This window comes from Acinonyx jubatus, chromosome C1, assembly GCF_027475565.1.
Source record: "Acinonyx jubatus isolate Ajub_Pintada_27869175 chromosome C1, VMU_Ajub_asm_v1.0, whole genome shotgun sequence".
Classification (NCBI taxonomy): domain Eukaryota; kingdom Metazoa; phylum Chordata; class Mammalia; order Carnivora; family Felidae; genus Acinonyx; species Acinonyx jubatus.
The window spans coordinates 75423242-75495330 of record NC_069381.1 but is presented as its reverse complement, the minus strand read 5'-3'; positions in this window follow the sequence as shown (position 1 = coordinate 75495330).

Here is a 72089-nt window from a genome sequence, read left to right as displayed (position 1 = left end):
TTTGTTCTCATTTTCAAAAAATTTTGGTTATTGTAGTTCACTTTGCATTTCTGTATAAATTTTTAATATGTGCTCATTAGTTTCTATAAAAGCTTGCTGCCATTATGACTGGGATTGCATTAAATATATAGATAAATTTAGGGAGAATTTATATCTTAAGAATATTGGACTCTTCCAATCCATGAATACAGTATATCTCTCCATTTACTTATCTATACTTTAGTAGCTTTCAATAATGTATTGTAGTTTTCAGTATATAGGAGGTATATATTTAAATGTATCCCTATATATTTCATAGCTCTGACACTATTATGAAAGGTATTTTAAAAATTTATGGCCTAATCTCTCATATATACAAATAATTCTTTGGTTAAACAAAATTTGCTTTTTACAAAAAGCAATTGAATTCCTACCTGTGACCTTGTTAAACTCACTCCTTAGTTGAAGTAGCTTGCTTGCTTATTTATTTACTTATTTATTTATGATTCTTTAGAATTTTCTTTACACCTGACCATGTCATTTATGAATAAAAAGTTTTACCTTTTTTCCAGTATGAGTGCCTTGTATTTCATTTTCTTGACTTATTGAACTTGACTAGTACCTCCTGTTTGATGTTGAATATAAGTGGTAAGAGTGGGCATTCTTACTCCTAATCCTAGTAAGACCAGGATAAATAGGATTTAAAAAATGTTGATTGTTAGTTTTTCTTAGATGCTTGCCAGAAGTTCATCAGTTTTCTTGATTTTGTTTTCAACGAAACTATTGTTTGTTTTACTGGTTTTCTATAGTAGGTCTATATTTTTATTTCATTAATTTCTGCAGTTATTATTTCTTTTTTCTTACTTTGAGTTCAACTTATTCTTCTTTTCCTAGCCTCTTAGGATAGACTGTGTGCTGGTCCATAAAATAAATACCAATACTTTTAAATAATACAGAATATGTTTTATGACCACAAGAAAAACCAGTTTTTTATGGTTTATAATACAGAATATGTTTTATGACCACTGAAAAACCAGAATTTCAGTACCCTCAATTTTGTGGAGCCATTGGGCTCTAGTTGAGGGAAGTGGGCTCTCACTTCCCTCATTGCATTGTGATATTGTGATAGGACCAGAATAGATACCTCATATATAATCGGTCTTCATCCAGGGTTCTTGACTCACAGTTCTCCAAAGCCTTCGGATTTCCTAAGTGTTGAGAGTGACAAAGTTGTCTCTTGTTGTGTTAATGAGGTGACTTCTAGACCTCACCTGCAGATAGGGGCTGGTTGCTAGGAGAACCAACCATGTAACTAGAGAGTTGGAACTTTGTGTCCCATCCCTGACCTCTGGAAGGAGGTGAGGGCCTGGGGGTTGGATCAGCAGCCACTAATTTAATGAATTATGACAAGATAATAAAGCCGCCATGAAAACCCAAGAGGACAGGGATTGGAGAGCTTCTGGGTTGGTGGACACATGGAGATTTGGGGAGAATGGTGCACCAGAAGAGGACATGGAAGTTCTGTGCTGTTTCCCTGTACCTTGCCCTATGTAGCTCCTCTGTCTGACTGTTCCTGGGTTATCTTCTTTTATAATAAACTGGTGATCTAGTAAGTAAAACGTTTCTCTGAGTTCTGTGAGCTACTGTAGCAAATTAATCGAGCCCAAGGGGAAGGTCATGGGAACCTCTGATTTATAGCTAGTTGGGCAGAAGCACAGGTATTAACCTGGGTTTGCAACTAGCATCTAAATCAGGGGGATTGGAGCAGTCTTACAGAACTGAATCTTTAACCTGTGGCATCTGATGCTATCTCTGGGTAGATAGTGCCTGAATTGAGTTGAATTCTTGGGCATCCTGCTGATGTGTGACAATCGCTTGGTGTTGTGTGGGAAGGCCACCCACTCTTCTCATGTTGGAGTTGGCACCACAACCAATTTACCCATATAACTTGAAAATTGGCTCCAAGCAGTCTACCAGAGTGATTATGCAGCTTGCCTTGTTCGCTTCTCTTTTGGGGATTACCGTCTTGAACTATCTGCTACCCAGTGTCTGACAACAGTTCTGTACAGCTGTCTAATTGTTAATAGTATGGGGTTAAGTCAGGGCTTTTCTTACTCTACCATAGAAAGAAGTAGGAGCCTACATTTGAGCTTTTAACACTCCCAGTTAGGTATGTTTTGGAAAGAAGAGGAAAAGAGGCTCATGACTGGTTAATGTTGCAGAGGAAAGCAGCTTCCGAAAATGTAATTAATTACTCTAAGAAAGATCTTGTCTGAACACCTGGGCCCATATGCTTTTCCTTAAAATAGTGCCAAAGTACTCATGTTGAATATAAGTGGTGTCTGGATTTTTGTTCTTATTTGAAAGGCTCTTTCTCGTCTTGATACATTTCATTCTATTATCACTCAGAGCTGTTACATTTATGAATGTAACTGATTCAACCAGAGCATTTGTCCATTCTACTAATTTGAGTGTTTACTGTGGAAAGGTGTTTGTCATGTGTTTTTCTCACTAAATTAAGATGGGAGGCATTCAGCAAAATAGGTGCTATGATGATGATATGACTTTTAACATTAAATAAGAACAGCTCAGAGTATCTAATAGTTGAAATAAAAGTATTATTTTCTTAGCTGTCATGCTGTCCTCTTGAGAATTCAACAATCCTAGCTGATGCTGAGATGTTCTCTATGGGAACTGTTCAGAACATTTATCCTTTCTCTGGAAATTAAGTTATTTTCTGACTCTCCACTTCAAAAAAATTTGGTATTGAAAATAGTAATAGAGGGGTTCCTGGGTGGCTCAGTTGGTTGTGTATGACTTCAGCTCAGGTCATGATTTCATGGTCCGTGAGTTCAAGCCCACATCAGGCTCTTTGCCGATAGCTCAGAGCCTGGAGCCTGCTTCAGATTCTGTGTCTCCTTCTCTCTCTGCCCCTTCCTGCTCATGCTTTGTCTCTCTCTCAAAAATAAATACACATTAAAAAATTAAAAAAAAAGAAACCATGTTATTCAGGAGACTGTTCTCTAGATAAGAAAACTTATCTAAAGCATGTAGAGGTTTCAAACATTATGGATAATTTTGCAAAATTTTTCTTAATATGAATTCTGTTAATCAGTACTCATAAGCTGATGATTATTTACACATTCCACTTAATCTATCTTGCAGTTGATTGTAAGATGTAAACAAAAATCTTGTCAACTAAACAAATGTCTTTTTGATGTATAGAATCTTTATCTTTGCTTCCTGAAAGAGCTTTTAAAACCTTACTTGGACATACAGTGTGTGTGTGTGTGTGTGTGTGTGTGTGTGTGTGTGTGTGTATTTTTTTAATCACATATTACATTTATGAATACCCAAAGCAGAAAACCTAGGTAAAACAAGGTGGCTAAGGTATTCTTAAAGTTCTCCATGTATCTCTATATGTGCATTAGATTCATCTAAGTCCCTTCTTAACTTTAAAACAAATCAGTGTTAGTGTTTATCCACATAATATTTTACCAAGATTATTGGCAGTACAGCATTTCTTAAAATAATTTTCCATGTAGTTTCTGGGAATTTCTTCCAAGCTACTGATACAGGTTCTGCACATTTTGATGGTGAACCTTTTAAAAATGTACCAGAATATGACAACAAAGTTTTAAGACAACTATGACTTGTATTCCTTCATAAAGTGGGCTCCAAGTGGGTTTGCAATTATTTAGACATGCTAATCCAAATGACCAAGTTATGCACATGGAGGCAGTAACAGCTACATCATGATTGTCACTTAGATTTTGACTGTAAGAGACAAAGGACTGTAAGAATAGCCCTATTTCAGAGACATTAAAATGTGAAGAAAGGGTTTATTTGTCATTGAACAAAATATGGTATTCTTCCTTTCTTCATGTTTTCTGCCCTTTTCATTCTCTGCTCTTTTCGTTGTCTGTTCTTTTCCCACTCTGCAGTAGATGCTAGAAGTGTGTTCATAGATTGGGGGGAAATAGGACACAAAGGGATGAATCTAATATTAATGATAAGAGTTTCAATAGAAGTAAGAACACAGTGCTTTGGGAGCATGGAAGAAGGAATAACAAATTACTTAACACTCTCCATGAATGGCCTAACATGGACAATAATATAAGGGTGGGTCTTAAAAATGCTTAGAGGCTATCCAATTATAGGAAAGGAAAAAAAGGCTGGCTAGGTGGGGAAAACACCATAAGAAAATATAAAGTGTGACATACACAAGTAGGAGTAAGTCTTATTTATTTATTATTCTGTAATGGATGTAGCAAACTGATCTATCCAGACTGAGTAATATAATCTTTCATGCATTAATAATTGAAACCATTTGATTTAAGTGTTTCATTTTAACATACTTGAGAAGATTCTTTTAACTTGAGACTTTAAACAAAAGTATACGTTAAAGATACCACAACCCACACTATGGAAAAAATTATACACAATTTAATATGTGGTTATGTTAATATATATGGATGTATATATCAATAGAGACACCAGTCTACAATTAGGGAATGCTATAACCACAGTTAGCTTCTTAACCTTTTCACTAGAGAGTTGATGGAGATCATACTCAGAAGTAGCTGTGACAAATGGCTTTGTCTTGGTCATGTCTAGATTATCTTTTCTTTAGCTTCATCCTGGGCAATCCTCTTTTTCTATGCCTTCTGTTGATCCACATGAATGCACCCTGGATTGGCCACTTCCTTTTATTATAGCTAGTATACTAACCACCGAGAGATTCAGATTCTCTTTATGTTCAAAATTTATACTGGAGAATATAAACCCTTAATCAGCTCAATCTCAAAAGCCTCAACTAGCTATTTCTGCTTTTATTTATTATTAAACCAATCCCCGCAATACCAGGTAAGTTTTTTCTTTATGGATATTTTACAAAATAAATGGTGCTGCAGTAGCGCAAGAATACCTCCCCACTGACATTAAGGAATAAACAAGGTGAGGCGAGAAGAGGCTACAATGTTGAAAATCATAACTCCGCATTTGCTTCCTTTGTTATGTTATTGGATGCAGTTGGCCAGCCACAGTGACTAGCTTTTTACTTTTAGTAATTTCATTTGAGTTTATGAGTATATTGTAGTACGTAGAAGGCATGACATCACCATAGAAGGTTATAAGATGGCATAATAAGTTTAAAGTGGACAAAGCATAGGGCAGAAAGAGGACTGAGCACAGCTGATAGAGCATGAGGCTCGGAAGACAGTTCATGACAGATTATTGAAAGGTCCTAAATCTTGTGTCCATCAATGTGTACTCTAAAAATGCAAATCAGTATCTTAAAGTGGAATACTAAAATATATTTGATCAAAAAAAGTAGGAAAGGGAGAAGAAGTACAGGTAAGACATACAGAAAACAATATAATAGTTGAACTAAATCCAATTATATCAACAACTATTATAAGCATAAATGATCTAAACGTTCCAAATAAAAGAGAAACATTGTCAAAGTAGATTTAAAAAGGACTGAATAGATGCTGTCTACAAGAGACACACTTTAAATAAAAACAAACAGAAAGTTAAAGGACAGAAACATATCAAGTAAATAAAAATACTAGACAAATAGACATCAAGAAAAGGAGTGCCATTAAAGATGAATATACTATATGAATAAAAGAATATATTAAGACAGAAAAATTACAAATATGCTAATAACAGAGTTCCAAAACACATAAAAGCCAAAAATGAAAGAATTAAAGACAGTAATAGACAAATCTTGTACCCCAGTTGAAGATTTCCTACTCCTCTTCCATAATTGATAGGAGAAATAAGCAACAACAAATCTGTAAAGATACAGAAAAGTATGAACAGTGTTATGAGTCAATATGACCTAATTGGCATTTCTAGAACATTATACCCCAAAACATTGGAGTGCATTTTCTTTACAAGCGCATATTAAATGTTTACCGAGAGACCACATATTGGGCCATGAAAAGATGATCAATAAAATTTAAAACACTGCAGTATTACAGAGTATGTTCTCTCACTGCAACTGAATTAAACTAAAAATCAATATAAAAAGCTATTTAGAGCACTTGTGGTTCTGGATAAAATGATATAAGCACACCCCACTATATCCGTCCCTCAGTGGGCAACTGTACAGCCTGGACAGAATGCCTGGAGTAATTGTTGTAGGACTTAGAAAAGTAAATAGTAGCAGGTAGATTGGGGAAGAAGACCAGAATTTGAAATACCACCCAACTTGGGATTTTTCTTTCCTTTGGTATCTCCCTGCTTGAACTCAACACAGCCTGAATCCCAAAAGGTGGTTATCTGCAGAACAAAAGAGACCTTCAGGAGAAGCCCTCTCATTTGGGCTCAAGGAGCAGGAATTCCTAATGATGAGATAGAGTGCAGACATTTCCTTTTCTTTCTGTCTGTCTGTCCTCTCGCTCTCCAGCCCTCAAGCAGTCTCATGGCAGTGGTGGCAGAGATGGAGAGAGCCCACAGGGGCCAAAACTCTGCGAGGGGAGAAACTTTCTAAGAAAGATAGCTGCAATCCTAGTGAAGTGGAAGAAAACATACTTGCTTTTCCCTCTCTGTCTTCATGCTACTTGGCCCCAGATGTTGGCACAGTCTCAGAAGTGTGTGAGCCTAGTGGCATAACTAAAACAGCTGGGGGATTGAAAAGGGGAGCTCTGGGTAATCAGAAAGAAGGGATATTGACTCTTCAAAGAATATATTTCCCCTTCCCTCCTTTAAATAGAATGTTCTGTATTTGGTTTTTGTCTAATACTTTGTCATGAGCAGATTCACCTTCTCTGTTCTCTTCCAGAATACTATGGAGGTGATGTTATTTCTTTCTGTAAGTATTATATCAAGTCCTCATTGGTGATTAAAATTTTGATCATCTAGTCAAGGTATTTCTGATTCCGCCACTGTACTATTACTTTCCTTCTTGCAAATAATAAGCAGTCTGTAGGGAGACACATTAAGGGAAGGGAATGAAAATATCCTGCTTCTCATCAAAATTTTCCACTAGATTTAATATCAATTAAAGACTATTTCCTGTGATAGTTGCAGAATGTTGGTTTCTCCAACTCCATCACTGCCTCCATTCTTGCTAGTTGGCATGTAGCCTTCGACTGCAAGCAAGAGCCATTCATCCCTCCAACTTGTGTATTAATTTGCTGTTTATATAGGAATCCCTATTCTCTCACATTTTATGTGTAGTTCATTACTGCCTTGAATTATTTTGATATTCATGTTGTCCCAGTTGGCACCCCTTCAAGTTGACTCCTGTGTTCCTGTGACATGACTTCCTCTCCCCCCACCCCTACCCTAGTACTTCATTACTTTCTGGCATAAGAAGCTGTTCCAGAACCCTTGATGTACCCTCCCCAAACTTGGAATCAGCCATTTATCTGAAGACCTCTCATTCTAAGATCTGGATGCTAGGTATACTTGTAGCTACTGAGCTGTGTTTGATTCTTGGCTCTTGATTCCATGGGCAAAGTCTGAAAATAATCTACATCTACATACATAAAATATACATACAGACACATAGGTGCATATATGTTGCACATATACATACATATTTACACATGTATTTTAGAAATCATGACACCAATTTCAGACCATTCCCGCAGGGTTCATTCTTGCCTTCCCTCATTCCATGTTTGTATGTTCCTTCTTCTACAGTGAGAACACTGATTCCCAAGAATACATTTATTCATTTTCTCGATCCTATAATATACCTAAAATAATTTCAGAATTGGTCCCCTATACTACTATAATAAACCTATTAGAAAGAATTCATGATGTGTTCGCAATTTTTCCGCCTCCACACACACACAGCTATATCTACCTACTTACTTCTCCAACACTAAAAGTACATGGTAAAAATCTGTGTCCAAAAGTTACTTAGATGAGTTCCTTCCTTCCTACTCACATTCCTAACCTCCTTCCTTCCTTCCCTCCTTTCCCTTTCAGTGTGATTATGGCATTCCTTTGAAACACAATTGAATTCGTTTGCTACAGCCGTTTTTTCAGTGCTGGAAAAATACCCCCATTCTTATTAATTGCATTTTGCTTTGTTGAATGTGTATAATATTAACATGCTTCTGAAAGGCAGACTTTGTAAAAAGTGCACTCAGAGAAGTGTTACTCCCTCCTGCATCCCTTTACACCATTTCACCCGTCTCTTACCCCGTGTTGGTAAAGAATTTAACTGCTTTCTAGTTTACCCTTCTTTTTTCCCCCCAAAGATAAGCAGAGAATGAATTTTTTTCTTTCTTTTTTACACAAAGGTGGAATATATATGTATATATGCATATGTATATATGTACATATATATTATATATATATAAAAGCTTTTTTCCTTTAAAAATGTCTTTTGCAAATCCCTCCCTATCAGTGCCTAGAGATATTCCTCATTCTTTTTTACTGCTGGGTAGTCACCCACCATTTATATGTAGTATAGTTTATTCACCCAATATCTTATGTGTGGACATTAAGAAATGTCCAATATTTTGCAATTACAAATGTTGCAATGAATAAGCTTGCATCTATTTATTTTCGTATTGTTGGAGGTATATCTTAAGGGTAAATTCCTAGAAGTGGGATTGTTGGAACAAAGGGTAAATGCATTTATAGGACTGTTGGATTTTTCAAATTCCCTCCATAGAGGTTGTATTTTCACAGAGATGTATGGGAGGGTGTGTTCTCCCTCATCCCACTAAGAGCTGCATTTCAATTTTAGATATTTACTTTTATTTCATCTATGATCTTTTTAAAGAAAGAACAATGTTTTAGGATTCACCACCTCTTGGGGGAATGAATTTAACAGCAGAATTTCAATCTCAAATTTATGATTTTAAAATTTTATGAGGAAAACTCCAAAATTATGTAAAACAACATCCATGATAGGATCAAGAATATAAAGTATATGAAGAAAAGGGGAAAACATTAGAGAAAAAAGATCACTAAAACAAATTTTTCTCATTAATTACACCTCAAAACAATGGGCTTTATAAAATGTATGTACTATAATTTTAAATTGAATTTCTTAAAAATTTAAATCTGTGGAGTCTAAAATTTAAATAAAAATCTTTCTGTAATTGTTACTTCTGACTGCCAACCATATTCTATAATTGAAAAGGAAAGATTTTTAAAGTTTTTCCCAAGTTATGAAACATGGGTACAGTTTCTTCTAGAAAATGCTACTTGAAAGTGTTCTTAAAGATAATTTGTTTTGTGCAAAACAGTTAATCAAATATTAAATATGCCACTTGAAAGCGAGACTCAGTATCTCAATATTCAGGATAAAGGCTATAAAAGCAATTCAGCAATGAGCAAATGAAGAACTTATTCCTACACTATAGTGTCAAACTTGTAAGATTTGATGATTAAAAATGTTAATAAACTCCTAATTTGAATTAATTTTTGAGTATGAATAGTCAGACTTATTATCACATTCCAAAATTTAACCACAGCTTTGGCAGAATATTAATTTTAGTTAATATCGACTGTTAAACGCTTAGCCAAAATTGTCATTTGATATAATTCTAATTACTAATTCTAATTATCAAATTCTAATTATTTCATGATTTTGTAAAAAGTTTTAAATTCCAGTTAACATACAGTGTAATATTAGTTTCAGGTGTACAGGGTAGTGATTCAACACCTCCATATGACACTCGGTGCTCATCACAAGTGCCCTCCTTAATCTCCATCACCTATTGAATCCACCCCCCCGCCCCCTCCCTTCTGGTAACCGTGAGTTTCTTCTCTACAGTTAAGAGTTTGTTTTTTGTTTTGTCTTTTTTTTCCATGACTTTTTTAAAAAAATTAAAGAGTGGTCTACTACAATAGTCCCTCCATACGGTTTATAATCGTGAGTTCTACCAGGAGGGTCCTTTTGGCACGCAACAAGGAGAAATTAAAAGGCTGGTCAGTGAGGAGAAGGAATGAGAAAGAGGGGGCAGAGAGGGAGAATGAGGGTGGAGAAGAGGCAGAGTGGCAGAGAGACTGGTAAAGGAAGAGGAGAAGGAAAAGGGAAGCAAGAAAAAGAAAATTCATCTCTGTGGCAGGGAGGGCTCAATTACTCAATACCCTGCTGTTGTAACTGGCTCTGTCTCCTGGGTCTTCCCTATGTCTTTAGAAGAGATCGTACCCAGAGCATCCCATACTGGGGAGCACTTCTTTGGCTCTTAAGGGATACACACACCCACACACACACCAGACAAGCAAAAAAAAATTCTACAACTTCCTTTTTTAGCAATATCTGTAATAACAGTAACATCACGACATGTTTTGTCTTTCTAAGTCTAGACTAAGAGGAAACTTTTAGATGTTAGAGCAGGAAGGGCCTGTCACATTATCCTGTCCATTCCCTTTTTCCACAAGGACTCGCCCAAGGTCACACTGCAGAGAGAGGTAGACTGCAAGCTAGGACCCGAGTCCTTAGATGTCCATACCAGTGATCCTTCTTGCAAAGCCCATGAGGCCTTTCCTGCATCTTTTGACTGGAGAAATAAAAATTCCTTCTGTCAGGAAAAAGAAAACAACTCAGCTCAAGTGCATCGTTTCTAAAAGGGTACTGTAGTAGCCAGTATTATAGTTTCTTTTAAAGGATAAAAAAATTCAAAATTTTATTTACTGCACTTTTTGAAAAGTTCCACACTGAATGGAGAGGATTTTGAAAACATCTGTTTACCAATTTCCTACTGGTAACAGAACCTCAGCAGCAATAACTAAATCACCTTCATTCTCTTGTCTGTGAAGCCATTAAGCCTAGAAACATGCTGTTTTTGGCAATACAGAAATCAAAGTGGTAGCACAGCAGAGCAGATCTGTGTTAAAGAACAAAAATCCACAGGCTGCTTCAAATATCAACAAGGAACCCTGAAATTTTCTATCAATTTCTTTCCATGGCCTTGTGACATTTTCAACTTAAAACTATAATATTGCTTAACATCAAGGCACTTTGAGAGAGCCTCAGTTGGAAAAGGTAATTTTTGAGTGAGATTCAGCAGAAAAAGGTAATTTTTCAGAGAGGTTCACTGGAAAAAGGTAATTTTCAGAACCAATTGCTGCATTCTTTTTGCTGTTATTTTGTCTCTTTTCTAAGTAGCCCTAATGTCATTCATGGGCACTCTGTGTCAATACATCCATACTGGCTAAGTCGTTTGTGCAAAGTAAGTTTATAGAAACTGTAGCTTTAGGCTATGTTATTCCAGGGCTGTGAAGATCAAACAATGCAATTTCACTTGGAAGTTTCATCAATTTTGCATCAATGTTGATGCTCGAGCTGGAGGCCTGCACCCAGAATCATAATTTCAGCCACACAAAAAAATTTTTTGTTTTTGATGGTGAATCTAATTTCATATGATGATCATTGTTTGGTAATGTCGTGGCTCAGTAATACAGCTCTGTAAACCTCTGGTGCTGACCTGCTATTTTGATGGGCAAGCAATGGAGGGGCTTAAGAGCTGATCTGGGCTGTATCAATTCATACTGTTTTGAGATACTAAAGGAAAAATAACTAGTCTTAGAATGCATGTTATTATATGTTATTTGTATAAGTGGAGGAACAAGTATTTTAGAAAGCTGCGACCTTTCATCTATTCATTTTTGGAGAGCTTCAATCCTTAGAAAGGAAATGATGCAATTCAGCTTTAATGGTTCGAAATGAAGACTCTGAAATTATCAGCCTTCTCATACATTTCTCCTTTGATTATATCATCATAGAGAAAATAAAAAAAAAAAACAACAACCAAGTCCTTCAATGTAAGATGTGAAAGTTGAGGGGCTTTTATGAAAAGAAAAAATTTAAAGCCTCAATTTTTTTTATTGAAGTAAAACAGCAATCATTAACAGGATAGCATTTTATTCCCTCCTTTATATGTATTTGATTTCAAGTGAATATCAATGGATTTCCTTTCATTAGTCTCTTTGTTTTGTAATTCAGCCTTTGTATAGGAAACTGAACCATACAGAAGTTCATGTTCACCGGTTCTGTCAACATGGAGGTAACACAGTTGGGACACTTTCAACTCTTCATGTGTGCTCAGTGGTGAACAGGACTGTTTCTTCTCTTTAAAGAACTTGACTCCTCAGCCCCCAACCTCCAAAAGCACTTTGGGTTGAATACGATCAAATAATGATGACATTTCAACTTAAAAGAACTTTTTATCATGAGGAAAAAAAATGGGTTTTCATCAAAGCTTAACTATCTTTAAGATGGTTTGTTATTTACACCCACTGAGAGAGAAATTAAGTGCATCACCTGTGATCAGTTTGTTGCTTCTCATCTAATTGAGACAGTTTTTTTCTCTATAGTTGTCTATTAACAGTTCATATCTATAAGTATATAGAGATACATGTAAGATTTTATATTTTTTTAGAATAGTTTGAGGTTCATAGCAAAATTGAGATTTACCATATACTCCCTGTCCTCACACATGCATAGCCTCCTCCATTATCAACATCCTCTACCAGAGTGGTACATTTGTTATAATAGGTGAATCTACATTGACACATCATTAGCACCCAGAGTGCATAGTTTACAGTAGGGTTCACTCGTGGTGTTGTATGTGCTGTGGGTTTTGACAAATGTATGACTTTTACCACCATTATAGTATCATATAGAATATTTAAACTGTCCTAAAAATCCTCTGTGTTCCACCAATTTATCCCCCCACCCAGTCGCTGATCTTGTTACTGTCTCTATAGTTTTATCTTTTCCAGAGTGTCATATAGTTGGAATTATACAATATGTAGCCTTTTCACATTGGCTTCTTTCACTTGGTAACATGCACTTAAGATTTCTCCATGTCTTTTCAAAGTTTGATAGCTCATTTCTTTTTAATGCTGAGTAGTTTTCCATTATTTGGATGTACTACAGTGTATCCATTCACCTACTAGAAAACATCTTGGTTGCATCCAAATTTTGGCAGTGATGAGTAAAGCTGTAAACATCTGTGTGCAGGTTTTTATGTGGACGTAAGTTTTTAACTCCTTTGGGTAAATACCAAGGAGCACAAAAAAAGCCCAACTGTTTCCTGTAGTAGCTGTACCACTTTGCATTCCCACCTACAATGTATGACAGTTCCTGTGGCTCCACATTTTTATTAGCATTTGGTGTTGTCAGTGTTCAAGATTTGGGCCATTCTAATAGGTGGATGGATAGTAGCATCTCATTAAAAATTTCACACACAAACCCCACCCCCGAACCTGGGTTCTTCTGTCTCTGTTTCACAAATTCCTGTTATAAATCTGATAACCCAGCAGATATTCTGTAAGAATTGGTTTGGGGAAGTGAGATGACCCTTGACCCTTGACCCTTGAAGTCAGATGATTGGGTAGGGGCAGAGGCCCTTAACAAGTATCAGAGGTGAGGTGGACAGGACCCAGAATGGTGGAGGGTAAACTTTACATAAGGAAATCTGCAGGTGATAAATGGCAGGAAAATCCTATGTCCTTGAATGGTTAAAAGTACACCTTACCTTGGGCTCTTATCAGAAGTCTTTGGGTTAATAGCTGAATGCACTAAACAGTTATGTCACAGAGGTACCCAGTTATGTTTTTTTAAATTAAAACTGATAACCAGTTGTATTAATAATAATGAACTGAATGTGCACCACAGTGACCTATTAGAGAATTCAAAATCAATCACTTAAAAAAAATCCCGGCTAGTCAAGATGTATGTAGTATGCTCCCCAAACAATTTACCTTTTCTCTCTTCAATTATCCATCTTACTGATGGAGACTTTCTGTCAGCTAGCACATAAATATTTTAAGTGGAGAGTCTATTATGTTTTTGTTAGGGTCTAACATAATTATAAAGCTCTCTTGGAAGTTCAGGCTCAGAGCCAGTGAAAAAGTCACACGGCACTTAGTTTGTTGCTTTTTACTCCCTACAAATATAAATGAACTTTATTGAGAATCTGCATTTCCAACACATTAAGTATCTTTCTCTCATTAACCCTTGTAACTACTTTTGTTGGCCAGTATGTCTATTTGTATAGTCTCTGGATCAGCCTGAGAATAGTGGCATGGGTGAGGATGGCCAGTGTCAGGGAAAGACCATCTGAAATGACCTAGAGGGAAGTGATGACCGGGATTGGCAGAAATGGGTACCAGCCCCTCAGCTATGCCTATCTTTTGGAAAGACTCAGTTAAGAGGAGACACTCAACTACAGCATAGAGTGGAAGGGCCAGAGTTTTGGAATCACTTAGAATGGTGTTTGAGTCCCAGGCTCTGCTCCTCACTGGCCTTGCGACCTTTGCCACATGACTGTCCTCTTGTGGCCTCCATGTGGCTTTTTCTTAATGCAGATGTTTAAGATTGTACTTAGCATAAGTGGTTCTTGTGAGATTAAATGAGACAGTGTATTTGTGTGTCCAGTTGAGAGCCCTGTAGGTGGCCAAAAATGGTAGTTATCACAAAGGTGTGTGTCAAAATGTAAAAACATAGCACAAGTGGATTAAAATGGAAAAATTGTCTAAATGGATCCTGCACATAGGATGTCAGAGTAGGCATGGTGGATTCTAATAGTATTTTGTTCTGTATTGGTGATAGCACTTGCTACTCCAAACTTCTTATTTATTTAAAATGACTTTTGGTGGGGGGCCTGGGTGGCTCAGTTGGTTAAGTGTCCGACTCTTGATTTCAGCTCAAGTCATGATTTCACAGTTTTGTGAGTTCAAACCCCACACTGGGCTCTGCAGTGGCAGCACAGAGCTTGCCTGGGATTCTCTCTCTCCCTCTCTTTCTGCCCCTCCTTGACTCATGCTGTGTCACTCTCAAATAAATAAAACTTACAAAAAAACAACTTTTGGTAAAGATAAGGTGTGTTTGGTTTTGACCTTCTACATCTTACCAGTAGACATGCCCTGATGATGAGCTTTGGAGGTTAGACAGGGAAGGGCTTGCTTCACTCTCTGGGAGAAAAGACTGCACACTCAGTGAGCTAAGGGTGACCTGTCATGACAAAGCAGAGCAGCACGCATCCCCATCTTTACATTCCAGTGAATACTCTTTGGCATAGTAAGGATTCTGTTAATGCTCCATGACAAGTAATGGGGTAGGATTATCAGATGCATGCAACCATCTCATTAACTTCTTTCCTCCCCCAAAATATTGTATGAGACATCCTTCTGTGAGATCACCAAATCACAAATGCCTTCTAATGACTGTTTACGCTCTATGCTCAAAAATGCCCTGTAACTCGCCTTGGGTGGCTCAGTCGGTTAAGCATCCGACTTCGGCTCAGGTCAGGATCTCACAGCTCATGAGTTCAAGCCCTGCATTGAGCTCTATGCTGACAAACTCAGAGCCTGGAGCCTGCTTCAGATTCTGTGTCTCCCTCTCCCCCCACCTCTCTCTCTCTCTCTCTCTCTCTGCCCCTCCCCTGCTCATGCTCTGTGTCTCTCTCTCTCTCAAAAATAAACATTAAAAAATATATATAAAAAAGCCCTAAATGTGCTATCATTATTAAGAAATTTGAGGGTGGTTTATTTTTGTTTCAAATTTTAGGATTTTAAAATCTCTTTATGATTGGTTTTGTTGAAGCTATGTCTTTAAATTCATGCTCATTTTTAAATAGAAAATTACAGGAAAGATTTCTATTTCCTATTGCCCCATCCACATGAGAGCCTCTTGGGACTGTTTCACGTGTACAACTATAAATCTCACAATGTAGATATAGTGGGTATAAATAAATATACAATTTCCATAGAAAATATGAAAGTATGTGAATATATTTAACTGTAATATATAAATACATGGATGTAAATGAAGAGGTTTGTTTTCTTCTCTTTTCAAAGCTCTGCTTCCAGCCTATAGGTCAGTCATATCATAAAATCCTGAATAAAATCCTTGCAGGCCCACATCTTAGGTGGGCTTTCCCACCCCCTCCCATATTTTCTCTCAAAGACACATCCACTTAAGTCTACCTTTAGCAGCCCGAAGAAGTGATGTCATTACTGATCCTGGCCAGATGACTCAAAGTCTAAAGGGGCTGTTTACAAAGGGAAAATGTAAAAGGATGGCATATTTTATAGAGAAATTTGAGGTTTATCCAGGCTTCGTTATTTCCAGGTTCACGATTGAGAAAAATCAAGACCTTTCCTGAGACGATTTGTTAGGTAATGAGATCTTTATAATTTCATCAGCCATTTACCTTCCTGAATCTCTAGGTTTCTCTACCAATGCTGCATTCCTTTGTTTTCATAGACAGCATGCCATTTTGGTTTTGGTTTTGTTTGTTAAGTGAGATTTGGAGATTTTTTTTGTCCAAAATGTACAGTGAAATATTAAACTTGGCGGCTGGCCCCAGGTTATTATTTGTAACCAAGTTCAGGCTCAGAAGAGGCAGAATTGGGGATAATTCCATTAAAACAAAGCAAAAAGAAAAAGCCTGTCCTTTTTCTTGGACTTGTACTTTGGGGGTATATGAGGGATGGGGTTTTATCAATTACACCTGAGTTAGCAGGAAAAAGACTCTTTCCAACTATAGAATTCACCTCCTTCTTGCTTCTGCTATTCAGTTTAGAGCCACAGGGACACCATCCATCAAAAGAACCTTTCCTGAAGAGGAAAATCTTGTTAAGGCTGGCTGTCAACTTGAGAAAACTAATCATGGTATTGCACAACAAAATGATTTTATACTGCTTTTCTCCTTCTTGTCTACTGAGCAGTCTATTAAGGAGAGAGGCCGACAGATGTTCAGCAACCAACTAAAAATAGATAACCTGCTTTAAATATCAAGTGTGCCTGCTCGGTGCTGGAGTGACACAATGTGTCTCGCGTATGCACAGAATGGAATTCGGATTGGAGACAAGAAGCTGGCTCAGATTGGACAGCAGAGATGTGGACTGGTGGGCAGTTCCTGTAGCCAAATGATTTAATGACTTCTTGAAAATGACTTTCTTTTCCATGGCCAGATTATGTCAAAATGTGTGTGCTCCTCCTGAGCTGGGTGTATATTATGTCCTATGGTAGCTCAACTTGGAGTCAGATCGATTAGTGGGTTTGAGTCTGCAAAATAGACTGAAGGCATTTTATTTTCTGCTTGCTGTGTTCTTTTTATCTTCTCTTCAATGTAGCTTTCCTTTCCCCCTTTATGCTATGCTACTAGCTGAATGCTGATGACCCAACAGGACAATAACAACCAAGTTGCATTTAATGGTAATCTGGTGGCCACTGCTGCCTGGTTACCCACTGATACTGAACTTGGCCCCAGGAGCAAAGAGTTTCATTCTTGTTTACACCTGAGAGCAAATCATGGAAGCATGCATCCTTCAACTTTCAGTTCTTGACTTGCCTTTTCTTTAAAGTCTTCCCTAAGGACGCTACGATGTTCTTCCTCTCCCCTCAACAACTATAGAACCCAATCTCTCTCTCACTGTCTCCCCCCTCTCTTTCTCTCTCACTCTCTCCCTCTTTCCCCCTAACCCCCTTTCTCCTTCCCTCCCTCCCTCCTGCATGCATTTACCACTCAGCATTTTCTTTTGCTTCCTTAGTAATAAGTGTTGGCCATGGCTTTCCCTTTTTGTGTTTAGTAAGTAAATACCTGTTGATTAGATTGCATGTTCCAGACAGAGGGCCTAAGGGTAGATAGTCTTTGTCAGTAGAGCAGTGGTTTGTAACAGTTTGGGAAAGGAGAGGACCCCTTTAGGAAACAGATGCAAATTGCAAATTTTCTACCAAAAAAATGTACATATAAACAGAAACAAAACCTATGTATATACTTGCAGAGGGCTCCCTGATTCCCCCTGAAGGCGATCTAAAGAATCTTGATTAAGAATCTTGCTGTAGTAGTGCCTGCATGGCTCAGTTGGTTAAGAGTCTGACTTCGGCCTAGGTCATGATCTAGCTGTTCGTGAGTTTGAGCCCCATGTCAGGCTCTATGCTGACAGCTTAGAGCCTAGAGCCTGTTTCAGATTCTGTGTCTCCCTCTCTCTCTCTGCCCCTCCCCTGCTCATGCTCTGTCTCTCTCTCTCTCTCTCAAAAATAAACATTTTTTAAAAATATTAAAAAAAAAAAGAATCTTGCTGTAAAAGGACCTGTCCTGTGTGAGAGTCCTTCTAGGAGTCCTAGGGGCAAGGTCAAGGCACCTACTGATTTCTCTCACAGCAGGCAGAAAACAGCCTCTACTTAATTCATGAATATACATTTTCTGTATGGCTCTCTCAGGTTATGCACCTATATCTGAACATACGTATCTATGAGGTTGGGAGGCAACAATATATAGTGGAAAGATCAATTTAACTTAACCTAATTGGATCTGCATTTGAATCTAGGCTCTGCCTCTTACTACCTGTGAGACTGTGGCCAAGCCACTTACCATCTCTGGGCCTTAGTCTTCTTATCTGTCACCTAGGGATGAAGTTAAGTTCTACTTCAGATGGAGAACTGTCCCCCTCTCTTCTTGAGTAAAAGGAGATCTTGAATAGTCCCTGGGCTGGAGTTGTTAGGGCTGGCAGGGTCCATAGTGGTGGGACACAGTGAATTGTGGAGGAAAGTAATACTGGATAATGATACCTGGAGGATGTTCTTCTGTGGCTGATAGGCCATGTTTCTGATCACATGTAGGATACTTCCTGAGGGCTCCCAGAACACAAGAGGGCCAGAGTCCTTCATCAGCAGGTAGAGGGAAAGGAATTGGAGTGATATCTATAAAGGTAACCCTTTAAACTCCAAGACAGCAAAGAATTTATGTCTCTGTGTAGTATTGTATCCCAAGCACCTAGAAGGAGAGAGCCTGATAAGCACTTAAAACTTCCATTGAATGAGCAAATGAATGAATGAGTGGATGAATTTGCATATGCACGTTGTGCAAGTTAGGTTTGAGAACTCTTGAATTACATATATAAGCAGTATTCTTTGGGAGGTTTTTTAATATGTGGATTGGAAGACTCATTGCTGAGATGGCAGTTCTACCAGGATTGATCTACAGATGCAATACAACTCCAATTGAAATTTCAACAGGTTTTTTGGCAAGCTGATTTTAAAAGCTATATGGAAATATAAAGGGCTTAGAAAGACTAAAATAATTAAAAGAAAACAAAGAGAAGTTACCATTTCTGATTTCAAGACTTACTATAAATCTACATTTATTAAGATAAATTGATATTGGCAACAAGATCATTGGAACAGAGGAAGAGTTTAGAAACAGACCCACACATAAATGGTGAATTGATTTTTTTTTGACAAAACAATTTAATGGGGAAAGGAAAGCTTTTTGACAAATGTTAATGGATCAAATGGATACCCATGTGGGAAAAAAAAATGAACATTGACCCTTAACTCACACCACACACAAAAATTACCTTAAAATAGATCATAGAACTGAATCTAAAACCTGAAATTATATTTCCCATCCCCCAAAAAACAGAGGGGAGCATCTTTGCAAAGTTTTATTAACACATAAAAGATAAACTGTGTAAGAAAAAAAACTGATAAATTGAGCTTCATCAAAATTTAAAACATCTGCTTTTGAAAAGGTATACCTTTTAGAAAACAAAGCAAGCCACAGAATGGGAGGAAATATCTGTATATGTTTATGTAACACATGTATCAGGCAAATAATTTGCATCTAGAGTATGTAAAGAACTCTTAGAGCTCAATAACAAGATAAACAGCTCAGTAAAAACTGGGCAAGATATTTAAACATACATTTCACAGAAGATAGGAAAATGGACAGGAAACAGATAAAAAGATGTTCCTTATTATCAGTTACTGGAGAAATCCAAACCCATGATGAAATACCACTTGACATTTATTAGACTTGAGTTAACATTAAAAAGATTGACCATACAAGTATTTATGGACTGGAACAATTTGTGGGAATTTAAAATGGTACAAGTGCTTTGGAAATACATTTGGCACTTTTGTAAAAAATTAAGCATACACACACCATATGACCCAGAAATTCTACTAGGTTTTTACACAAAGAGAAATAAAAGCATATATCCTCACAAAAACTTGTATATAAACACACAACAGATTTATCTGTAATAACTGAAATCTGGAAATCCAATGTCCATCAAAAGGTGAATAGCAAATTGTGGTACATCCATTTAATAGAATGTTTCTCAGTAACAAAGTGGAATAAGTTTTTGGTACATGCAACAACATAGATGAATCTCAAATAACATGCCAAGTGAGATAAGGCAGATGAAAACAGTATATACATAGAATCCTAGAAAATGCAGTATAGTTTTGGAAAGTAAAGGAGGCAGGGCTAGGGACGGATGAGCTACAGAGGGGCATGGGAAACGTTTGGGGATGATGAAAATACTTGTATATTGATTGTGATGGTTGTTTCATGGTGCATATATATGCCAAAACTCATTAACTTACATACTTAAAATCTATGCAATTTATTGTACATCAATTATACTTCAATACAATCGAAAACATGCAAAAGCTATTAAGTATATAAACTTTAAAAGTAAAAGATTTGAAAGAAACACTAAAAATGTTGTTACTCATAGGCAGTGGGATTACAAGTAATGTTTTGCATACATTTATACATTTTTTCTATATTTTCTAGGCTGTACATATATTTGCTGTGTCTACTCTAACAAAACACCACAATTTGGGTGGATTAAAAACAACAGAAATCTATTATCTCACAGTTTTAGAGGCCAGGAGTCTCAAGTTAGTATCGCTGGGCCAAACAAACATCAAGGTGTTGGTGGACTGGGCTCCCCGGGGGCTGTAGGGGATTGTAGGTTTCTTGCCTCTTCCAGCTTCTGGTGGCTCTAGCGTTCCTTGACTTGTGGTTGCATCACTCCATCCTTCAAGACCAGCATCTTCAAATCTCCCTCTGTTCTATCTTATATCACCTTCCTCCTGTGTGCAGTTAAATCTCTGTGTCCTTCTTATAAGAAGGCGTGTGATTTCATTTAGGGCCCACCAAGATGATCTTGGATAATCTTCTCATGCCCAAATCCTTAATCCCATCTACAAAGACCCTTTTTCCAAACAAATTAAAAATTACAGGTTCCAGGGATTAGGACCTGACATTTTTGGTGGACATTTTTTTTTAGCCACCAGAGCACATTTCCCGCCCCCCCCCAATATTTTTGTTTTTTATTTTCCTTGCATTTGATTTTTTAAAAATATTGGAGTTGTATAAGTAATAAATGAATATATGTTTATTATAAAAAATTCAGACAATATAAAATGTTATGGAGTAAAAATCAAAGTTCACTGTGATACCAGCCAGCACTATACTTAAAGTGGAGTTTCTTTATGGACAAGGAATTCACTAAATGCACATCTATGTACTATTCCTGTGAGACACACACAGCATAATTTATTTTGTAATAACTGCTGTCAACAGTTCAGTGTGCATCCTTTTGGCCCCATTATTGTAAATTTATATAAGGTGTATTTGTAATATAAGGGATATTATAATTTCATATGGTGTGTGTGTGCGTGTGTACGTGCCCAGTTTTGTTTTTTATAAACGGGAATTACATTATTCATTTTACTTCACAAAAACCACTTTTTTCCTTAACAACATTCTTGGAGATATCTCCATGTCCGTGCCTAAGGTTCCATTTCCTTTGTATTACTTGAATGCAGAGATGTGTCTTTATTTTGCCAGTCCCTTTTGTTGAATTTTGGTTTTCATTTTTTTACCATCAACAGTAACATTACAGTGAACATCTTGTACATATGTGCTTTGGACACATGCACAATATTCCTGTTAGGTTAGATTCCTAGGAGTAGATTGCTAAATCAAAGAGTATATAAATTTTATTTTTCTTTTTTAAGTTTTTATTTAAATTCCAGTTAGCATACAGTGTAATATTCGTTTCAGGTGTAGAATTTGGTGACTCATCACTTACATACAACACCTGGTGCTTGTCACAACAAGTGCATTCCTTAATCCCTATCCCCCTCCCCTGCCACCTCCCCTCCAGTAACCCTCAGTTTGTTCTCTATAGTTAAGAATCTGTTTCCTGGTTTGCCTCTTTTTTCCCCACTATATTTATTTTTTTTTAATTTCTTAAATTCCACATATGAGTGAAATCATACGGCATTTGTTTTTCTCGTGGACTACTAGGTATTTGCCAAAGGGTCCAAAAAATACTGATTTGAAGGGATACATGCCCCTCAATGTTTATTGCAGCATCATCAATAATAGCCAAATTATAGAGAGAGCCCAAATATTCATCTACAAATGAATGGATAAGGAAGATATGATGTACACACACACACACACACACACACACATATACATGATGGAATATTACTCAGCCATAAAAAGAATGAAATTTTGTCATTTGCCATGACATGGACAGAGCTAGAGAGTATTATGCTAAGTGAAATCAGTCAGAGAAAGAGTATATGTATTTTAAATTTTGATAAGTACTGCCAATTTTCCAAAAAGGCTACTCCAACGTACACTTCTACAATATCATATGGAAATATTCTTTTGCCCACGTATTTGCTACTACAGATACTATTTTTTCTCCTTTTTGGCAATCCAATGGGCAAAAAGTAGTACTGTTTTAATTATGACTTCTTAATTAACAAGATTGAGCATGTTTTCATAAGTACTGGTCATTTATTTCTCTTTTTTGGGGGCTTGCCTCTGTTTATATTCACTAATTTTTCCATTGAATTGTCTTTATTTTTCATTCATTTAATGGAAGTATTTATATGTTACAGATTGTTAACTCTGTCTATTACACGTGATGCAAGCATTATCTCCCAGTTTGTCATTTGTCTTATAACTTTGTTAAGGAAATCTTAGAAGTTAAAATTTTTTATGTAGTTAGTGTATCTTTTGCTTTGTGGGTTATAGCTTCTTCATTTTGCTTAGGAAGGACACCCTACCCTAAGATTACTAAAACATTCTCTGTGTTTTTGTCTAGTAATGTGCACTTGTTATAAGGAGAATAAAAAGTCATCTGAAAATGAAGGACCACATGTCCAACAATCCAAATGCTTTATCAGAGTAGAGTAGATGCTTCAGCCAGACTCTGTGGGTTTTTTTTCTGAGTGTGTAACTTTGGGCAGGTTCCTTAACCTTCTGTGCTTCAGTTTCTCCATTTGTAAAATGAGGTAAATAATTGTGCCTACTTCAAGGGATTGTTTTGAGATTCAAAGGAGTGAATAGATGTCGAGTGCTTTGCTTAGTGTTGGGCATATAAAAATGTCTGAGTGTTAGCTAAAATGTGCACTGCTTGTGTTACTGTCTTAATCTAAGAAGAAGGAAGAAGAAAGGCGACTCTGTTTTAAATACCTGCAAGTTCTGACATTGACACAGGTGCTTGTATTCCGTGTCTTATGTGGTAACTGTTACCACTGAGACTCAGTGAAGCTAAGTGTCCCTTCATAGTCACACAGGTAGGAAGTGATTAAGCCAGGGCAGCTCATGTTCTTTCATGACGACCCTGAGGTAGCCTAAGTAGAGGCTTATATTCAGAAGTCACTCTTTGTCACCTTCCTGTTGGAAGAGTGTCCTACAAGCTTTATGACTTTGAAAGACTATGGAGCCTTAAGATTACTGCTGCACTTAATTAATGTAGCTGAGAAACTGAAAAAAAAAAGTGCAGGACGTTGTTTGAATGTATTGGCCTATATCTACTATCTGTTTCATTGTATGGCCTGCCTACCTCTGTTAAAAAAGAAATGAGACAACCCATGTTAAGTCCTGTGGGTCACTATGTTCTAGTATTGTTTTAACATTTTGTTAAAGATCGATGACAAGCTGATAACTGGCAAACTAAACAAAATTTCCTTTTTTGTACCTTAAATATGTTTCCTTAAAATTTTTTAAATTTATTTAATTTTGAGAAAGAGAGAGAGACAGACAGACAGAGAATCCCAAGTAGGCTCCGTACTGTCAGTGTAGAGCCTAACACAGGGCTGGAACTCACCAACCATGACATCATGACCTGAGCCAAAACCAAGAGTTGGCTGCTTAACTGACTGAGCCATCCAGGCACCCCAGTACCTTAAATATGTTTGTTTGATGGCCTGTGTATGCTTTTGTTTCCGGGAAATGTAAGGAACCAATTATTTCTTATCATCATAAACACTGAAGCTGCAATACATTCATGCTAACTATAAGAGGCAGTAGTGCATTATGATCAAGGATCAGACTCCAGGAGCCAAGCTACAAGGCTGAAATCCCATTTCCACCATTTAGTTTTGTGACCTTGGTTAGTGTATTTAACCTCCCTTATTGGTAAACTGAGAACCAGTAGTGGCTTTTCCATCCATTTCTATTATGTATTGGCTCTTTCCTCATTCTATTAGCACCTGGAGTATTTGGATGGCTATTCACTCCAGCAAAGGATATCACAGTAGAAATAAAAGGGAATCAAAACACAGAGCTTTTGTGTTTCAAAACAGTTCCTATAGCAAATAAGAGATATAATATTATTAAAGAAAAAGCCTTTGAGTTAGGATAGCCCTGCTCATTTGGTTTCATTTCAGAAGTCTAAGCTCTAAAGGTTTCAGGCCATAAGCAGATCTGGTCCCCCACCCCACCATAAAATAGGTTCAGAAGAATAGAAAAGAGCCAAGGGTGTCACACTCCCAGACTTGATGGTGTCCACGGATGGTTTTGAGGAGGGATAGAAAAGAGAAAGAAGCTGGTCTGAGAGGAGGAGACCTGTATCCTGTGCACCAACCACTTCCACCCTGCAGTGAGTGCTGGTGGAGGTGGAATCTCCAGGAAGGTTTGAGTTCTTGAGAACAGCTGGCCCTTTGCTTCACTTAGGAAAAAGGTCTTGTTACCGCTGACATCCAGCATGGCGTGTGGCATGAAAAAAAAAAAAAAAAAAGGGTGTCTGCACACAGGGCTGGCTTCTTAAGTTACCTGTGTAGTCACACAAAGGGCCTTGCCCATGGTTTAATGCTCTTCTATTGCTGTCTAAAAATTCTTAATAATTTTTGAACAAGGGCCCGAGAATTTTCATTTTGCACCGGGCCCCACAAATTATGTAGCTGGTCCTGTCTGCACAAAGAGACCAGAAACAATTCTGAGTCCCTGGCCTAAACGGGACCAGTGTAATAATGTTTCCCACCCACTGAGTGGGAGACAAGTAGTTGGGAGAGACAGCTGACAACTGACATTTTGTAGCGGGGACAAGGAAAATGCATTAGTGATGTGCATAGACTGGTGACAAAAGACCAGATGGGACAGTAGACATGTTGGTGGATGCTAGCCCAGGTACTGGATGCCACTGTGGACCAGAGGCTCCCAGCTAATGCTTTGATATCCCACAAGTATCTGTGAACTCCTCATCTCCCAAGAGGATACGGGGGAGACCTGGAACAGCCTGAGATTTTGTTTCTCACACCCTGCCCAACAGGGCCTCAAAATAAAGTTCATCAATAATAATAAAAATAGTGACGTTTCTTGCATGCACAAACCGAAGATTTGTATCTACCACAAAAGTAAAAGCGTGACTTTTTTATGAATTGGTTTATTTGTTTGTACATGCACTGCTTTCCATGTAGGTACTCTGCATTTTGCATGTGGGTGGTGTTAGTTACATTTAGAGCTGATAGTTTTGTCCTCCTTAAATTAGTGGAGTTTCTCCCTGCTGGCAGTTAAGATACTGAATTATTTTTCAAATGACTTTAACTGAGTAATTCTCAGGTGACCTAAACTAATTTCTTGGCCTTGTAAATCTCAGACTTAATTTTCAACCTTCCCTTGTTAGGGCATATCTTGGAAAGCTAACGTGCATTTGTTAAACTCTGAATTATAGAAGACAGGCAACCATCTGGAACCGGAAAAGTGCAGGGTTTCAGAAGAGCCCTTCACGTTGTGAAGCATCATTCACGTGCTCTCAAGTCTGCCTTGCACTGTAGAGGACTATGACAGCCACCCGGGTCTCCTCCAGCACAAGCCACTCAAAATGGTACTATAAGTAAATGGGGTGTGTGACTTGAAAGGATCACCAAGTCTGAGGAAAATCAAACCATATGTGTTAGGACAGAAGGTCTCCCCCATGTAAGCAAAATATTTTGGTGTCTTGAGATTTAGGTCACTGTAAAAAGAATTGTTAAAATCAGGCTTGCTTTGTTAGAGATTATGTTTCCAAGTGCAGGGAGCCTACAGTGCCTTTGTACAGTATACTAAGAAACCATCTTTTCTGTGTCCTTGCAAATGTCCCATCCATCTTTGGTAGTGTCTGTAGGCCTTATAGCATGCCACAACAGTGAGCACAATATCCAAAGAACAAGTGTCAAGTAGGCATCAGCAAAGCAAGGTATAAACAGAGAAAATAAGATTAGACAGGTCTAAGGGGGGTGGGGAGAAGAAATGATATAGCTTCTAGTTTACCAGATAAGGCTTATCTGAAAAAGCGATGTAGTCCAGTTTTAAAATGATAAACACATAGGGCTGAAAGGGCCCCTGAGAAGTCATCTGATCCATCCTCCAACCTCCAGGGAGGTTTTATCTAAACCATTTTTACCAAGAGGTGTCTGTCGTGTTCTTAAAATTCTGTGGGGAAGTGGATTTGACAGCCTCTCTAGTATCCCATTACAATGCTTTATAACCACACATGTCAAGAAGCCCCTCTTTATACATATATATCCTTTCTCTTTCTAGCTAAAGCCCATTGTTTCCTATTCTATCCTCAGTAGAGAAATGTTCATACATCTGGATACAGCTTCTGAATAGTAATCCTTTCTATATTTAAAGAGACATTAAGTGACCCATTTCTTTCTCTTCTTGAGACTAAATAATCCCGGGGGCTTTATCCTTTTTGCATTTGCCCATTTCCCGTATCCCTCTGAAGTTTTTGAAGTCTCAAGCTGGGCTTTTTTTCCTTGGCAGGAGTTGTGACTTGTAGGGGTTTCTAATGCCAAAATCACTTTGTAAGTGACTACCTCTAGGTGGTTGGTTTTCAAGACTTGTCCACATAAACACTGTACAATGGAGTAGGAGTGTGTCATTGGATTCTGTGCATATGTAACCGGGCATTTTCCACGCCATCCCCAGTTTCCTACTACATTGGAGGGTCGCTGGCAGAGTGGGAGCAAACAGGGGCATGAGAGAGGCCAGGAGGATTTTGGAAGCTGTCTTCAGCTCACAGGAGAGGAAGGGAAAATTGACTTCTTGGAGTTACATCTTTAAGAGTCTCTCTCATTCCAGTCTAAGTGCCCCTGCGAGATGGTAACTTACAAGCCCTGCAACCATGTTGGGCTCCTTGCCAATCATTCAGGGATCAAGAATCACGACCTAATTCTTCTCTTACCCCAAAAAGCTAGATGTCTCAGCTCTGAGACAATCTGGGTGTTGCCTCTGTGGGTTCTGGCTGGGTCCATGGCTTTTCAGAAGGAGGAGGAGCAATGACTTGAGGTGAGTCCTGCCCCTGACCTTCTTCCCCACCAAACAAACCCAACACTCAGAATTCCTGTCTGCCAAAGGTCTTGCCCCGTGAAAATCTGTCTTGTTGCCTAAGTTCTCCCTTCAGGATTGGATACCAGTGATTAATTGAAATAGGGAAGTAGGCATTGCTTCCAGCTACAATGTAGAAATCACTATTTTGAGGAGAAAACACCAAATTTTAGCAACAGAAGCCTTAATTGCATTAGGAGCAGATGGGCCTCTTTTACAACAGCTGAAAAATTGCAGAATCATTTCTATTACCAGGTAAATAAAAACCTAATCTATGTGACCATATTTTGTAAAATATAAAGGATAACACAGGTGTTCATTCCTGTTATTGTTAAAAGCCTGCCTGAAAAATGGTTTCCTCTGGACAGTGCTTCATGTGAAGTGTATATTCTATTAACATCTATGTTTATAATTATCCTGCAGTTTTATTTAGACTTGGATGGATGGAGGCAAAACATGGCAGCTTTCTCACAGATCCTAGCAGCTGATGGGCAGAGGTTAATTTGTCTGTACATGGACACATTAGCTTGTCACATCTGCTATTAATTGCAAACAGATATATTAGTCTAATTAAACATTGCAAGGAACTGACCTAAATTGTTTAATGCCTGTTGCTATATCGACTCCACGATTAGCACACTTCAGGCTGCATGTTTATCCTTGCTATACTGATATGAAGTAGCAGTCTTAAGTCTACAGCTAGTAATGGTTCTTGCGGTCATCACTGCTGGTATGTTAACTATGCTTGAAATGGAAAAATAAAACTCGTGTGACATAATCATGTGAATTTACTGTTGAACTACAGCCATTTCTACCCCATTGCCTTGACCAAGAGCATTTTCAAATGCTTATTTTCTGTGGCAGCTGTCTAAGTGGGTTGCAGCCGTTCTAATTTTGGAGCTCATTATTAGGACAAACAGTTGTGGTACATCAATAGCCCATCAGAATTAATTAAATGGGGAACAGCAAGTGAATGTTCATCAGCTCATTCGCAAGCAATCGGGGCAGAGGGTGTATGTCCTTAATCTGACTTGAGGCTGGTTTGCAACTTGCACTTGGGACATGTTTAGTGAGGACCAGATAGAAAATGTTTATGTGTGGCAAGTATATAAATAGCAGAAGCCCAGTAATTGGGTGCGTCTTGGAAGTAATGACGAAATGATCTGCGTTTCTTTCTTTCATTTTTGTCACTAATAGGTTGTCCATGACAGGGGTATTGGCAGACCTTTACTTCCCAGCATTAGAATGTCTCTCTCACTGAAAAGAAGCCCCATGTTGTGCTTAAAGTGGTGCCCAGGACTGGGTGGTCAGTAAATACTGACGGCATGAAAAAAACTGAGGAAACTGGTTTCATCATATGTGAGACAGAAGCTATCTGCTTAAATGGAAACCTTTTATTTAAGAGCGTAAAGGCCTTTTTCAAGATACTAAAAGCCACATTTTCATAAAAAGGAAAGAAAACCCTGTTTTTTTAAATAAGAAGATTTGATAAAGCCAGATTTCAAACAGTCTAAGTAGATTTTCCTCAACCCTTCTGAGTTTTGACAGAGAAGGTTTTGAATCGATACTCAGGAAGTTGGAAAGTGAGGGTGTGGTGTGTCATCTTTGCCCAAACTTGTCACCATGGGGAAAGCAGCCTTCCTGGACCTGACAGAGTCTGAAGTAAGAACAAGCCTGACAGCCTTGGCTGCAAGGGTAAGGAACATGGCAGGCAGAGAGCATCTATTCTCTGTTTTCCTTGCTCTTTCTTTTGTTATTTAGTACAGTAGCTCAGGCCCTTGGAAATAAATGTACTTTGCATGCTTCTCCGGGCATATTGAGCAGATCTGCTGAAAGATTGATGCACTTGGCCCCTTATACTGGAGACTCAGAGGCTGTCAAAATGCTTTGGAAACCATTCTTCTGGCTTCCCTATGATTCTGGACTTGGCTGTCCCCTCGGCAGTTCCAGGTCTCCTCTGCCCTGCTCAAGGCTTACTGGCATCATACTTCATGATGAAGGCAATGGGCTTTCATTTTGATCTTGAGAGAGAGCTGTGATATAGGATTGGGAATGCAGGAATGGAAGCCAACAGTCTTGTTAAGAAGATCTGTTTTGTTCTGTTTGGTTTTCCCCCACTTCTTCCTCAGCTACAACTCTGGAATCAGAAAGACCATTTTGTTGAATATCTGTATGAGCTCCTCCTTCATGGTGGAAGAACTCACTCATTTTTCATCCAACAAACACTATGACCAGTGGTACAAAGATGGTTTAGAAATGACTCCTTTAGGGATGCCTGGCTGGCTCAGGCAGTACAGTATGCGACTCTTGGTCTCGGAGTCATGAGTTCAAGTCCCATGTTGAAGGTAGAGATTACTTAAAATGGTTAAAAAAAGGAAAGAAATGACCCCTGCTTTTGAAGAGCTTATGGTCTGTAGAAAAATTGAGAAAGATATACTGACTGATAATAGGAGGAAAGAATATACAAAAGACAAAGGAGAGGGTCATTAGTTCTCTCTGTAGCAGGAGAAGTCTGTCAGGAAGATTTCACACAGAAGACGATATGGGTGGGGTATTGAAAAGACTACTTGGCTTTTAATCAGGAATACTTAAAGAGTCAAGGGATATTAGCATCAAAATGTATTTATTAACTCAGTCACCTCACAAGTATTTTTTGATGACAACTGAATGCTTGCTTGGCACTGTTTTAGCAATGGGAATATAATGGTGAAGAGAAAGACAAAGTCTCTTTCTTGTGGATCTTAAAATTTAGTTGGAGGAGACAGTTATTAAATATCTGAAATGTCAGACAAGGATAAATGTTATGAAGAATTAAAAGAGGGGTAAAAGGATAAAAAGTGGTGATGATGGTGGCAAGTCATGCTATTTTACACGAGGAATTTGGAAAGCCTAACCAGGATGAGACGATGTTTGAACAGATAGCTGAAGGAGTACCACAGTGAGTCATGTGGGTATCTGTGGGAAGAACATTCCAGGTGAAAGCCAACAGCCAAATCCAGTTTATCAACATTAGCAAGAATTACAGAGGGTGTGTGTGTTTAGTAACTTCATGGGATACTTTAATATCCCCACTTTACAGAGAAAAATATTTTGCCAAATCCTACAAAGAGCACCCCCCAGAGCTTCAGGGAACTTGGATGACTTCTGAAGGTCCCCATAATTATTTGGGGCTTAACATAATATTTCCCCCCACAATTGCTACAGTTTGGTGCTAGTTGCTACCAGATATCTAGGTATCTGCACTACAGTGAGATTTTCTCCTAAAGCAATGGTTGTGAAACCTGATTGATTATCACATTTGCTCCCATGTTTGAAATGACCCATTTAAGAACTGTAGCTACCAAGAACCCATCTTAGACATTCCGATTCATTAGGCCTGAAAAAAGGACGTAGGTGTCAGCTCTCCCAGGTAGAATCTCTCTCACCTCTCCCAGATTTGAAAACCATTGTTGTTTAATAGTGCTTTCCACACTTCTGTGTGCATACAACTCATCCAGAGCTTTTGTAAAATGCAGATTATGATTCAAATAGGATTTAAGCTAGAGATGCTCCATTTCTAACAAGCCAAAGTGGCTGGTCCCTGAATGACATTGAGTGGCAGGGTTCTGCAGCATTGTCAGTAATGGAACCACAGTAGCTCATTGGGTTAAGGGGAATGAGGAACAATCTAAACCCCAGTAGGGAGAAGGGCAAATTCATCCCTACCTCTGCTGTCTATCAAGCATCCACAGATATTTCTCAAAGCCCAGGCCTCTGTCTGCTGAGGGCTGCAGGATGGAGGGTTGCAGGGCTTATAGTCTATAGAAAAGTTGAGAAAGATACATTGACTGATAATACAAGGAAAGAATATATAAAAGACAAAGAAGAGGATCATTATGGAAGACAATATGGGTAGGGTACTGAAAAGACTCATTAGCTTTTAATCAACATGAACAGCAGTGTCGGGGAGAAGGGAACATGTGAAGGTCTGACTGGGTTGGGGAGGTTGGGGGCCATGACATAGGCATTCCTCAGTCACCTTCCTCCTTCCTCTCTACCCAACCAGTGTATCTCTGTGTTTTGAATTGAGGAAAATCCTACCTGGTCCATGAGATCTTCCTGTCTGCTTCCAAAATTGAACCATTCACTCTCAGTGCCTCTCATCAGGATCACCTTCTCCTTAATTTTTATCTGTTTTAGGTGAGTCATTTTAGTCTCTCTAGTGAAATTATAAACTCTATAAGGCTGTAGAACCCACAGGAATCAGTCTTGACAGTAGATGAGAACTCAGGAAATTCAATTCCCCTCGTAGGCTGTGCTTCTTTCTGCAGTGCTCTGCAAAGATAACTGTGCGGCCCTGCCTGAATACTGCCAATTGTGGAAAGCCCATGTCTTTGTGAATGGCGCAGTTAAAAAGAATTTCACAGAATTGAAATCTTGCCTTTTCAGCCATCACTTGATAGATAAGAAGATGAAAATAATGATAAATAACCAATATATTTAAGTATTTAATTGTGCTGGACCCTGTTTTAAATTTGCATGTAGTTTATATCATTCAATCTTTATGATGATCCTATGAGGCATATATTATCATTAAATTCCCTGAAGAGTCAAGTAAATTGTCTGAGATCATACAAGTAGACGGTGGAGGAGCCAGGATACTAAGTGGTCTGATTGTAGAGAATATACCTTCTGAACATGGTATAGATTCAACCTGCAAAATCAATATGTTCTGTCCTTTGTTTACATGAACAAAGTAAAGGCCTCTTAGAAGAAAATTGTGCCCAGGAAAATCTCCTCTTTACTAAAAAAAAAAAAAAAAAAAAAAAAGGCTCTGTTGCACTTAAGTTGTGCCTCATGTGTTGGATACCAGACACTCCCTGAACGTGGTGGTACAGCCCGAGATGGTTCTGCAATCCCTATGACACCTACACCAGTTCTGGTGCTTCTAGTGAAGAGCAGTAGGGGGGTGGAAAAATCCTTCATTTGCTACTTTGGTCTCCAAAAAAATAAATCCATGTTGAATTGGTTCTACACATTAGGGATGAGCTTCCAGTTGGCTACCTTCCAGTTCAGAAGTATCTAGGGGGTGACAGGGGGCTTCCCATCAAACTTGGAATCAAATCCCAACTTCTTACCACAGCTTACTCAGTCCCATGTAATCCAGCCAGGGTCCCAGTTCATTGGCCTAGACTGTCCCCTAACATTTGTGGGTAAATATTAAAATATATGCCAAATATTAAAAACTATAAACCAAGCTAATAAACTGTTAAACAAAATATGTTCTGTTCTCCCGCTTTGGGAAACATACCTTTCTAATGACAAAAGCAAAAGCTATGGTTTATGGATTTATATGACTGGAAGTCTGTAAAATATCTGAATTATCATTGCATATATCCAGGTGTTTAATAAAAATAAAAGATGAAGATGAAGATATTGCTAATGTTTTTGAAGACTAGTTTTTTTCTAAAATATCTAATTATTAAGATTAAAAGGCAAATAGAAATTACAATGACTATCACAATTTTAAACAAAATTAGCAAAGCTGAAATTTATTTAATTTTTGAACATTTAAATATTCTAAAGTATTTTTGTAATATAAAATATACACACTTCTAGGATTCACTGTCTCAGTATCATGCGTCACACCTGTTACATCTGGACCTGCATATATACAAACTTAGGAGAAATACGTATTGTTTAATATTGTGAAATGTTCCTCAGTTTCCATGTGTAACTGGCAAATATCACCTAAATTTCTGGATACCTTGAGAACCAGGAAATAGAATGGGGAGAGAAGAAAATGGATGATTGGTACTACTGAGAAACAACCTTTATTATGCGAGAATCAATTGTATTCATGTTTACTGAGAAAAAGGATTTGACAAGTTAATTAACTTGTCTTTTTTGTAAGCCAAAGTGGTTCTATGTTTCAGGCCCTCACTCACTGCATTCTGAATTTGTGTGTCAGCTCAGCAGATCTCAAGCCTTTGTGGGAAGACAGTTGCCTTTTGTTTGAAGGATAGAGAGCAAGGGATATGGAGAAAACAGTACTCTGGAACCTGGACAGAGTGAGTCATGAAAGTCACTGTTTAAAATTACAGGTTGTGCACCAGAGCCAGAGTGGATCACCAGCCTCTGTGTGATGGAGACATCCATGTGTTGGTCGTGCGTGTGTGTGTGTGTGTGCGTGTGTGTGACAGAAAGAGAGGGAGGGAGGGAGAAGGGGAGAGAGAGAGAGAGAGAGAGAAAGAAAGAGAGAGAGAGAGAGAGAGAAGGGAGGGAGTTGGGTCTTTGTGAAGCAGAAGTTGAGGGCCGGGCTTCTGTTTCCTAATCTAAGGGGATAGTGCACCGGCCTTGTCAATATTCAAACACACCCAGCAACATCCTGCCTCCAGGCCTTGGTACTTCCTCATGAAATCTCTGCCCCTAGAACTTAGTATTACTTGCTCCCCACTTCATGCAGGTCTCTGCTGAAATGCCATCCCTTCAAGATGGCTACTCTATCTAAGATAGCACTCCTACTCCATCATTATCACCTCTCCTGCATTGCATTTCTTTGTACTTCTTATTAATAACCGAAAATACATCATATCTTTGTCTTCCTCACCGGTGTGTAAGTTATCTGAAGACAGGAGCTCTGCCTTTCTTGTTCACGGATGTGTCCCCAGTACCTAGAGTAGTGGTGTCACATCTTGGATGTTCAGTAATATTCTGTATGAGTGTAGAAATTTGGAAGGATTGTACTTTATGGTGATGGTTTTTGGTAAGGACTGTCCTTTCCCCTCTGGGGTTGCCTGGGTTCCTAGGCAACAACTGGGACTGGGAACACTTCTTTCCCCCTGCAGGCTTCCTGGAAGCTTTGACTTTCCCCTTTGGTCTAATGAAGAACAAAGCAGGTGTGACACTGAGCAAATTAGCAGTACTTGTCTCATCCCTACCTGTGAAGCTGTGGACCTGCCTTTCAATTATAACAGTGCTTTCTCTATGGCAAAAAAGAACAGGGACACAATATTAACGAAGGCCAAGATGATCTTACTTCAACCAATTAACACTTTCCAAATGACAGGACTAGCTGTGAAGCAATGGTTTTTACATTCTAAGGAATAGATATATGAGGGTTTCATTTTCTTTCTCTGGAAGACAAGAGTCAAACTGGATGCTACATGCAAGGCCTCTGTAGAGGGTCTTTGCTCAGGAATCCAAACCATTGGTCTCGGATCACTTCATTGAATGACACACAGAAAATGTTAGAGAAGGCTAGAACTCTGCCTTTAAGAAGAAGTGAAGAGTGAAATGCTATTGTAGAAATACTTATAAAAATGAGCTAAAGTCTATGGACTTATTTCCATATTGCAGCAATTGTCCCCAAATTACCCTACTCTTTTCTAGACAACATTTTTTTACATTTTTGTGCCACTTGGGACCCTGGGGATATTGCCTGGAAGTTGAGCAGAGGCAGGTACCCTATCAAACCTATCTGCCTGAGTGGCTAGTTGATTGCCAGGTGTCTGTAGACAATTTGTGTTTCTTTCTCCTTTTATTGTTTTCATTGTGATTTTTCAGTCTGAGTATGGATGGAAGATATTGTGTAAAGCTCAGCTGGGTAAAGCTTTACTGAAAATTTTTTTCCAAATGATTGCTTCATTATGTTTTTTAATTAAAAAAAATGTTAAGTACAGTTGACACTCAATGTTAACATTAGGTTCAGGTTTACAACTTAGTGATTGGACAAGTTTATACATTATGCTGGTTCACTGCAAATGTAGCTACTGTCTGTCCCCATACATCATTATTACAATATCATTGACTACACTCCTTATACTGTGCCTTTTATTCCTGTGACTTACTTCCTAACTGAATGCTCATATCTCTAACTCCCCTTCACCCATTTTGCTCAACTCCCCACCCACCTCTCCTCTGCAGCTATTAGTTTGTTCTCTGTATTTATAGGTCTGACTCTGCTTTTTGTCTGTTTATTCATTTGTGGGGTTTTTTTTAGATTCTACTTATGAGTGAAATCATGTGGTATTTTGTCTCTCCCTGTCTGACTTCTTTCACTTAGCATAAACACTCTGGGTCTATCCATGTTTCAAATGGCACAGTCTCCTTTTTTATGACTGGATGATACACACACACACACACACACACACACACACACACACACACACACCTCACATCTTCCCATAGATAATGTCCTTACCCATTTATCCATTGATGGACACTCAGTTTACTTCCATATCTTGGCTATTGTAAATAATGCTGCAGTAAACATATGGGGCATATATCTTTTTGAATTAGTGTTTTTATTTTCCTTGGGTAAAAAGCCAGTAGTGGAGTTATTGAATCATATGGTATTTCTATTTTTAATTTTTTGAGAAACCTTCATACTATTTTCCACAGTGGTTGTAGCAATTTACATTCCCACCAACAGTGCACAAAGGTTCCTTTTCCTCCACATCCTCTCTGACACTTGTTATTTGTTATCTTTGTGAATTTAGCTATTCTTACAGGTATAAGGTGATATCTCATTGTGGTTTTAATTTGCATTTCCCTGATGATTAGTGATGCCGAGCATCTTTTCATGCTTTTCATACAAAGTTTAGAAAAATGTCTATTCATGTCTTCTGCCCATTTTTAAAATAATACTTTATTTTTTTGGTGTTTTATGAGTTCTTTATATATTTTGGATATTAATCACTTACTGGATATATCATTTGCAGGTATCTTCTCTCATTCATTTTTATTTTGTTGTTGTCCCAATAATTTATTTTTGCTTTTGTTTTCCTTGCCCCAGAATACCCATCTAGAAAAGTGTTGTTACATCTGATGTAAGAGAAATTATTGCCTATATTATCTTCTAGGAGTTTTATGGTTTCACATCTCACATTAGGTCTTTAATTTATTTTTGTGTATGGTGTTAGAGAGTCATCCACTTTATTTGCATGTAGCTGTCCAGGTTTCTTAGCACCATTTATCGAGGAGACTGTCTTCTGCCCTGTTATGTTCTTGCCTTCTTAATTGACCATATAATTAATTGACCATATAATTGTTGGTTTATTTCCAGGTTGTCTATTTTGTTCCATTGATCTATGTGTCTGTTTTTGTGCCAATACCTCATTGTCTTGATTATTGTGGTTTTGGACTATATCTTGAAATCTGAGATTGTGATGGCTCTAGCTTTTTCTTTTGGGAAAGAAAGCAATCTTTCCCAAGATGGCTTCAAGTATTTTGTCGTTCCATACAAAATTTAGGATTGTTTGTTCTAATTCTGTGAAAAATGCTGTTGGTATTTTGATAGGGATTGCACTAAATCTGTACTTTGCTTTAGGTAGTATAGAAAATATTCATGTATCGAAAAGGAAAGCAGGAAAAAGAAAACAAAGAACAACAGAAGAAAACAAAAAATGAATGACGGACTTACATCCTAACATATCAATAATTATATTAAATGTAAGTGGTATAAATGAACCAATTAAAACACAAAGTTTGGCAGAATGTATTTAAAAACTACCTAAAAATACACTACTACAACAATCTCACTTCAACCATAGTGATATAGGTAGGTTGAAAGTAGGAAAAACGACATAACATATAAAATTAATAAAATGAAAGCAGGAGTAGCTACTTTAATATCAGATAAAACAGCCTTCAGACGTCAGAGAGAGATATTATATAATGATAAAAGGGTTAATACATCAATAAGACCTAGAATTCTAAATATGTATACACAAAAAATCCCTGCAAAATATGTGAAATAAAACAGATACAGACTGTAAGAATTAAATATTATAGTTGAGAGTTCAACACTGCTTTCCCATCAATTGATAGAACAACTAGACACAAAATCAGTGATATGGAAGAAATCAATACCATTAAACAATGGGACCTAATCAATGTTTGAACACTCCATCCCCAAACAGAAGAATACACATTCTATTTAAGTGCTCACAGAACATAGACCAAGAGAGACTATATAGTAGGCCATAAAACAAACTTTAAAATCATTTTTTTAAATATTTATTTATTTGAGAGAGAGTGTGTGAGTGAGTACAGGAGAAGGGCAGAGAAAGGGGGAGAGAGAGAATCCTAAGCAGACTGTGTACTCTCAGCAGATAGCCTGATGCAGGGCTCTATCCATGAACTGCAGATCATGACCTGAGCCAAAATCAAGAGTCAAACCCTTAACTGACTGATCCAGCCAGGAGCCCCCAAACTTGATCAATTATTAAAGAATTGTAATCATGCAGATTATGTTCTCTAACTACAGTGGTATCAAGTTAGAGATCAGTAACAGAATGATAATAAGAAAATCTCCAAATTCTTGGAAAATAAACAGCATACCTCTACATAATCCATGGGTCAATAGAAAACCTAAAAGGAATAAAAATATATTGAATTAATGAAAATGAAAATACAACATAAAAAATTTGAGGGACACAGCTAAAGTAGTGCTGAAAGAGAACTATATAGCACTGAGTGCTTATATCAGAAAAGAAGGGAAGTCTCAAATCAATAATCTAAGCTTTTGCCTCAAAACACTAGAAAGAGAAGAACAAAATAAGTGGAAAATGAGGAAAAGAAGAAAATAATAAAGATATGAACAAAAATCAGTGAAATTGAAAACAGGAAAGCAATAGGAAAAAAACACAGTGAAACAAAAAAAATTGGTTGTTGAAAAAGAATCAATCAAATTGAAAAACAACTAGCAAAACTGACACCAAAAGTAAAGGGAGAGAAGATACAAATTTCTGAAATCAAGAATGAGACAGGGGACATCTATAGTGAAGCCTGTGGACACCAAAACGATGACAAGGAGATACTATGAATAACTACACACAACCTAGATGAAATCAACCAACATCTTGAAAAACACAAATTATCAGAGTTCACTCAATATTAAAGAAATTGAATCCACAATTAAAAATTGCCAAAAAAGACCTCCAGGCCCAAATGTTTAGAAGAGAAATAACACAATTCTATACAATCTCTTCAAAAAAAAAAAAAAACCAGAAAAGGAGAGAATGCTTACCAATTCATTTTATGAAGCTAATATTTACCTCCATGAAAGAAACATAGACACTACAAAAAACGAAACTACAGACCGGTATCTCTCATGAATATAGACTTAAAATCTTGAACAAAAATAAGCAGAGTTCCATATTGTGTAAAATGAAGTATACATCATGACCAAGTAGAGTTTATTCCAGAGATACAAGGCTGGCTCAATATTTGAAAAATCAACCAATTTTCAACCAATGTTGAAAAAATTCAAGAAGCCAATTTACAGAAAACCCTACAGCTAACATTATACTTAGTGGTAAAATACTGAATGGTTTCCCTTTAAAACTGGGCAGAATGTCCACTCTTATTATTCTCATCCATAGTATTAGAAGTTCTAGCCATGACAGTAAAGCAAGATAAATAAAAGATACATAGCATAGAGTAAGAAATAAAACCATTTCTATCTGCAGATGATATAGTCATTTTCATAGAAAATTCTAAGGAATCTCCAAAAAAAAAAAAAAAAAAAACCACAAAACCCTATAGGTAGGGGTACCTGGGTGGCTCAGTTGGTTAAGCATCCGACTCTTGGTTTCAGGTAGTGGTCTCAGGGTTCATGGGTTCCAGGCCCACCTCAGGGTTCACACTGACAGCATAGAGCCTGCCTGAGATTCTCTTTCTTCCTCTCTCTGTCCCTCCCCTGTGTGTGTGTGTGCGCGCGCGCATGTGCTTCAAAAATAAATACACATTTAAAAAATGAAAACCCTACAGAACCACAAAGTAAATTCAGCAAAGTTCAAGAAAGAAGTTAAAAATACACAAAGTCAACCATATTTCAGTATACTAGCAATGAACACATGGATACAAATTGAAAATCTATCATTTAGAGTTGCTCAGAAACTTTAAACACTTAGATATGAACCTAATAAAAAATGTACAGAACTTGTGTGATGAAGACTATGAAATACTGATGAAAGACATCAGAGAAGATCCAAATAGATAGAGATTTTCATGGATTGGAAAATCCAACACTGTAAAGATGTCAGTTCTCCCCCAAACTGATAAAAAAAATTTACTATTTTTCTAGAGATAAGCAGTACTATTCTAAAATATATGTGGAAAAGAAAAGAAATTAGAATAGGTAGAATAATTTTGGAAATAAAAAGTGGGGAAGATCAATTTCCAGGATTTCAAGAACATTATATAACTGTAGTTATCAAGACTGTGTGATATTGGCAGAGGGCTAGACACAGCGATCAATGGACATAGAGTAAAGGAACCAGAAATATCCTTACACTAATATGCCTAATTGATTTTTGACAGAAGTGCAAAAGCAATTCAATACAGGAAAATAGATTTTTTCAACGGTGGTGCTGGAGCAATTGGATATCCACAGGAAAAAAAAAAAAGAACCTGATTCTAAGTCTCACATTTTATACAAAAATTAACTCAAGGTGGATCACAGACTTAAATGTAAAATGCAAAAATAAAATTTTTAAGAAGAAAATAAAAGAAAAACTTCAGGATCTAAGGCTAGGCAGAGACTTGGTATATTTGATACCAAAAGCATCAATGAATTTTACTTATTCAAAATTTAAAAAAACTTCTGGGAGCAACCCTTTTAAGAGGATGAAAAAACAAGCTTCACACTGGGATAAAATATTTGCAAACCACATATCTGGCAAAGAAACAGTATCTTCAATATATAAAGACTTCTCAAAATTTAACAGTAAAAACAAAAATCCAGTTAGAAAATGGGCAAAAGATATGCATAGAGATTTCATTAAAAAGGGTATACAGTTGGAAAATAAACATACAAAAAGATGGTAAATATCATTAGCCATTAGGGAAATGCAAATTAAAACCATAATGAGATAGCACCACACACGTATCCAAATGGTTATAATAACAAATAGTGACAACATCAAATGCGGGTTAGCATAGGAGAAACAGGACCACTAAGGCATTGCTGGTGGGATGTCAAATGGTAGTCACTTTTGAGAACAGTTTGGCCATTTCTCATAAAGCTAAACATGTAAGTAGCATATAACCTCAACTTAGCAATTAAACTCTTAGTCATTTATTCTAGAAAAGTGAAAACTTATATTCACACAGAAACCTGGATGTGAACGTCCAAACCAACTTAATTTGTAACTGGAAGTGATACATGTTCTTCAGTGAGTGAATGGTTAAACAAATTGTGGTATGTTGCCATGGAATATTACTCAGCAACAAAAGGAAATGAACCACTGATGCAGGCAACAACTTGGATGAATCCCAAGGGAATTATGCCAAGTGGAAAAGTCCATCCCCAAAAGTTTTATACTGCCATGATTCCATTTATATAACATTCTTGAAATTACAAAATTATAGAAATGGCAAACAGATCAGTGGTTGCTAGATATGAAGGAGTAGGGGGGAACAGAAGTGGGTGTGGCTATAAAAGGGCAGCACATAACATTAACAACTCAGGCAACAACAGATGTTGGCGCGGATACGGAGAAAGAGGCTCTCTTTTGCACTGCTGGTGGGAATGCAAACTGGTGCAGCTACTCTGGAAAATGGTATGGAGGTTCCTCAAAAAATTAAAAATAGGCCTGCCCTACAACCCAGCAATTGCACTACTGGTATTTATCCAAGGGATACAGGAGTGCTGTTTCAAAGGGGCACATGCACCCCAATGTCTGTAGCAGCACTATCAACAATAGCCAAAGTATGGAAAGAGCCCAAATGTCCATCAATGGATGAATGGATAAAGAAGATGTGGTATATATATGCAACGGAGTATTACTCAGCAATCAGAAAGAATGAAATCTTGCCTTTTGCAACTACGTGGATGGAACTAGAGGGTATTATTCTAAGCGAAATTAGAGAAAGACAAATATATGACTTCACTCATGAGGACTTTAAGATACAAAACAGATGAAGATAAGAGAAGGGAATCAAAAATAATATAAAAACAGGGACAAAAACATAAGAGACTCTTAAATATAGAGAAAAAACAGAGTTACTGGAGTGGTTGTAGGAGGGGGATGGGCTAAATGGGTAAGGGGCGTTAAGGAATCTACTCCTGAAATCATTATTGCACTATATGCTAACTAACTTGGATGTAAATTTAAAAAATAAATTAAATAAAAATTAAAAAGGGCAGCACAAAGGATCCTTGTGGCAGTGGAAATGTTCCATATCTTGACTCTATTGATGTCAGCACCATGATGGTGATACAGTATTATAGTTTATCAGTATGCTGGTATTGGGAGAATCATAGGATTTCTCTGTAAATTGCGTGTGAATCTATAATTACTTCAAAATACAAAGAGTAATTTTTTAAAAACCCATGAAAGATTAAATGTCTGAAGTAATCAACAAAATTATTAAAAATAAAAGCAGTGATGTTTTACTAGAGATGAAATCATGCTGTGGCGCCACTGTAATTAAAGCAATTTGATATTGACTTAAAAGACCAATGGAATCAAACAGAGAATCGAAAAATAAATTCTAGTGATTATGGGAAGTTAACATATGCCAAAGGTGATATTTTCAATTTCAGGTTAGAAAAATAATTGACTTAATAAACAATGTTGACATAACTTGCTTTCCATCTGGAAGAAAATTAAAATTATACTCATCTCTCATTACATGTAAAAATAAATCCCAAAGATATTACAAATTTAAATATAAAACAAAAGGCAGTAAAAATTTTAGAAGAAAAATTAGGAGAGGATGGGGTAAACAGTATCTTTTGAAGCAAGACAGAACACTAGAAGCCTTAAGGGAAAAACATATGACTATGTAAACTTGGATTTTTAAACTTGGCCCAAAATACTATAACAAGTCAAAAGATGTGAAAGAAGTTGAAAAAAATATTTCAAGCAAATAGAACAGAAAATGATTAGTGTCCCTAATGTTAAAAGAATGCCCTTTTCCCTTTTTGCCTGATGTAAATCATCAGTGTATTTTAGTATCAGTATTCTTTTTCTTTTCTTTTTTGCCAATTCGATGAGTTGGATATGATCTTACGTTTCTTTAATTTGCATTTTTCTAATGATCAGTGAGGTACTATGTTTATTAGCTATTTGGAATTACCCTTCAGTGAATTGTTACTCTTTCCATTTTTCTACTATGTTGTATTTTTCAGTTTTAATCAGAGTAGTGTTAATATTATACATTGAAATTGAAGCATTATAATCTTAGAGTCTTATAATGTGGCAGCATCTTTTATAACTTAAAAATACATGTATACTTTAGTATCACTTCACCTAGAGGAAGTTTTTTCTTTAGAAATAAATATGCCAGTTTGAAAAAGAACATTATAATATCATGTGTAATGACTAAATCAGAGATACCCTGAAAGTTCATTAATAGCAAATTGGTTGAATGAATTGTGGTGCATCCATATCATTATGCAGCTATTGAAAAAAATGAGTTATATCCAAACTAGGTAACTTAGAAGGGTTTTCTTATGAGATGTAAATAAGGAAATACTATAGAATCTAAGGTTTTTTTTTTTTACTATAAATTACCCCAAAGTTCAATACATGTACTTAAATATTCACTCATGATTTATAAGCATGGAAAGAAGTATATAAGACTATACACCAAAATGTGAGCTTTGATTCTTGATCAAGAGTGAGATAAGGTATAGGGGTCTGTTTCTGCTTTTTGTTTGTTTATTCATTTGTTTTGTTTTTAGACTCCACATATAAGTGAAATCATTTGGTATTTTTCTTTCTTGGACTTATGTCACTTAGCATAATACTCCTAGGTCCATCCATGCTGTTGAAAATGGCAAGATCTCATCTTTTTTATGGCTGAATAATATTCCATTGTGTATCTTTATCCACACAATGAGTCTATCTGTTCATCTTTTGATGAAAGCTTAGGTTGCTTTCATACCTTGGTTATTATAAATAACACTGCAGTAAACCTAAGGGAGCACATATCTTTTCAAATTAATGTTTTAATTTTCTTCAAGTATATACCTAGTAGTGGCATTATTGAATCATATGGTATTTCTATTTTTAATTTTTTTAGAAACCTCCATACTCTTTTCCCCAGTGGCTGTACCAGTTTACATCCCTACCAGCAGTGTATGAGGGTTCCTTTTTCTCCACATCGTGGTCAACACTTTTTATCTGTTGTCTTTTTTATTTTAGCCTTTCTGACAGGTGTGAGGTGATATCTCATTGTGGTTCTGATTTGCATTTCCCTGATGATTGATGACATTAAGCATCTTTTCATGTGTCTGTTGGCCTGTATGTCTTCTTTGGGAAAAATGTCTATTCAGATCCTTTGTCCATTTTAAATCAGATTATTTGGGCTGTTTTGGTTTAGAGTTGTGTAAGTTCTTTTATATGTTTTAGTCAATAACCCCTTATCATATATATCATTGCAAATTTTCTTCCATTCAGTAAGTTGACTTTTAGTTTTATTGCTGGCTTGCTGTGCAGAAGCTTTTTATTTTGATGTAGTCTCAATAGTTTTTTTCTTTTTTCTTTTTTTGATTTTGTTTCCCTTACTGAAGGAGACATATCTTGAAAAATGTTACTAAGGCCAATGTCAGTGAAATTACTGCCTATATTTTCTTCTAGGAATTTTATGGCTTCATGTCCCATATTTAAGTCTTTAATCCATTTCAGTATATTTTTGTGTATAGTGTAAGAAAGTGGTCCAGTTTCATTCTTTTGCATGTAGCTGTCCAGTTTTCCAGCACCATTTATTAAGGAAACTGTTTTTTCCCCTACTGTATGTTCTTGCCTCCTTTGTCATAGATTAATTGACCATATAAGAGTGGGTTTATTTCTGGGTTCCCTATTCTGTTCTTTTGAACTCTGTTTTGTGTCAGTACCTTACTGTTTTGATTACTGTAGCTTTGTAATGTATCTTGAAATATGGGATTGTGATACCTTCATCTTTGTTCTTCATTCTCAAGATTGTCTTGGCTAGTCAGGGTCTTTTGTGGTTCCATACAAATTATAGGATTGTTTGTTCTAGTTCTGTAAAAAATGATGTTGGTATTTTGACACGGATTGCATTGACTCTATAGATTGACTTGGGTTGTAGGGACATTTTAACAATATTAATTCTTCTAATTTTTAAGCGTGAAGTACTTTCCATTTGTGTTGTCTTCAGTTTCTTTCATCAGTGTTTTATAGTTTTCAGAGTATGGGTCTCTCATCTCCTTGGTTAACTTTACAACTGGGTATTTTATTCTTTTTGTGCAACAGTAAATGGAATTGTTTTTTTTAAATTTATCTTTCTGCTATTGTGTTATTAGTATGTAGATACGTAACTGATTTCTGTATATTACTTTGTATCCTGCACTTTTACTGAATTTATTTATTACTTCTGATTGTTTTTGATGGAATCTTTAGGGTTTTCTGTGTCACCTATCACATCATCTGCAAGTAGTGACAGTTGTACTTTCCTTACCAATTTGGATGCCTTTATTTATTTTTCTTGTCTGATAGCTCTGGCCAGAGCCTACAGTACTGTGTTGAATAAAAGTGGTGAAAGTGGATATCCTTGTCTTGTTTCTGATGTTAGAGGAAAGGCTCTGTTTTTTACCATTGAGTTTAGTGTTAGCTGTGAGTTTTTGATATATATGGCCTTGAGGTATATTCCCTCTAAACCAACCTTATTGAGTTTTTATCATAAATAGATGTTGCATTTCATCAAATGCTTTCTCTGCATTTATTTGAGTGATTGTATGTTTTATGCTTGATTTTGTTAATGTGTTATATCACTTTTATTGATTTGTAAACGTTGAACAATCCTTGCATCCCTGGAATAAATCCCACTTGATTGTGGTGTCTGATCCTTTTTTTTATGTATTGTTGAATGTGGTTTGCTGATACTTTGTTGATATTTGCAACTGTGTTCATCAGGGATACTGGACAATGGTTTTCCTTTTTGTAGTGTTTTCTCTGGTTTGAGTATCAGGGTAATGCTGGCTCATAGAATGTATTTGGAAGCTTCCCTTCATCTAAATAGAAGGAGTTTTAATACAGGTTTCATTATAGCCAAGCAAATTATTCTAATTGTACAGGATAACTGTATGAGTTAGTAGAAAAGAGGGAGGAACCAGGAGAAAGAGAGGGACTGAGGATATATGAGTGAGACAGAGTGTGGCAACTCTGGTTTAGGCACATATCCATCAAAGACCAAAACTATTATCAATACAAGGGAGAGAAACTGACTTTTGCAAGAATGAGCCTTACCTCCATTGAGACTGGAGGGAGCGTGAGTAAATGTGTGTAAGGCAGGAAAGCCAAGAGGAAATGGGGTGGGGGACTCTGTTTTTTAATATCTTTTGTTTTGCTGCGAAGTGAAATCACAGCTGCGAAGAAAAAGTGCTTTTATGTTCATGATTGGTTGGTTTCTCATACTAATTTCTGGGAGATTCTAAATAACAAATGCTTTACTATCATGTGTTGAATCTGCCTAGCGTCACTATCCATATATCATGCAAATATGTTATCAGTGACTCCACACACAGGTATTAGTACAATTCTTATTCATTATGTCACAATAAATGTTGAAAATATACCCCAGTTGCTTGTAGATGTCATTTACAGTTCTTGTCTTATTTGTTAAGGTACATACAAATTTGTGGCCATTTTAAATATAGATGAACAGGGACTTTTGGTTTACCCTATATACTAATTTGGAAAAGTAATCTAGGAAAAGATTTTCAAGCTAAAATAGTGCCCTTTAATTTAGCTTCTACAATGGAACTGTTAGGATGTATTATGTTAGTTAATTCAAAAGCAGTACTATATGATAAAATTGATGTGCTAAATACACATGGCTTTGAATACGTTTTCACCCTTGAAGGAAACTTAGAGATGGTCTGGACCAATTCACCTCATTTTACAGCTGAAACCACTGAGGACTTGAGAACTAAGTGATGTACCTAAAGTCCTACAACTAGCTAGTGGACTAGAACCTAGGACTCCTGACTCCACAGGCAAGGCTTTGTGCTCTGTACTGAACTGTCTCACTCTAAAGTCAAAACAATCATATTTTAAGCATTTGATTGTATACCAAGTTTGGCCTACCATGACAGAAGATTTTTTTTTCCAAGTGCTCCACAGAATAACTTTGAAATGAGAGTAAAGCCCAGAAGGAGTGTAATCATGATGCCCAGAACTCATGATTGGTCATGTGATGACTTTATGTTCTCGGCCCCTTGGCCATGTTAAGGCTCAGCACAATTGTCCTGGAGACATAGGGATAGCAGAACTTGCTCAGAATAGAGAGGCAGCTGTCTTCTGGAATGCTTACCAGGAGTTCTACAAATTATGCTCTGAAAATGCTCAGTAATGGTTGTTTTTGTTTTGTTACTAAGGATTTCTTTTTCTTGATGAGGGGGTTGGAGGTAGAGAGAATTTTCTTTATTATGAAGTTAGTTCTGGAGCCACTGTTTGTTGTTTATAGTTTTTTGTTGTTTATTTTTTTGTTTTTTTAAGAGAAAGAGGCAAACTTTATCTCTTGGGGCCAGACAATGAATGCTCTAGAAGAATAGGGGGGAGTCCTCACTTGAGCAGTGTGTAGCTCACACATGTAAAATATTCCCTTCTATGCATGACCTATTTGATAGGCAGTGGTGAACAAGTAATTTCTAGGAATTGTAGGTGAGCATAGCTGTGGCCTTTGGCTGTAACCAAATAACTCTGGTCACTGAGCTAAGAAGAGATCATTTATTCATTCAATAACTGAGTAAATATTTATTAGGCATTGGTATATAGCAGGGGCCCAGTCCCATTGGCCAGTGTGGGATAGGGAATAAAGGTCTGTATAGGAATCATGGTCAGATATGTGGCTCACTTACTGTATGGGAAAGGCCCAGAACGGATCAAAGACAGATACCAGAACAGGCTTTAAATAGCCAGTTCTCTTCCACATGACATTTCTTGTTACAAGATTGTACTTGCCAGGATCTCACTTTCAGGGAATTAGAAAATTATCAGAAAGGATTTATTTTACACAAATTCTTCATCTCCAAAACATACCTGGAGAGTTCTCTTTAATAACCATTTCCTTTCCTATTAACATTATACCAATATTCACTTTTAACAACTTTCTTCTGTAAGATTTTTGGGTGTTTTGATTAGTTAGAATGGTTCTGCATTAATGCTGAGAAAAAAAAGTTTTTTTTTTAACTTAAAAAATGTTTTTTAATGGTTAGTTTTTTTCAGAGAGGGAGAGAGAGACACAGAGCACAAGCAGGGGAAGGGCAGAGAGAGGAGACACAGAATCCAAAGCAGGCTCCAGGCTCTGAGCTGTCAGCACAGAGCCAGATGCAGGGCTTGAACCCACGAACCGTGAAATCATGACCTGAGCCGAAGTTGGATGCTCAACCTAGTGAGCCACCCACCTGCCCCTTTTTTAACTTTAGTAGACACTATTTACTACATGCCAGCACAAGGCCAGTTGCTTTATACATTTCATTGCAAAGTAGGTATGATTTTCCATTTTACAGAGGAAACAGAGAAATTAAGGAATTTGTGTGGAGTATAATGGGTTTTATGGTGGCAGACTCTGGACTTCTTGCTCCAAAGTGCACACTCTTTCTCCTGCCCCAAGCCACCCAGAGTCCTCGGAACTGGCCTCTGAGTGCATCCCTCAGGGGGCTGCCCTGGTGGGACAGTGGGAGCAGTGAGGTCTAAGTGCTTGCAAATATCTGTTACCCAGTGATAAGCAATGAAATCACGCTCAAGTTGGGGGCATTGTCTTTTTATCTTAAAACCTACTTATGTTGCTGACTTTTTACTAGGTACTATTTGAGGTCCCAATTCATAATAGGACAGGGATAATAATAATAATAATAGCAATAGCAATAATAATAGCCTCCCTTTATTTATCTTATTATGTACCAGGAATGGTTCCAAGTAATTCATTTAATTCTCAAAATGTTCCTATGAGGTAAGACTTTTCATTGCCCTTATAGATAAGAAAAATGAAGGTACAGAGGTGAGGCAACTTGCCATAAGTCACATAGCTAGGAAGTGCTAGGAGCCAGGATTCAAACCTGGCACAATGACGTCCATGTTCTTCTTAACCATACCAAATAGACTTCTCACCAAGGGAATGACAAGGTAGAGGAGATATCCAAGTGAACAAACAAGTGCAATATAGCGTGGTGAGGGCCATGATGAGGCATACACAAGGCCCTGCTGAGTTCAGAGAAAAGCTGGGCCTCAGGACAAGCACAGTGAACTGCCTGGTAAAGAAGGCAGAGAATGAATCATGAGGCCTGAGAGTGACTTGTGCAAAGGCCAGACACAAGAGTGCATGCTGTGTTGGGCATCCACCCATGGTTAGTTCCTTGTGGCTGGAGATGGGGAGGGGAAGGAGACCAGGGAGGTGGAGACTGCTGTTAGAGGCATAGAGTAGTATGTCGAGGAAGGTATTTTTCCACAGGGAAGCGACACAGTGGTTTCTACTGAGGGGGCAAGACTGGAGGAGCCAAGATAGTTTAGAAGTCAACCGCATTCATCCAGGTAAGAAAAAAAAAGGAAGTTTGAGTCAAATCATTGTCCCTGGAGGTGGAGACAAGGAGGCAGAGTCAGGAGGTTTTTAGGAATATGAAGTGAGCTAGGCTTGGGAGACTAATGATGGGTGAAGTGATGGATTGGGAAGAGCCAGGTTGACTTTTACTTCCTGAAGGCTTGGAAGATACCGACGCTGTTCACCAACCGAGATGGGGAGGAGGGAGTTAACAGAGACAGCAACAACACAAGCCAGTCGTTGCTGAACATGCTGTGCTGTTCCACATTCTAAACACTTGATCTCTAGTAACAGCCCTGTGTTGTAGGCACTGTTATTATCCACGTAGATGAAGAAACAGAGGCACGGAGGGGTTAAATCATTCGTGTATGTGCAGCTGCTAAATGGTAGAGCCAGGATTTGAACTCAGGAAGACTAGCACCAGATTCTATCCTCTTGGCCACTGTACTATGTTGGGAGCAAGATGAGGTGAATTTGGGGCATCTCAAATGCGAGAAGCCTGCAGAGCCATCAGATGACCATTTCTGGCAGGGAGTTGGGCCCAAGGGCCTGGAGTTCAGGGTGAAGATCAGAATTCCTCTGCCAGCTCAAAGTAGTTACAGGGCACAGGGATTGTCTACAACTAGACAGCCTGGGGCAGGGACTCCATGTTTGGTCATCTTTTGGGCTTCTGTCCTCAATAACCCAAACACATTGGAATCATGAACATTATGAACTGATTTTTAACCATACGCTTAATGGTGAGGGTTTGGAATTTTAGTAAGCACTGCTTGTAACCAGTGGGCATCCAATTTAGGGAAGAGATTGTGCTTATAAAAAATGACTCATCACCTTAGATTCTTTGGGGACTAAGGTGGTGGGATGATTAAATAGATAAAATACAGACAGGACTCTCACTTGTCACATGATTCTGGATACAGCGAAGAGATCGGCCCTGATATGGAAACAGGCCGGCAGAATTAGTGGGAAAAAGCTAGGCTCAAGGCGTAGGAAATAACCAAATTAAATGGACTGCTTGCAGGCACAAGTCTACTGTGGGCTAATTTGTTTCCTGCAAAAAGGAAAAAATAAACCCTCAACTCATTTTTGTCTTCTTAAATTTTAAACAGGCACCGCGTAATTGCACTTTCCTTCTCTAAGATTGTTGCTTGGGAAAGGGGGAAGGGAAGAGAAAGAGAGAAAAGGAGGAGAGAGAGAAAGGGGGAGAGAAGAGGGGAAGTGCCTTGGGCTCCATCTTCTTGCTTATCAGGGATGCTAATAACCTCCCACCTGCCAGTACAACCACGAGATGGGTATGTTTCATCTAAGCGTCTTCTCTTTGAAATATTAGTGCTTGCTCTTTTTCTGAGGAGAATTTCAACTTCAGTTTTCTTTCATCTCTGACTCTGCATGAGAAGCTATAGTTTAACGGCACTTAGTGGACCAATTGATTAAACACTGACCTCATTTGCAGGCTCAACCTAGACAGGATACAGAGAAAGCATGAAGCCTGTTTTGCCAGGTAACATGCTCATATTTCCTCTCTTTCTGCAGGACATTTGTCCATCCATCAGATATTTTGTGGAACGCTTATTATGCGCTGTGTTAGATGCTGGGAAGAACAACAGAGAATAAGAGTTCGCAACCCACTGAGAAGGAAGGGTCCACAGGCTGTAGCAGTGCAGTGTGATAAGTACTGCCAGGAGAGTGAGCATAGAGTGCCACGGATAGACCTATCAGGAGCATGAAACCAAGACTTGGAGTATCAGGGAAAGCGTTCCATATGCTAGAAGGGATGGGTATGGAAACTAAGCAGAGACCTGTAGGCTAACAGGAATTAGGTTGAGGAGCAAGAAAAAAGTTATAGGGCTCTAGGCTGTGGGAACAGCATGTGCGAAAGTCCTGAGGCTATAGAAGAAAAAGCATATGGAGGACAGAAAGAGTTTAGTGTGACTAGAGAGCATGAGTATGGGAGGAGGAAGGAGGCAGGATTATAAGAGACGTAAGGCTGGAGACGTAAACAGAGGGTTTTGGACAGCCAGTCCTATTACAAGTTTGTACCACAATTATAATATGAACCATTAAAATGTTTTGAACAGGGATTGACATCAGATTTACAGTATATAAATCTTGTACTGGCTGAAGCATGGGTAATGCCTTAGACTATGTTGCTGTAGTAAAACAATGTGAGAAGATGTTGGCCTGAGCTAATACAGTGGCTTGGTAATAGATTGGTTTGAGAGGAGTTAGAAAGAGGGAGAAGCAAAGGGTCAAGGATGGAGCGGTGACACAGCCAGGCTGTGAACGGTTCACTCTTTCTGCGACTGTGAGGCTGTCTGTAGGCCACACTTGTTTTGTTTGCTACTTATGGAGCTACAACTCTTAGAAAAACAGACTATATAATCGCTTCATGTTTCCCATGCCCTCTTTCCATGCAACCATTAATTCACTGAGCAAATTCATTATATTTCGTGTATCCCCTTGAGGAGTTTGCAGACAATTAAATAATTTAGAAAACCATATCAAGTTACATCACCATGTTAGGATAGGAGCATGGAAAATCTAAAGGGTTTGCATCCTCAAAACCCAATCTGGCTTCCTCTCTCAGAAAGGGGAAAAAACCCTCACTGCTAACTCAAATTCACATATGTATGACAAAATCACAACCAACACATTGCTGATCTCTCTCATGAGTTCTACACCTGCATTCCCAATTGCTTTCTTTTTTTTTTTTAAGGTTATTTATTTACTTTGAGAGATAAAAAGTGCACATATGCATGTGCTCATAGGGGGAGGGGCAGAGAGAGAGAGGAAGAAAGAGAGAATCCCAAGCAGGGTCAGCACTCTCAGCACAGAGCCCGACGCAGTGCTCAGTCGCACAAACCATGAGATCATGACCTGAGCCGAAGTCGGACGCTTAACCAGCTGAGCCACCCAGGCGCCCTCCAATCAACATAACATCCTTCAGAAACATCAAACTTAGCATTTCCAAAAACAGCTTAAGAATCTTCCTTCTGTATTCCCTGGCATGGTGAGTAGTATCACCATCTCCTGATCATTCAAGCTAAAAACTTCAAAGACAACTGTGACCTCTCCTACTTCCTCATTGCACATTTGCAATCCAGCTGGTTACGAAGACTTGTCAAACAAAATGTACCCACATCCTTGTCGCACTAGTACATACTGGCATAACTTCTTCCTTGACTAACCCACAGTCTCATAATGGTTTCTTGGACACTACTCCATCTTTCACATTCTCATCAGAGTACTTCCTCTGTAAGCAAATCAGACTGTCATGATTTGACTGAAAAACTTCTGAAGACTCTCCATACCCAAAGGATAAAATCAAAACTCCTTAACAAGGTCCTTCCCAGTAAAGCCCCAAATTATATTTTTAGCCTCTCTCCTGGGCTAGACTATTAGCTCCACCATGGCAGAGACTAGGCCTTATTCATCTTTGTAGACTTAAGGTCTAGTGTAGCACATGACACATCATATTTGTTCAATAAATGTTTGCCAAAAGATTAAGGATATAAATGTGACACCTTCCCACTGTATTCACCTACTTCCTTTCAAGTTAAAATAGCGCATGCTGTGTTTGGCTATAGGCAGCATGACTGTGGCAGAATGAACTATGGCTTTCCTGGCTTCTAGCATCATCATCATCATCATCATCATCATCCCCAGAATTGCAGTGAACATCCAGTCACTGAGCTCTTACTGCCAGTGATGGATGATGTATAGAACAGGGAAAAAACATAGCTCACTTCCAGAGAGAAGGTGATCCTGGGCAGTGATAAATAAGGCTTGAAAAACAGTAATGAGCTTATAAGAATGATCATTTTTAGTCCACAAAAACTGAAGGTTTTGGTGCTAACGATCTCTGATGGAGCTTTGTTAACTGGCAACTAGGCAAGAGAAGGAAAATTGACATGGCCTCAAAGGCAAGCGGTGGAACTCCCCTACATTTAGTGGTATCCTTCAGAGCCTTTTTGGAGAAGCACACTTCTAGACAGGATGCTGATGACAAAAAGTTTGAAGGTTAAAGAAAATTTGTGTTTGAGGAAGAACAGATTATATATTACTTGTGTGTATCTGTGTATGAGTGTAAATGGAGGAAGGGTCAGTGAGAGAATTACCAAATTTCAGCATCCTTTTTATCCAATTATAAGAGATAGGTCTTTATTTTAGATATCTTGAAAAATAAATTTAAAGAAGGAAATAGTAGTAATCCCAATGTCAGGAATAATAAGCATTGCTGTTTAACATTATTAATTTTGAGTGTTTTATATGTTTATTAAATAGTCTAACATTACTGTTGATGACCACAATCTCTGTCGTGAAGTAGAAATAGTTTCAAGTGGGGACCCCTGGGTGGCTCAGTTGTTTAAGCCTCCCACTTCAGCTGAGGTCATGATTTCACAGTGGTGAGCTCGAGCCCCATGTCAGGCTCCATGCTGGGTGTGGTGCCTGCTTAAAATTCTCTCTCTCCCTCTGCCCCTTCCCCACCCCCATGCATGTGTTTGCTTGCTCTCCCTCTTTCTCTCAAAAAAAAAAAAAAAAAAAAAAAAAAAAGGTTTCCAGTCTTACTACCTTCTTGGCCTTGGAAAGTTAGTTAAACTGTTGAAGCCTCCATTTTCTTTTCTCCAAATAAGGATAATAACCTGTAGCCAAAAGTTCATTTTGAAGGTTAAATGAAATAACATACATAAAGTGCTTAGCATGGTATGTATCACACATAGCAAGTGTACCACAAATATCAGGGACTATTTTCTCTAACAAAAGGGGTGTCATGCTGTGTGTGTCTGTGTAGTTGGGTGTCATGCTTTTTCTTCCTAATACTTCCTTTTTAATTCTTTCAAAATATTCTATCGTATGACTGTAGGGCAATTTATTTTACTACTGTGTGGTTAGGAAGGTGGTTTTCAGCTTTTAACAATTTATGAATAGCATTGCAAACAACTTTCCTTAGCTTAATCTCTACTGTATTAATCATGTATACATGATTATTTCCTTAGGATGAATTGCTAGAAGAGGAATCACTAGGTTAAAGGGCATGAATATTTGGAGATTCTTCATACCTGCTGCCAAGCTGTCCCCCAGAGAAGCTGTACCAGTTCTCCCTCTGGCCTGTATGAGAGATCTCATTTCTCACCCTCACATATATATACATATACATATACATTTAAATCTTTCCAGTTTAGGGGCGCCTGGATGGCTCAGTCAGTTAAGCGTCCAACTTTGGCTCAGGTCATGATCTCATGGTTCATGGGTTTGAGCCCCACGTTGGGCTCTGTGCTGACAGCTTAGAGTCTGGAGCCTGCTTCAGCTTCTGTGTCTCCCTCTCTCTCTGTCCCTCCTCCCCTCATGCTCTGTCTCTGTCTCTCCAAAATAAAAAAAAAACATTAAATCTCTCCAGTTTAGTATGTCACTACCATCCCCCTTTCAATACTTAAGTATTATAGTACCATTTGAAGCCCAATAGCTCTGGAACATTTAATATTAATGTTGGTGGTTACATGAATGAGAAATGCCCCTTGTATAGTATGCTGAAGAAACTGGAATCTCCTCCAGAAGACGAGATCAAAGGGGAAACTCCATTACTCTCTTCAAGGATATACAAGGTCTTTGTGAAAGACTTCCTTCCCATGTTGTGTGTGGTTTAACTATACAAGAGGAGCCAGCCTTCAACAAAAATAAGAGATACTTCTCTTGAATACAAGGCCAGAAGAGCAACTTTGAAAAACCTGAAACATTGGAGGGCTCCTGAGGGAGATCATGGATCCCTGAAGTTCTGACAACCAAGCACAGTTTCCTTTCTGCTCAGGTGGCTAGAGAACCTGCACCCAGTCTGCGATTCTTTGGTTCTTTGAGTGGGGTGTTGATTTTGTGACATTTTTGGAACTAGAAGGAGATGGTTTTATTCCAGTGTGCATATCAGGTGACATTTTGAAACAGATGAATTAAGCTCCTTTCAGAGCCATCTCTCCCTTTCCGAGTTCACACACGTGCAATGCAGTCCTGCCATCAGCTGTCTGTTTTGTTTTTGTTTTTTTATATATATATTTTATTGTCAAATTGGCTTCCATACAACACCCAGTGCTCATCCCAAGTCAGCTATCTGTTTTGAAGCAGGTTACTAACTTGCAGTAACGTCCACAGTCTTTTAAAAATAAAACTTTCTGTATTGTTCTTTTCACGCTTCGGCAGAGTTTTATAGAAAGGGGTATTTACTGTTAAAAAGTATGTTTAATGGCGGAGTACATAATGAAGAAATAAATAAGGGCAAAAATGCTGTTTTTTCGTTCCTGACCAGTCTACCCCAGCTCTTCCCCCTGGATTCTTTCACACAAAGAACACATTGTTATTGGAGCCATTACAGAGCTCCTCTGCTTTGCCAGGCTCTGCGGGGCTCGGGGGAAATGGCTATAGATTGCAGCGGAAAAGTCCATCAGACAGATCACATGTGACCCTACTGTTTCTCAGAAAGAATGCACTAGAACACTTCAGCTGAATAGACAGATTTTCCAAATGTTTTAAATCAGTTTTGAGACAAAAAGAGGAAGATGCTAAGAAATGGATTTGGCCTATACACATTTGACCATGCGGTGCCCATTTCTCTGGAATGCAGACATTAGGGGCTTTCATGTGGATGGGGGGACCTTAAGGGGCAAAAAAAAAAAAAAAAAAAAAAACAAAAAAAAAACAACCCTCCCAGCCCACCACAACAATTAAGCAGCAATTGAAGAAAAGGAGGCAAGAAAAGATGGCCTTGTGTTAGTACAATAGCTCAGGGGCTTTTCATTTTGGGGCATAAAGACAGAACAGAGAATGTTGTTTTCTTTTTAAAGCCCTTTTAAAAATGGTAACTGCATCCTGCTCTTGTAGATGTATTACTTATGACATCCCAGTTTTCATCCGTTCATGATTTTACATTAGAGTTAAATCTCTGCAGCTTGAATCTCACGGCTGAGTTAGCCAGAGCCCATAAAATATTGAAACCTTTAGAGCAGCAGCCAGCCAGGTTGAGAGAAGTTCATGTCCAAAGCTGAGCTTTAGATTCTGAGACATCCCAATTGGAGTGTAGTACAGAAAAAAGCACTGATAAAATTTTCATAAAAATGAGCTAAGGATATTGCTAGCATGCTTCCCAGCATCTGTATGAAAACTTAATCTGAGCTAATGGAAAGGATATGAAAGCCTTTCTCAATTCAAACACAGTCAATGCATGATTCATAAATTATTGTCAGAGAAGTGATTCAGCTCCCAGATTTATTCTCTTTTGGGTGGAAGCAACCAGAGGAAAACTGGGTCTTTTTGACCTTTAATGCCAACAAATTTTACAGTAGAGCTGTCAATATAACCAAGTAAACTGGTCATTTCTCCAAACAGCAACAAAATACCCTCATGTACCCAGTGCGAGCTAATATTAACTTGGCCCACTAGGTTACTGACAGCACATTCAGAGCAGCAAATCCCAAACATCTGAGCTTATCTGGTTACATAGGACGGAATGGAATCTGTGTGGCCACGCCCACGTGGTCAACCGTAGTTTGGGTGAAATGTGGTTCCTGGGTGTTTCCTCACCTCCGGACTTTTTGAGTGGTGACACGGGACTCACATTACCCCATAAAGAAGGCATTATTACCATTAGCAGCTCAAATTTATAGATGGAGAAAAGGAGCTCAGGTTTGTGCATTGGATCATAATAGAAAAAAGGTATTATATAAAAATTATGCACATTGTTCAGATTAGTGTAATATGAGTTTAAGTAGGACAGTAGATGGAAACTTAAATACTCCTGTGTGTTGGGAGTCCTGTTAAAATGTCCTTTTAGTCTTGTATTTCTTCATTCATCAGGTATGTTTGTACCCTACCAAATGCTGAGCATTGTGGAACATGTGAAAATGAAAACACAGACTGTCTTTAATGAATTAAAAACCTTATGCAATAGAGCAGTAGAATTTCAGACTCAAAAAAGTTCTTAGAGGTTATTTTGTCCAGTCATTCTCTTTAGAGCTTTAGTCTTTTCTACAACATCCCCATCGAGTGGTCAACCTACCTAGGCTGTAAGATGCTTGGTAAGAATCCTTGCCCTTGTTTAACAGCCAATTACTTAAGTTAGAAACCTATAATCAGTTTTGGTTCCTGTCACACTCCTGCACTTGGGACCTTGTATTGCAACTTCTGTCTACCAGTGTTTATAAGAACTCTCCAGCCCTTCTGCTGTGGTGCCACAGCCTCTGTTCAGGCTTAATTATCTCTCACTAGGACTGTTTGAGATTCTGCAAGTTTCCCTGCTTGTGATCTCCTCTTCATCCAATTTACCCTGCTTTCTGTCAGTGTAGTTTCTTTCTAAGATCTGATCATGTCACCCATGTGTTTTTAAAAGCCTTTTTAGGCTCTTCATTTATTACAGAATTAATTCCAAACTCATTAGCATGCTATTCAAGGCCCTCACATGGGACTCTGATGTACCTTTTCCAGGCTCATCTCCATGCAACCCTAGAATAGTAGTTCTCACTCCTGGTTGCACATCAGGCCTACCTGCAGGTGGAGCTTTTAGCAAATTCCAAAACGTAGACCCAGTCTGAGATCAACTGAGTGAGAATTTGGGGAAGCAGGACACAAACAGGTATATTTTTTGAAAATTCTCCAAGTAAGTGTGATGCATAGCCAGGGTTGAACTTACTGCTTTAGGAGTACTGGGTCATTTCTTCTTCTTCTTTTCTTTTAAATTTCTTTTCTTTCTTTCTTTTTTTTTTTTAAAGAGAGCGTGCATGTGTGTGAGCAGGGAGAGGCAGTGAGAGAGACAGGGAGAGAATCCCAAGCAGGCTCCACACTGTCATCACAGAGCCTGATGTGGGGCTTAATCCCATTAACCATGAGATCATGACCTGAGCCAAAATCCAGAGTCAGACACTTAATCAACTGAACCATCCAGGAACCCCAATCATTTCCTCTTCTTTTAACAACCATGAACTTTCATGTTTCTGTGGTTTTGTTCAAGCTGTTACCAGGAACTGAAATCACAGTCATCTCATCTCAATCTAGGACAAAGGCAAACATTTGTATTTAGAGTAGTCAGTATGCTGAGAGGACATTAAAGAATGGAAAAGGTTTCCCAGAAGAGAGACATTAGGGAAAACTGAGCATCACACCATATTCTAGGGACTGTTCTATGGGCTAGGGATACAGTGAACATGTTTGGACTGTAGAATGTAAGCTTCGTGAGAGTAGGAATATTCTCTGTCTTGTTTCATGTTGTACCTCTAGCCCATCAGACAATCCCCACGATACAGTAGGTGCTCACTAAATGTTTGTTAAAAGAGTGAATGTTAATTTGAGGTGCCTCTGAGATGTTCAAGTAATACAAGATACACAAGTATTGATGGCTTCCATTTTTGGCTATGTCATTAGCTTAGTCCAGCACTTGAGTTCACGAAGTTATTTTCTGAACTCCAGATCTGTCATTTAAAGTGTGAGAGTTCTCCCAGGTTTCTGTTATTTGCAAACATGTCTATTAACAACCAGAAGGTTGTGTTTGTTTTTATTTTTGTGAGTGTGATCTGTGGAGATGCCCACATTGCTCCCAGATTCATCAGTCATTTATGAAGTGTGTTCTGTGTGCCCAATAACATAAATTTATTAAACGTGAGAGTTTAAGAGCAGTGTAATAGGTAGTCCTCCCCTCAAAGATCTTAGAGTCTAGTTGGAAACTAAATTGCTGTAAAACAAAATAATAGAAAGACAGAAGGCAATCTACTAAGCTAATAAATGTTATATGAGGTACAACTGGACATTTAATAATAAAATAGACAGGTGACCCTCCCTGATAGGTGAAATGAAACGTTATTTTCCACACTTCTCAAGTATGAGTGGTCAGCGGTAAGCGCAATGTAATTCCCAAGGCAGAAAGCTACACCCAGGTGTTATCAGGTGCCCAAAAGAGGCCTGATGATCATATATTCCAGGGTTTTTCAGAGATACTTGTACAATTGGAATCATGTTTAGAATAGGTGATATCTGTAACTTCAAATTTAAGATCTCTGAAGTAATATTCTCAGACAGGAAGAATTACTTCAAATAATTAGGTCAACTTGCAGTCATCCTTGCTGAATCCCCTGCAGCAGCTGATAGACGATAGATGGTCTGACCACCTCCCTTCATGCCAGCCCCTTCCCTGAGCCCCATACAGTGGGCCTGGGGGGCCTCAAGGGTGGGAAGGGCTCTGGGGCTATTGCCAACTTCAGGGCAGTAAAGCCAGGACATCATATAAGTCACCTCTGATTTTGAGAGCCGTTTCTCTCCTTAAGGGATTGTCTTACATGCCAAGATGCATAGGATACATACCGTAGAAGCCAAGGGATGTAGAATACAAACCAGTGCGTTATTTAAATCACGCCTAGGGGAAGCAAGAAGGTTCTTCTAATTAGCTTTTCCAAAATCACTGTGTTAACAGTATGGGGATCAGAAAAATGGACTGAGGTGTCCTTGTATACCTGTGTGGAACATTTCAAAACACTTATTGTAATTGCACAATATCAGTAGAGCTGCTGTTTCAAGGGCTGCTAGAGATAAAATTCTACCGTGTGGTTAAAATGTTGGTCTTTGTGCTGGAAGATTAAAGAGAATGGTCTCGTTTATTTCTCTTTGCTGTATGGAGCACATAATTGCATTAGCAGCATTACCAAACTCCTTAAAAGATCCCTTACTCAGGTTGATTTAAAAAAAGAAAAAAACCTAAAATCAGCTTCTCACCTGAAAAAATAAATACCTATGTAAAAGCCAGGGAAGCAGGCATATTTCCTCGCTCATGGTTTCCTTCTACTGTAGCAGCATCTGAGGCTATTTGGTCTCAGGGTGTCCGTCACCTATAGACTCAGGTTTTATGAGTGCTGACCTCATTTGCTTCCTTTGTTTTTAATTGCCCAAGCAGCAGTGAAAAAGGAGGCGAAGAATACCATTACAGCTCACCAAGTTAACATACATAAATGGCCCTGTTATATGGGGAGGCTGTAATAAGTCATGTGACAGAAAGCAAAGGCAGCCCAGCGTGCAAAGGGAGCAATTTTCTGCCCCGCAAACAGCACTTCAGGTGCTGTCGTTCATCTTTCTGTGACTTGCTCTGTCAAAGTCCGCCCAGAGCAGAGGTGTTCAGGGACCCAACAGGCCATAAGTGTCCAGCTGAAAAACCTGGGAGATATCCCCAGGCCCTAGGAGTTCACTTTTTCGGTTGCACTGATTTACTTCAGAATGCTCCTTCAGGGAATTTCTGCCTTCCGTTGCTTTACTTTCCCATTTCCTTTCTTGTCATCTTTAAAAATCCATTAAAGATCACGCAGGCAGTTTCTGCAGGCTCAAATCTCTGAGAGTTTCTGTCGCTTTCATAAAATGCCCTACCCTTTCAGTAGGCTGTGGTCTCTTTTGTGTGATTAGGGCCTGGATGCTATTAAGACTTTTAATTAGAGGTGGTGATCATAGATCAAGAAAGCGGAAGATGGCCGAAATTCTCAAGGAAGGCAACGTTTTCCCATCCGGGGATCTAAAATGGCCACTGGGCTCACAGATCCAGTATAGAAACACTAACTATGGATTATCAAAACAGGAAGCAAAATTAAAATGTGCTCTGCATCCCCTATTTCCCCCTGATTATTTCTTTCAAAGGACTCCAGTTGCCAAGGTTAAGTGTTTATTGTCAACACCCACTGAAGGCTGCTTTAGGAAAAGAAATTCAGCTTTTAATTTGTTTACAAATCCAATTTCCAAGTGTACTTCTTACCCAGCAAAGCACAGACGTCTTCTGAAATCTTGCCCATATTTTCTTTCCTCCCACTGAGTCTTCTGTCTACAGCTTTGCACACAATTCTTTCAGTGTGTAATATGCATGCAGCTTTCTCCACAATACAGGAAGATTATATTCAAATGCCACCTTGCCGATCATATCATATTAATTCAGGTTTGTCTATCATTTTGTGTGGTTGCTGCTTTGCCTTAGGTATTATAATAACAATACCTCACCTGTCATATCCCACTAGCACTGCCTCACCTAGAAAATTGCTCTAATATTGCCTCGGATCTTACAGACCCTTTTTATTTAAAAAAATTTTTTTTTTGCACAAGCTTACCTATTACAGCATAATAATTGAACTTTTATTGGAAGCCTCCACATATATTTTTACGAGGGGTTTTTTTTCTAGTCCAGCAATTGTTACATGTTGATTCTACAGCAGATTGAATCATTCAAAGCCAGTCTTTTTGCTCATCTGTAAAACATCTTGTTCCCTTTTCCAACCACTGCCAATCTCTATTTGGGTAGCTTTAGTAATATTTCCAAATAGATGAGCAGCTATTCAAAGCGTTATTTATTTGGGGATTTTAATATTAGGCAATATTATATGACTCTATAAGAAGATGTGTGGAAGTCTTGGGTTGAAAATCTGAGCTTAATATTTCATTTCTAGTGACAAAAATTTAAATGTACACGTTTGAAAACAAAATAAAAATTCTTTGAAACACGTTTTTCAGATAAATCCAAAGTGTGGCAAATGCTAAATGGAGATTTCTTTTCACAATAATAGAGACAGATTTTGCATTAATGTATTATTTTAAATAGCAAAAGGTGCTTAAGTAATTTTCAAGTATCCACAGCCATAGGTAATTTGGTCTCCGGGCTTAGGAGAAATCTGGCTGCCTTAACATGGCATGTTGAATTAGAAGAAGTCTACCTTTAAGTGCTATATAATGAAAACAAATGGTACATTTAAAGGCTGCCACTGCCTTGTAATGTATGCTATGTTCCAGAGAGAAGAGTAAGTTACTGAGAACAAATACCATCTCATTGGCTAAAAAGCCGTCACCAGTGTCTTTTCACATAATTAAACTGGACATGTTTTAGAAAAATGAAATGACAAAGATACACTGTTAAGCTGCAAATAGTATTCAATGGCATTATCAAATGCAGAGATTCCAAGGTTTGCATATTAATGTAGGGAAGGTGCTAATTTGAGTGCTTTAAGCTCCATTCACAAGCCTGTTTACATGCTTTGTTCCACCTGGCCTGTTTGGAGGTTTGTCAGAAACCTAACAAGCAGAAAAATATTGCATTTGAAAATACACATGCATGTTTAATTAAGCCAGGGCCACTGAACATTCCTCAATATATTTAGCTGGTGAGGCTTAAGCTCCATCAGAGCATCAGGCATTATCACCTTTTGAAGTATTGCCGAATCTTTAATATTTAAAGCACAAAGCAGACTGTAATAAAAAATTCTAGCAGACCCTAGAAGATTAAAGACGCTTTATAAATGTGACAGTTTGTAAATGGAACACCAGTATTAAAGGATCCCCCCCGATATTTCACAGCATATTTTTCAGGTGTATGCTAAATTATGAATACAATTAAATAGCAGTAATTATTCTCCAGGAGTGGACAGCACATTTAAATGCCTATGAAATTTGCAGTTGGCTACAGAATAAGGATTTATAGCATAGTCACCTGAGCGGGCAAGGCAATTCTTCCTAGTAGGTATCAACAAAAGCTCTTTTAAGTCCAGTGAGAACTTCACTCACCCCATCTGACGTGCATCATTCAGGAGTCTGAAGCCAGTGACCATCCTGGATAAGTGCACAACTGCAAACAGATGTATTGGGAAAGAATTAACTAGGGCTCTTATACCCAGAGGCTTGTGTCTTAGGAGCCACATTTGCAAACACCACTAAACAAAAGAGCTCTGTGGCTTTTATGTCTTTGGTCCACCGATCTGATCAAACACAAGCAGTACCTGGCATAGAGTAAGCTCTAAGCAAATACTTGGGAAATAAGTGAATGAATGAGTCATAATAAATACGAAATGATGTGTCTATTGTCATACCTTCATATTGTCATGAAATGAGTTTTCCTGGAAACTAAATTTAGCTCAATTTAGTCTAATCCATGAAAAAGTAGGGAGGATAGTGGTATGTTTTGCACTTGAGATAAGAGCATATACCACAGTGTTTTTTAGTTATCAAATAGTTTTTTAGGGAGGTGAGATAGTGTGTGCATTACAATAGGCATTGTTCTGTTACTAATCACCTATGGAAGCCTGGCCAAGTCCCTGAAAATCAACATCAGCTTCCATATCTATAAAGTGGTAAGAGTGGAAATAAATGAAAGAGACTAAAAGAACAGTAGATGAGTGAAACTAAAGAAGCTAGTTCTTTGAAAAGATAAGCAAATTGTGACAAACCTTTAGTTAGACTTACCAAGAAAAAAGAAGACTCAAAATCAGATATGAAAGATCTGTTACAACTGATACCACAGAAATACAAAGGCGCATAAGACACTGTGAACAATTATATGCCAACAAATTGGACAACCTAGAAGAACTGAATAAATTCCTAAAACCTAAACCCACCAAGCTTGAATCACGATGTAACAGAAAACGTGAACTACTGATTACTAGCAAGGAGATTGAATCCATAATCAAAAACGTCCCAACAAACAAGGTCTGAGATCAAATGGCTTCACTGGTGATTTACACCAAACATCCAAAGAAGAACTAATACCATCTTTCTCAAACTCTTCCAAAAATAGAACAGGGGGAAATTCTTCCAGACACATTTTATGAAGCCAACATTACCCTGCTACCAAAACCAGACAAGGATGCCATGCAAAAGAAAATTATATGCCAATATCCTTGATGAACTTAGGTGTAAAAATCTTCAATAAATGCTACCAAACTGAATTCAACAATACAGTAAAAGGATCATACACCATGATCAATGGGATTTATTCCAGAGATGCAAGGATGGTTTAACACCTGCAAATCAGTGTGATACACCACATTAACAAAATGAAGGCTTGAGAATCCTATCATCTCAGATGCAGAAAAGACACTTCACAAAATTCAGCAACCATTTATATAAAAACACTTGGGGCACCTGGGTGGCTTAATCCATTAAGCGTCTGACTCTTGATTTCAGCTCAGGTCATGATCTCACGGTTCATGAGTTTGAGCTCCACACAGGCTCTGCACTGTCAGTGCTTGAGATTTTCTCCCTCTCTCTCTCTCTCTCTGCCCCTCCCCTGCTTTCTTCCTCCCACTCTCTTTCTCCCCCCGCTCTCAAAAATAAATAAACATTTAAAAAAAACCTCTCAACAAAGTAGATACAGAGGGAACACACCTCGACATAATAAAGACCATGTATAACAAGCCACAGCTAACATCATGTTTAATGGTGAAAAGCTGAAAGCTTTTCCTCTGAGATCAGGGACAAGACAGGGATGTCCACTCCCCCCACTTTTATTCAATGTATTATTTGAAGTTCTAGTAAGATCAATTAAGCAAGAAAAAGAAAAGCCATCCAAATTGGAAAGGAAGCAATAAAACTGCCACTATTTGCAGATGACGTAATGTTACATATAGAAAATCCTAAAGACCCCACACAAAAAAAAATGTTAGAACTAATAAATGAATTCAGTAAAGTTTTAAGATACAAAATTGATACACACAAATCTGTTGCATTTCTTTACTAATAAGAGACCATCAAAAAGAGAAATTAAGAAAACAATCCCACTTACAATTGCATCAAAAAGAATAAAAATACCTAGGAATAAATTTAACCAGGGAGGTGACAGACCTGTCTGTTGAAAACTATAAGACATTAATGAAAGAAATTCAAGAAGACACAAATAAATGGAAATATATTCTGTGCTCATGGATTGGAAGAATTAGTATTGTTAAAATGTCCATACTACCCAAAGCAATCTACAGATACAATATAATCCCTATCAAAATTCCATTGGTATTTTTCACAGAAATAGAATGAATAATCAATCCTAAAATGTATATGGAACTACAAAATACCCAGAATAACCAAAGCAATCTTGAGAAAAGGGATAATTCCTTCTGATAAGAATTAAATGACACGATGAATGGCAGTTCCTTTGCTTGACACAGGCACATTGGGATCGCTTAATAAATAATAACCTTTCACTGAGAAAGGCAGCACAGGTTAGTAGTTAAAAGCAGAGATTCTGGCCCAGACTGCCTGCATTTGAGTCTTGGCGATGCTCCTCTACTTGCTGACATTGGGCGGGTTAGTTGATTTGCCTGTGCCTCGGTTTTCCTGGCTGTAAAATGGAGATAGTAATTGAACCTACTCCAAGGGTTATTATAACAATTAAATGAGTTAATATGTATAAAATGAAACTAGGCATGACACTTAGTAAGCAAATAAGGTTTTGTGAAATAAATGAAGCAGTAATCCTGTTGCCTGCCACAGGAGACCCTCGGGTATTGAAACCATTGCAACTCTTTGTGAGGCAAATGAAGTGCATTTCAGAGAAGACCCAAGAGAAGCCTCTGTCATTACTTTTGCAAAACCTCTTAGGTGTCTGTGATATAATGTAAAGAACTGCAGGGGCCGAATTTCTGGCTCAGAGCCTCAGAAAGTATTCTCCAAAATACTGAAAAATAATGCAGCTATTGGAAACTTTACGCGGAGTTGAGAAAAATAGGAGCTTCTCAGCCATCTACCTCAGCAGGAGAAGCTGGTATCACCTCTCAACTGTTCTGCTGAGACCCCGGGGCCCATTCCCAGTCCCCACTAAGGAGACTGATGAGATTAGCCTTGTTTATTGAGAACCTACTGTTGCAAGGGCTCTACAAACTCATTATTCCTGGGAACCCCATGAGGAAGGTACTATTATTATCACCATTTTACAAATGAGGAAATTAAGGTGCAGAGCAGTTACTTAATTTGCACAAGGTCGTAGAGCTAGTAAGAGGTGGAGCCAAAACTCAACCCAGGCAGTCTGACTCTGGAGCCCATATTACTAACCACTAAGCTATATTGTCTTCTTGTGGGTGAATGTGTTTGAGCGCTCAGAAATTTTAAGCTGTATTTTACTTGGGTTCTATTGAATCTTGGTGTTGAGGGAGGGTGATAACCACTGCTTATGTTCATGTTTATATAATTAGAGTGTGTGTGTGTATATGTATGTAGGGGTTATATGTGTGTGTCTGTTTACTTCAAGGAATCCCATGAAGCAGAACTTAAAATTGCTTTTTGCTGGAAAAGCAGTAATGATGAATGATGGTACAATGGGTGAGAAAGTTTGCCAGAGGGCCAAATTTTCTTCCTCCTAGGAAGAAACACGTTCATGCCTCCATATATCAAAACCCGTGGATAGTCCACTCATACTGCCTCTGGGTTTCACTCTGTGGTTTGCTTTGGCCAATGATAAAATAACAAATTTCACATAAGCAAACTTGAAAACTGCTTGTGTACACTGAGGCTTTACCTTTCTTGCTGCTCTTGGATCTTTGCTGCCATATGAAGAATTCTTGACTAGCCTGCTAGATAATGTGTGACATCCATTTCTTCTCTTTTCCCAGTTGACAGCTGACAATCCCTAAACTTGTGAATGTGAGGCTATTCTAGATCATCCAATCTCCAGCTCATCCCCTCTCCACCTCTCCCCACCCCCAACCATAGACTTTTGAGAAAGCATAGTATAAGCTGGCCCAGAAAAGCACTATCCAACTGACCAACAGAACATCCTTTCTCTTGCTACCCCCAGACCTTAAAAATTACTGCTGGAATAGCAATGAAATCTTTGCAGCATTCAAAGATTTATCCCTTCATTTATGTGTTTATTAACTCAACAAATATATATATACATATATATATGTATATATATATATATATATATATTTTTTTTTTTTTTTTTTTTTTTTTTTTCATTTCCTTTCATGCTCAGTCCTGATCATACAATAGTGGAAAGCCAGGAACAGTTTTTAGGAAACTTCCTTGGAGGAACATCCATATAGATGAAAGTAGTAGTAAACCAGCTTGTTAGCTATTGTAAGTCATGTAACAACACTTGACAATAGCCAATGAGTGGGGAGGGTTGGAGAGAGATAATGAGTCTCTGAGAATTAGGTATTATTACCTTATTAATACCACAAGTGGGAAAGCAGTTCAGATCAGAAAAAGGGAGATAGAGGTTGATTATGTTCACTGAGTTGGAACCATACCCTCCTTTTTCTTCTTATTATATATTATTAATTATACTTTATTTATATTATATATTTTATTATATTTGTGGTTGCTATTTCTATTTTATTCTGTATTTTACATTATAAATTATATCACATTTTTCTTATTTTCTTAGTTTTCTGGATTTATGCTCCTTTAAACATCATTGCAATGTCTATTACAAAATTTCCCTCCAAAAAAACTGTACCATTTTACACTTCCAACATTTTAGAAGATTTTGGGGCCTACTTTCTTAAGTGGAATTCATTTAGTTACTTCATAAAAACATTGCCATGTTCTGTTGACCAAAGTTTACTCCCTACAATATGTGTTGTCAATTGAGTCTCAAAACAATGCATATCAATGAACACCTAATGTGTACTTGCTATGAGCCAAGCATTGACCCCATTAATATATCACAACTAAACAAGGGTTGAAAAGTACAGAAAGTGACAGAAGCAAACCTGATTGCCCAGAACATGAACTTCAGGCATACATCCTGAGGAAAGTGCTAACAGTATTGGGGAAAGTTTTTGAATTGAGAGTCAGGAGTCCTCTTAACTGGACTCTTGGTCCCACCACTGGCCAGCTGTAATTACCAATAATAACTAATATGTATTGGTGTTACTACAGTAAAGCAAATAATATATTAACTATTTAAAAACATACCATCTCCTTTAAATTTTACTGCTATCCTGAGTACCATTATTATTCCAGTTTTACAAATGAGAATGTTGATGCTCCAAGAAGGATGGATATTATTTGCCCAAGGTCTCAGAGGTAATAAATTGCAGGGCTGTGTTTAAAATCCAGTTCTGTGTCACTCGTAGGGCTTTTATCTATTGTGCCACACTGCTAGATGACTGACTTTGGGCAAATCACTTACTCTTGTGAAGGGTCAGTTTATTCATGCTTAAAGGAAGAAAGTCAAACTAAGATGACCTCTAAATTCCTTCCATTTCTAATATTTTATGATTCAAACATTCCTTGTTACCCATACTGTTTGCTTAGTAATCAGAGCTTGAAAAATCTTGACCAAATGTTGCAATAGGTTTGGAACTCTTCCCTCAGAAAGGAACTTTCCAACTATAAATCCCTAACACCGTTTAAGTGTAAAGTAATTGTGTTCTGACTTTGAAATCTTGGATCCAGTATTCTTCATCACCATATTTTCTCTTTCTGCCTCTGTGATTTTAAAAGAAGTAGTTGAGGGGGGGAGGAAATATATTTTTGAGGAGACAAAAAGGAACTTGGAAATACACTACTTCTAATTCTACTGCAGCAGGGGTTGTAAACTTAAATATCTACTGGGAAATTTCTTTTCAAAATAAATGCATGAAATGGCCCAGATGTAAGAGAGCACTGTTTTACTAAGTTGCTTGCATTGCTACCATGGATAATGCCAACCTCTTTACATTGTTTTATAAAATACCACATAGGGGACATCTAGAAACATGACAAATTAATAACACACACTTACCTCCTTTCTATCTCAAAACTCAATAAAATGACAACAAAAGCAGGTATAAACCATAAGGGCAAAGACAATGGAAAAGGATATATAAAAGGATGAGAGATTTCAACCCATTTTTATAATCATGCAAATTGACACAGAAGTGGTAACTGCCTTGGCATAGCAGAGGAAGCTACAGCTTAAGGCCTATGTAGGAGGAGAAAACTAGGAGAAATAAGCTGATTCACTTCACAGAACTCCGGAAAAACACAGGCTTGGAGATTCCTGGTATCATAACAGTTTGTGTGGTGTGGGAGGTGGGGGCAGGGTGTCTGACAAGTGGTGCTGACATCAGAGCAAATGGTTAAAATTCCTTAAACAGTCACATTGAACCCCTAGCTTCTACCCTATCAAGCCAGACAATGTACTTCTGTGCAGGAGATCAAAGGGATATTTTCTGGATAAATTGTACTGTAGAAACTCTGAATTTTAAAACAAACAAACAAAAGAAAAGGTGAGGTATAGGTCTAAAAAGTCTAGGGATGAGTGTTTTTCTTCTGACTCTGGCTAATGACTTGTCTTACTGAGAACAGCTAGAAGAGCTGTATAAACATTTTTTAAGGATTTATTTGAAGATATAACAGAACTATCAGGGCATTCAAGATTTAAGGGACCAAGATCCCTGACAGAAGGAAAGTGGAAAGTGGTAAGACTAACACGCAGCCTTGCCTGTGTCTTCAATTTATAAAGGACAACCAAGAAACTACAGTTTTATGGGGATGGAGAGACAAAAGTTTAAGCTTGGAGTCAGCCAAGATAGTAGGTTTTGTATAATACTCCAGACCTCTAAAGATTTAGGTCCTACATGTAAGGGCAAACTTGAAATAGACCAGTCTCATAAAGACTGCACCCTAGCTTCAAATTATTGACCATATTAAGGAGATATTATCCAAGCTAAATTATCTGCTAGAAGGAAATGTATTTTAATTCTGGAGGATAATTACACTATCAAGACCCTGAAATTTTCTCTGTTTTAAACGCTATGTCTGGGATTTAGTTTTTTTTTGTTAAGGCAAATGAGAAGACATAAACAAATGACTGAAAACAAAGGGGGGGAAACAGAAAATATAAGTATTCAAGAGAAATCCAGATATTGAAATCATTAGAGATTCTGAAGTAACTATGATTGATATGTTGTACAAAGAAAAATATATAAAATCTCAGGAAATAAATTGAATCTATAAAAATAAATATTTTTTAAAATTTAACTTCAAGTTAGTTAACATATAGTGTAGTATTGGTTTCAGGAGTAGAATTTAGTGATTCATCAACATATAACACCTAGGGCTCATCCTAACAACTGCCCTCCTTATGCCCATCACCCATTTAGCCCATCCCTCAACCAGCCTCCCCTCCCGCAACCCTCAGTTTGTTCTCTGTATTTAAGAGTCTCTTGTAGTTTGCCTCCCTCTCTGTTTTAATTTATTTTTCCTTCCCACCATACTGTTTTCCAAAGTGGCTGTACCAGTTTGCATTCCCACCAGCAGTACTAAAGGGTTCTCCTTTGTCCACATCCTCACCACATCTGTGGTTTCCTGATTAATTTTAGCCATTCTGACCAGTGTGAGGTGGTATTTCATTGTAGTTTTGATTTGTATTTCCCTGATGATGAATGATGGTGAGCATCTTTTCGTGTGTCTGTTAGTCATCTGGATGTCTTCTTTGGAAAAGTGTCTATTCATGTCCTGTGCCTATTTCTTCACTGGATTATTTGTTTTTTGGGGCATTGAATCGTTTAAGTTCTTTATGGATTTTGGATACTAATCCTTTATCTTCTGTCATTTGCAAATATCTTCTCCCATTCCATTGGTTGCCTTTTAGTTGATTGTTTCCTTCACTGTGCAGAAGCTTTTTATCTTGAGGAGGTCCAGAGAGTTCATTTTTGCTTTTGTTTCCCTTGTCTCCAGAGACATGTTTAGTAAGAAATTGCTGTGGCCAAGGTCAGTTTGCTGCCTGTTTTTTCCTTTAGGATTTTGATGGTTTCCTGTCTCACATTTAGGTCTTTCACCCGTCTTGAATTTATTTTTGTGTATGGTATAAGAAAGTAGTCCAGGTTCATTCTTCTGTATGTCACTGTCTGGTTTTCCCAATACTATTTTGCTGGAGACCATATTTTTTTCCATTGGATACTCTTTCCTGCTTTGTTGAAGATTAGTTGGTCATGCATTTGTGAGTCAATTTCTGGGTTCTCTATTCTGTTCTATTGATCTATGTGTCTGTTTCTGTGCCAGTACCGTACTGTCTTGATGATTACAGCTCTGTTATACAGGTTGAAGTCCAGAATTGTGATGCCTCCAGCTTTGGTTTTCTTTTTCTTTTCTTTTTTTTTTAATGTTTATTTATTATTGAGAGACAGACACAGAGCATGAGCAGGGAGGGGTAGAGAGAGGGGGAGACACAGAATCTGAAGCAGGCTCCAAGCTCTGAGCTGTCAGCACAGAGACTGACGTGGGGCTTGAACCCACAAACTGTGAGATCATGACCTGAGCCGAAGTCGGTTACCTAACCAACTGAGCCACCCAGGCGCCCCGGTTTTCTTTTTCAACATTACTTTGGCTATTCAGGACTTTTCTGGTTCCGTACAAATTTTAGAATTGTTTGTTCTAGCTCTCTGAAGAATGCTGGTGTTACTTTGATAGGGATTGTATTGAATGTGTAGATTGCTTTGGGAAGTATAAAATTTAACAATATTTGTTCATCCAATCCATGAGCATGAAATCTTTTTCCATTTCTTTGTGTCTTCTTCAATTTCTTTCATAAGCTTTCTATAGTTTTCAGTGTAAATATCTTTTACCTCTTTGGTTAGGTTTATTCCTAAGTATTTTATGGTTCTTGGTGCAATTGTAAATGGGCTCAATTCCTTAATTTCTCTCTGTTGCTTCATTCTTGGTGTATAGAAATGCAACTAATTTCTGTATGCTTATTTTATGTCCTGCAACTTTGCTTAATTCATGTATGAGTTCTAGCACTATTTTGGTGGAGTTTTCCAGGTTTTCCACATAGAGTATCATGTTGTCTGTGAAGAGTGACAGTTTCACTTCTTCCTTGCCATTTTGGATGCATTTTATTTCTTTTTGTTGTCTGATTGCTGAGGCTATGACTTCCAACACTATATTGAACAGCAGTGGTGAGAGTGGACAGCCCTGTTCTGTTCCTGACCTTAGGGGAAAAGCTTTCAGTTTTTCCCCACTGAGGATGATATTAACTGTGGGTTTTTCATATATGGCCTTTATAATCTTGAGGTATGTTCCTTCTACCCCTACTTTCTTGAGGGTTTTTATCAAGACACGATGCTATATTTTGTCAAATGCTTCCTCTGCATCTAATGAGAGGATCATATGGTTCTTGTCCTTTTATTAATATGATGTATCACGTTGATTTGTAGATATTGAACCAGCACTGTAGCTCACTTGATCATGGTGAATAATTCTTTTAGTGTATTGTTGGATTCTTGTTGAGAATTTTTGCATCCAGATTCATCAGGGAGATTGGTCTATAAATCTCCTTTTTAGTGGGGTCTTTAGATGATCTGTCTATTGCTGTAAGTGGGGTGTTAAAGTCCCCTATGCTTATGGTATTATTATCAATTAGTTTCTTTATGTTTGTGATTAATTGACAACGTATATTTGAGCGCTTATATATTAGAGTGCTTTCAAGTTGGGGGCATATATATTTACAATTATTATGGTATAGTGCCCTTCCTCATCTCCTCCTATAGTCTTTGCTTTAAAATCTAGTTTGTCTGA